At 43.2% G+C, this 65603-nt stretch overlaps 4 protein-coding genes across 10 annotated transcripts in view; 3 read left to right on the top strand and 1 right to left on the bottom strand.

Moving 5' to 3' along the window:
* Nucleotides 1-8419, top strand: part of LOC130116850 (P2R1A-PPP2R2A-interacting phosphatase regulator 1) — a 10218-nt gene extending 1799 nt beyond the window's left edge. For 2 of the 6 annotated variants that reach the window (XM_056284924.1, XM_056284927.1), the window contains exons 2-9: nt 142-229; nt 637-693; nt 2563-2609; nt 2761-2818; nt 4621-4685; nt 6291-6346; nt 7672-7756; nt 8261-8419. In XM_056284924.1, coding sequence (XP_056140899.1) covers nt 142-229; nt 637-693; nt 2563-2609; nt 2761-2818; nt 4621-4685; nt 6291-6346; nt 7672-7756; nt 8261-8384 — 580 coding nt within the window. In that variant the 3' untranslated portion in view covers nt 8385-8419. Of the gene's footprint in view, nt 1-141; nt 230-633; nt 694-2562; nt 2610-2760; nt 2819-4620; nt 4686-6290; nt 6347-7671; nt 7757-8260 lie in introns of all 6 variants that reach the window. The other 4 variants (XM_056284921.1, XM_056284926.1, XM_056284925.1 and 1 more) reach the window with 3 other exon arrangements.
* A 12880-nt stretch (nt 8420-21299) lies between these two features.
* On the bottom strand, nt 21300-29608 carry c8h17orf49 (chromosome 8 C17orf49 homolog). The gene is made up of 7 exons (XM_056284544.1): nt 29492-29608; nt 26379-26448; nt 26079-26173; nt 25496-25597; nt 24779-25008; nt 24341-24445; nt 21300-22920 (listed from the first exon to the last, which is right to left on the bottom strand). The coding sequence occupies exons 2-7, from the start codon at nt 26397-26399 to the stop codon at nt 22856-22858; spliced, it is 618 nt and encodes a 205-aa protein (XP_056140519.1). The 5' UTR covers nt 26400-26448; nt 29492-29608; the 3' UTR covers nt 21300-22855.
* rnasekb (ribonuclease, RNase K b) lies at nt 26784-30355 on the top strand. 2 transcript variants are annotated; one of them, XM_056284546.1, is made up of 4 exons: nt 26784-27037; nt 28918-29000; nt 29570-29760; nt 29944-30354. In XM_056284546.1, exons 1-3 carry the CDS (start codon nt 26960-26962, stop codon nt 29712-29714), a joined length of 306 nt encoding a protein of 101 aa, XP_056140521.1. In that variant the 5' UTR covers nt 26784-26959; the 3' UTR covers nt 29715-29760; nt 29944-30354. The 2 variants fall into 2 exon arrangements, with proteins under 2 accessions (XP_056140521.1, XP_056140520.1); XM_056284545.1 differs by having other exon boundaries at nt 29570-30355.
* Nucleotides 30356-55300: 24945 nt separating this feature from the next.
* Nucleotides 55301-64764, top strand: LOC130117299 (uncharacterized). The gene is made up of 8 exons (XM_056285509.1): nt 55301-55793; nt 56700-56835; nt 57180-57263; nt 59080-59266; nt 61230-61302; nt 61858-61987; nt 63973-64183; nt 64453-64764. Exons 2-8 carry the CDS (start codon nt 56716-56718, stop codon nt 64563-64565), a joined length of 918 nt encoding a protein of 305 aa, XP_056141484.1. The 5' UTR covers nt 55301-55793; nt 56700-56715; the 3' UTR covers nt 64566-64764.
* Nucleotides 64765-65603: the final 839 nt, after the last annotated feature.

Raw genomic sequence — 65603 nt, 5'->3', positions numbered from 1 at the left:
TTTGTATGTTTTGTTTATAACTTTTTGGTAAATGTTTCTGTGTTGTGGTATATGACTTTGTGTGTTTGGTAACTGTCAATAATTTGTATTTAATATCTTTGGATTTTGGTAAATGTGTTTTTGTTTTTTCTCGTTGTGTAGCAGTGATGGCATGACAGTGTTCAGCCCAATGAACACTGCCCGCTACCGACGCAGTAGTGTCTCTGTAAACCCCAGCTGTCCTTCCCGGGTGAGTGTGTCTTTGTTTGTGTGAGAGAGAAAGATGGTTTGTGCTCATGCTATCAACAGTAAGAGAGAGAGAGAGAGAGAGAGAGAGAGAGAGAGAGAGAGAGAGAGAGAGAGAGAGAGAGAGAGAGAGAGAGAGAGAAAGCAGCAATAAACATCTTGTTAATCAACTTGTGTTTATCCCAATAATACTGTTAACAACACCATAAATGTCTTTTTTGTCAGTGGGCAGGAGAAAAAAGTGTTCTTCATTTTGATTGTGTGTGTGTGTGTGTGTGTGTGTGTGTGTGTGTGTGTGAGAGAGAGAGAGAGAGAGCGAGAGAGAGAGAGACAGAGAGAGACAGAGAAGAAGGGGGACAGAGAGGGAGTATGTGTGTATCTGGGTGCCTAACCTTTTTTTTCTTTTAGCAGGTTGTTCCTCTGTCTCCTTTTTCATTGTCCAATGAGAGAATAGACCCTAAGAGACAGGTAAGAGGAGGGAGGGTGGAGATTCACTTGTCCCCGACCACACCTACCTTACATTTTAACATGACTTCACGTGTGGGATAAGCATGTGTTTGCCAAAGTGGAACTGGGTAGCCATGTTTCCTGTGGTGAGAGAATGTCTTGGAACGAGAAGGTTTTAGGTTTAATGCCAGTTATATTTCAGTGAGCAAGACTGCTGGGTTAGCAATTGCTGGGTCAAGCCCTATTTATGGATGGACCCCCGATTTATTTTCTTAAAGTAACCTCAAAATTGTGAAACAGTCATTGTCACTACCAAATGATGCTCTAAGGTTGCCCATGGAAATAGTTATTATTTTGAGCTCCTTCCACTAAATTGAAGTTTCATAAGAATCACAACATATTGTTTGGCAAAGTAGCGATGGATGTTCCTGACTAAATTGACCCAAAAGTGTAAAATGTGCTGCATGTAGCACATATTCAGAGTTACACTCTACCTTAAGTTCTGGAAAAGAACAAGATGAAATGTCTTCATGCATGCTCAGTAATCCAGGTAAGAAAATCAAAGAAGGCTGAATCAGTTCATCTGGATACAACGTTTATTGAAAGATACGTTTGGAAACATATCAGTCAATAAATGTTGTATCCAGATGAACTGATTCAGCATTCTTTGAACAAGATGAAATAGTACCAGTTTGCAGTGGTAAGTAGTGTATTGTTAGCCTGTGGTAGGTCAACAGCCTGCCTGCACAAGACATTATGCACTCTATATAAAAAGTCAACTTTTGGGAGAAAAAGACCCACTCCTAATAGTACGCTAGCTTCATACCCAAAAAACTCCCTTTCACTTTTTAAAAAAAAAAACATTTATTTCTAGTTTTTCTCCTTATCCCACCCGATTAACCCAATGGCATATGGCCGGAACTCTTGTCGAATAACTCCCCTGGCTCAGGTTTCCACAGGAAGGAGATAGTCGTAACACCAGTTTCCTTCAAACTCATGTCGGCTGCTCGCTATTTTACATGCTGAAGCCTCGCATGGATTGCATTACTGTCAGGCGGCGAAGGAGACGTAGGGAGAATGCTTTCGGTTGCTTGGCTGCAGGTGCCCGGATGGGCCAAAGGGGTCGCTGGAGAACGACAAGTCCCCGAACACTACACCGATCTACACCCACTATCCCTCGGGTAAGGGTGGCCTAATGCAGCATTTCCCAACCCAGTCCTCAAGGAACCCCTATCCTGCAGATTTTCATTGTAACCCTGCATAGGTAGCCCTGCTTGTACTTACTCAACCAATCATCTCACAGCACTTAATTATGCAAGGTGTGCAACATCTGACATACGTAATTCATTGCTGATTGGTTGAATAACTACAAACGGGTACCTATTTAGGATTGCAAAGAAAATCTGCAGGATAGGGGTTCCTTGAGGACTAGGTTGGGAAACACTGGCCTAATGAAGGCCTTACCCCATGCACGCTCTGGCCATGACTGGTTACGGCGAGTCTGGGATACGGACCTCCCAGCCACATGACGAGCGGATTGCAAGAACGGCGGTTTATTCCCCTCGGCCATCAGAGAGGTGCACTCCCTTACGCTTTTGCCTAGTGCGGTCATCTGTGGAGGAAGTTATATTTGCAGTTTAGAACAGGCGCTGTATGATATTGGGGTTTGTTTGTTTTGTTTTTTTTCTCTCCCCTTCCATTTTCCTTCTGAGATCATTTTGGATTAAGGTGATTTTTCACCCTTTATAACTGGTTATCTGCTCCAACTGAAGTAACTCATGTCACTCAGCTTAATTCATTATGCTCTGGTGTAATGGAGTAAATGTTGTCACTGGATCTGTGCTATGCTGATTCGGGTTTGTGTGCATGTGTTTATCTGTGGTTATTCAGGAGGAGAATATGGAGATGATGCTCAGGGGAAGTCTACAGAGACTTAGGTACTGATCTGGAACATGTCAATACACACACACACAGGACAGCTGCTTCTATTCTTCTGTTCTCCGTTTTTCATTTTATATGGCTGATACTCTCTCTCTACTTCTCTCTTTCTCTCTCAACCCTCTCTCTTCTCTTTCTCTCTTTTCCCAGTGCTTCCACCCTGATCCCGGTACCTCCAGTCAGTCAATGGCATGATCACACATCAGTGGTGAGCATTTCCACTCAGTTAAAGATCACTTAATCATCAGAACCATGGTGGCCCAGTGGTTAGCACTGTTGCCTCACAGCAAAAAGGTCCTGGGTTCGAACCCCAGGCTGTCCCAGGTCCTTTCTGTGTGGAGTCTGCATGTTCTCCCCATGTCTGCGTGGGTTTCCTCCGGGTGTTCCGGTGTCCTCCCACCATCAAAAACATGCATGTTAAGGTAAATACTCCTCCCTGCGCCCAGACCAAGACAATGACAAAGAAATGGAGTTGGTCCACGCTCACTGCTCCTAGAGTACAAGGCTACCCACTGTTTCTAGTGTGTGTATAGAGGATGGGTTAAATGCAGAGAACCAATTTCATTGTATGTATGTACAATGACAAAGTGTTTTCTAGAACCATGACAGTAATTGTGCATTACTATGTAATTTGACTAAGGTTTCTGAATTTCTTGGTTCTTGCTTATCTTGAAAATATGGAAAATTATTTTCTTGATTTCCAGGTCTAAAAAGGTGTAGAAATTGCCAGAAAAAAAGGTAATTAATAGTATGGAGGAACAAAATATTTTAAAGATTTTAATTTAAATCTTGTCCTTTGAGAAGCTCTATCACTATTTTTATAATAAATATGATAAAAGGTGGGTGCACAAGGACTTGGAAGGTGGTATTCCTTTAACTTTAGGTGCATGGATCTTTCCTCTCTGGGAGTTGGAGTAGGCTGCAGCAGTGCCGATCCTATCCAAAGGCGATATAGCTCAGTGGTACTCAACCATGTGCAATGGAGGCCCACCGAGTGAATGCAGGTTTTCCTTCCAACTGGACTCCACAACATTTGATTTCACTAATTAGCACACCATCAACCAAAGAGGAAGAACAAATCCATCAAGTCAGCGGGTGTGTAATCAGGTCAGAATGAAAACCTGCATCTTCTCAGCCCTCCATGGCACATGATTGAGTACCACTGCTATAGCTGTTACGGAAAAGGACTGTATCTCCAAGTCTAGGAACCAAGGTCTGAAAAAAGTCTGGAATTGAAAGTAGGCAGAACCCTTGAATTTGATAATTGTGAATTAATGGCATATGGGCAACATTAAAACTTTTCATTTCACTTATAGTGGGTTCTGTGGTTTAAAATTGTGTTCTGAAAATACATTGCTGGAAAATGATTTTGTTCCTCAAATCAAGACTGATAAATGTAATTAAAATTTGTGAGTTACAGTATAGGTAATCTGGATTGTCATTGAAGCTGTAAACATACATCCCCACAGGATAGATTAATGAATGGATTTTCCCATTTTGGACCTCTTTAATTACCAAGGATATATAAACGGACATGGGCAGCACAGTGGGTAGCATGGTTGCCTCACAGCAAGAAGGTTCTGGGTTCAAGCCCTAGAGTAGTCCAACTTATGGGGTCGTCCCAGGTCGTCCTCTGTGTGGAGTTTGCATGTTCTCCCCGTGTCTGCGTGGGTTTCCTCCGGGTGCTCCAGTCCCTCCCACAGTCAAAAGACATGTAGGTCAGGTGAATCGGCCATACTAAATTGTCCCAAGGTGTGTGTGTGCGTGTGTGTGTGTGTGTGTTGGGGGGGGGGGGGTATGTGATGGACTGGTGGCCTGTCGAGGGTGTCTCCCCACCTGCCGCCGAGTGACTGCTGGGATAGGCTCCAGCATCCTCACAACCCTGAGAGCAGGATGAGCAGTTTGGATAATGGATGGATGGATATAAACAGACATACTTTTCATTTTTTCCCCACCATTTACTTCCTGTCTTGCTGTTTGATGTTGATTTCTGTGGTCTTTTTATCTAAGGGGTTCCAGTCACAGGACAGTGGTGTCACGCCCAATTCCTCCCCAAGCCCTACCAGAAGGTTTAGGTAATTAATCCACTTTTTAATTCTTTGTTTGCAATTTGATTTGCTCGCAGTGTTAGGTAAGACTTTCTGTGTAAGGGTTTTGCGATTATGTGTCATACACTTTTCTGTCTGTCTGTTTCAATTCAGTTCAGTTCAATTCAATTTATTGTCATTAAAAACAATGTGCACGCACATGTTAAAAATGAAATAAGGGCTGCGGCTTTGCCAAACAGTGCAAGACAGACATAGACAAACACAGAAAACACAGTATAAGTTATACACAGATGAAAACCAAAAGCTAAAAATAAGTTAAAAAAGAGCACAAGTGCAAAAAATATTTGGAAATATCCACAGGCATTCAGTGGGTAGCCAGGTTCAGGTGGGCAACAGCTTGGGGAAAGAAGCTGTTTTTGAGCCATGTAGTACGGGCTCTGAGGCTCCTGTAGCGCCTCCCAGAACGCAGGGGGGAGAACAGTTCATGGTTGGGGTGGGTGGGATCTCTGCTGATGCTGAGACCCCTTCCATGACATCTTCCTGACATGCTTCAGGATAGGGCTGAACCTTATTGGTCAATTGGTCAAATGTTTGGTTGGAATGTCAATGGTTGACCAAAACTGTTTCAGTTCAGTGGTCAGAATTTTCTGTGAGAGAGAGTAAATTCCCATTGGTAGGACTTGTCTAAGGAGGCGGAAAAATCCATTTGCGCAAAAAGGGTGGATGATAAAGCTGAGCAAATTTGGTTAGTCTATTTTTCGACTGTTTTCAAATGAAAATAAATTATTTTTATTTCAAGGAGGGCATAGCTCATTTGGTGTGGGAAATATGCTAACTTGAACTGGGATAGGACTATCAGATATGGACAATAAGAATAGAATACCCTGCCCTGACCACTGTGATTTCCAGATGCACATTATGATGTTGTCCCCAGACTGAACTTGATGTGCACATTGATTTTAAGCCAATTTAATATGAGCTAACCAATTAGCAATTAAACCCTTCTCAAATGTTGGCAAGCATAGACGCCAGGTTATGTTTGTTTTAATTGACCATTGGGCCTTCAATAAAAGGTTTATACATGTTATTTTAATTGTAATGCTTTTATCAACACATGGTAAGGTTTGTCTATTATTTTGGTAAAAATTACAAGCATTTCTTTGCCAGCTACTTTTTTCATCTGGCTGGCTACTCAAAAATTTGGGCAACCCCATAGATTATACTCTCGATTGGGGGGGGGGGTGTAAATTAACTTGTTTTTTTATGGTAAGGTAAAAAAAACAAGTCCAAGAGGAAGTTGGCCTGTCCATAGAGTTACGACCACTGCAAATTGCCATACTATAATTCATTACAAGATAACTGGTTATCTCGGAAGTCTGAAAATGCCATTGGTTCATGAAATATTCCACCAATTACATGTGGTGCGACATGCTTCTAGAGACAGTTCAAGACACGTAATGCTACAATACATTTGGGAAACCCACCGTTGTATGACTGCCTGTCTGTCTGCCAGCCCACCTTCTCTCTCTATTAGGCTGTTCTTTGTCTACCTACTTGTTTTGTTTTTGTGGCATTGTATTGCTTCGTTTTTAAATATGCTCAAATCCCAGCTGTGTGTTCACACTCCTTCAGGCCAGCAGTGGGCTCTACTCTGAGATGGCCTGCTCTGACTCCACTCAAGAGAAAAGGTAAAACAATACATCTCTGTGTTTCACGTATGTCTGTGTTCGTGTGTTTGTGTATGTGTGTTTCCTTTAGGTGGACTTTGATCCGAAGTACCTTACACTATCAGGTGTACACATTTTTAATGTCAAAGAAACCCCTAACCCTGGCAGTGTTAGTGTCATATTCTATTAAGGCCTCTTAGATGGACATGTTAGAGTGTCTTTGCTGTGTATCATGTGCAACAATACCCTAGACACATGCAAAACCTAGACACATGCAGTGGTAACAGTTGAACCTTGGCACAGGGTAAGCCAGCTAGTGTGACCCCTCTTTGAACATCTAGTACTGTAGGATACCTTGATATACCTTGATAGGTATAGCCAATTTAACAAAAGCCTCCTCACTAGGCCATCCTGCTGCCCCCAAAAGTCATAATACCCTTTTTTTGGTTCTTTCAACGTTGGTTATGTGTAAAACTGATGTTATACATACAGAGAACAGCTGGGTGTATTGAAAGATGTTTCTAATTTGTGTGAATAGGTCTGTGGCAATACAGACAAAATTGAAAGGTCTATTGGTTGCTACAGACATGGAAACCCTATGAGTAATAAATGTAGATATAGTTGAAAATCGGAGTAGTGGTCATTTAAGTTATCAAATTAAGAGAAAACAAGGGTGATAATGAACTAGTTCCCAGTATTCCACGAGAGTTAGCTTAGCAACTTATAAAAGCATGATGGGCCTTGTAAGAATACATCAGCCATTGCTTGGCTAAAACTAAGCTTTTTTTGGGGGGGGGGGGATTTTTCCCCCTTTTTCTCCCCAATTGTACCTGGCCAATCACCCTGCTCTCTGAGCTGTCCCGGTCGCTGCTCCACCCCCTCTGCCGATCCGGGGAGGGCTGCAGACTACCACATGTCTCCTCCAATACATGTGGAGTCGCCAGCCACTTCTTTTTCACCTGACGGTGAAGAGTTTCACCAGGGGGACGTAGCGTGTGGGAGGATCACACTATTCCCCCCCACTTCCCCCTCCTCCCTGAACAGGCGCCTTGACCGACCAGAGGATGCACCAGTGCAGCGAACAGGGCACATGCCTACATCCGGCTTCCCACCTGCCGATACAGCCAGTTGTGTCTGTAGGGACGCCCGACCAAGCCGGAGGTAACAGGGATTCGATCCAGCAATTCCTGTATTGGTACGCAACAGAATAGACCACTACGCTACCCGGACGCCCAAAACTAGGCATTTAAAAAATAAATTTGCGGTACTCCATAGTTTGTGTAAATTCTGTCATCTCAATTTTTGGTAGATCCACTTTTCCTAACCCTCTTCTCTATCTGTTTCAGGAGGGGTGGAATCTGACGGCCCACCCAAGAAGCTTTTTGTTGCAGGGGTAACAGATCCCACCCACCACACCAGTTACACTGTCAGGTGAGCCTCCAAACTTGAGCAGTTGAATGATGTACTCTTAGACACACACACACACAGACTCTCACACACACAACACACACACACACACACACACACTATCTTGTACTTAAAATGCACAGATGTGTGATATTTGTTTCTGTCTCTTCTCTTTCCATATCCCTGTCACTCTTCTCTCTCTCTCTCTCTCTCTCTCTCTCTCTCTCTCTCTCTCTCTCTCTCTCTCTCTCTCTCTCTCTCTCTCCCCCTCTCTCTCTCTCTCTTTCTCTTCCTCTTTCTCTCTGGATCCCCATCTTCTCTTTTCCATCATCTGCCTATCTCAATCTTTTCACCTTTTGATCTCCCTCTTGCGATCACCATTTCTGTCTTAACTAACATATATTCTTCTCTCTGCTTCTCTTTCTTCCACTTTGGGCTTTATTTCTTTCCCTCTTCCCCCTTTCTATCTCCCCATATATACCTTTCTACCCTCTACCCTTATCCCCTTACCACCCTGTCCTCCATCAGTGTTTCCCAGGCGGGGACAGATTCTCCATCAGGAGGAGATGTCACACTCTTTTCCAGCCCACAGGGCAGCCCATTGTCCCTCTCTCCTCCTCCCTCCTTCACCCCTCACCATCCTGGACATTAGACCACCACCCCCACCCCACCCACCAGAGGACTGTTCATCAAGGTCACCTTTGCTTCCTGGTTTGTTAAAACAAGTTTTGGGGGATGTGAACTCTATCAACAGCCAATCAAGCATCAGTGCAACAAAAGTACCAGCTATTGCTGCAACACCATTGGTGGCTTCTGAAAATTGTTAACAAATTTGCCACCAGACTGTAACGGCAACAGCTATGAGATTCCTAGTGGTTGAACACATAGTCACAGCATGTGGCTAAATTATAATCAGCGAGGTTCAGTCCTGTGCCGTAGTTAGCACTTGAGATGTCAGAGTGATTGGCACTTGCCACTGTGAGCACAAGTGTCAGTGTGTTTGGTGGAAATCATTCGTCTTCCCTTTATTCTGCATTTCGGATGACTTACCCCAAGGATTGTCATCAATTAGTTTTTTGGATTCCTATTTTTTTCCCAATCAGTTGAACAAAAGTCCCTGTAGGCTCTGATCAGGTTTCTTATTTGGGCCTTCGGAATTTTTCTTCATTTTCTCTTCAGTTCGCCAGTCAGTTTGAGTCCATGTTGGACTGTAATCTTATAGTGTATCAGAGGGACAGATCTAGTTTTGTCTAGAATATCGGGTTTACACACAAGTTGCCTTTCAAAGGAAGCAGCTCCTCCCATTAAGCCAATGAGAGGTTCCAAGTTTTGTTCCAAAAGTCAGAACCTTAGTTATATTGTCGGGTTCCCTAAAAAAGTTGATATAAAGTCTTGAGTTGTAATCAAGATGCAGTAGTAGATGACAATGTTTTCAAAAAGGTTTTGTTTTTCGTTGTCCTTTTGGGGTAAGGTTGCACAATAAAAGTGTGTTGTAAATTGGCAAAAAAGGAAGAACAAGTGAAGAGCACTTGTTACAGAAAGTATGTTGCAGTCCTAATTAACCAGTAGAACTGCACCCACCTTTTAATAAAACCGGTGAACTAAAACCGAGCAATTATTCGTGTATTTCTATATTTTGCTATTCAGGTCTACATAAATAGCAATCATAAATTCTTGGCATATCTGCAAGAGCAAAAGTACATGATATAGTTGAGAACAGTCAAAATGCTAAAATATTCTCCGGATGAAGTTCAAGGGGTACAGCATTTTGTGGAGACAAAGATATTTGTATATTTTCATACCCAGGCAAGACCAAAGTCTGATAAGTGAGAAATTTACGAAAGAGCCAGTTCAAGTTGATATTCAGTAAATATCAGCCATAACCCAGTTACAACTTCATGTTCATTTGTATCATAGTTCTACTAGTCTTCTTAACAAGTGTGTTACAGTTACAGTTAACTTCATTGAGAATTTTCGGAAGTTGACTTTGAAAACTCCAACAACATGGAAGTGTAATATCTGTCTCAGTCAGCCTGGTCCCTCAAACAATGGGACGTGAAACAGGTCGGGGGCTTATTTCTTTGAAATCCCACATGACAAGAGCACAGACATTTTGAATGAGACTGGGTTAAGGGACTAAACTTGTCAACTGGTTCCCGGGGCAAAGCTTTTTTTGTCTGTTGTAGTATGTTTATAATGTATCTATTTGTGAATATTCAAAACAGACTATGGGACATTTTACACAAGTGCCCACATTTTTCTTTTAGCCATGGACCGACTTTAATAGCTAATCCACTGGCAAGGTTCTACATCAACAAATAAAGCTCTTTCACGCCTGGTCTTCTGAAGGTGAATCATAAGACCAAGTTTCTCTGAGAAAACCAATTGCTCCCTGCCACATTTTTGGCAATTTGATAAGTTTTGTCCTGGCATAATGTACATAAAGTTTATTGGAACTTGTTTGCCCTCCTCTGATGATAGATCTTTCATTTATTTCATTTGACCAACCTTAATAAGTGTTCTTCGAAACCAGTGGCCTTGTTCTGCAAATGCGTATTTGGTTTTTAATACATGATGAATAATTTCAGCAAAGGAATCCAGTTGGTCAAAGATGGATTCCAGATGATTTGCCTTTGTTGCCATGCATAGTCTTGCAGGGAGCTGGTGGGTGATCTCTTTTGTTTAATTTAACTTTTTTAATTTTTATTTCAATTTACGACCTTCACCTGCAGTAAAAAAAAATGTAATTTCCCCCAAATACATTTTCAACTGGCGTGTAAAAGCCATAATACTCTTGAGGATATTCTTTACCGTCATTACGGGTTATTTTGGTGCTATACCAACTGTTTATTGCCACTGTACCTGTAAGCTCTGTATGGAATGCCCTCTTTGAGAATTATTGCTAGAATGGGAGGATCATACAAATTCAGGAGAAATGGTCTTTGGCCAGTGGCTACATCACTGGATCCTTACTCTGCATGGACTTTTTGGGGTTTTTTGGGGTTTTTTTTCAACATATCAAAGTCAGTGAAGGACACCAGTGTGCAAACTTATGATGTCTTTATCCTTGGAGCTGCACTTTAAGTGTATTTCTGATGGAGTTTATTTGGACCCACAGAATGTTACGGATTTTATAATCCAAGATGAGCTTTATTATGTACAAGTCACATTTGACTTGAGCCCCAAAAACGAAGTAACTTTCCAAAGGATCAACCCCTGGTCTCCCCCAAGTCACCTTTACCATCTTTCAAAGTGCATATAGAACATCCCGTCTGATCTCGCTCCTTGGCTCTTTTTTTCAAACTCGAGATTAAAAAAAAAAAAGATTCCTAGAACTTGTATGAGTATTCTGGGTATCAGTGGAGTGTCGTCTGTGGCTCTGATCTTTGCGTTTTTTTTTTTTTTTTACTAATGGCTGTCTAATATTGTTGATATAAAAATGAAGTACGTTATGTATAAAATCTAAAATATCACTGTAGAAAGACTCAGCCCCAAAATTTACAGCTTGTTGTTTTAACAGGTTTGTCCGTTGGTCTCTGTGTTTGGGAGAGAAGTGTGCGTATTGGACTGTTCCACATTATAGGGTCTCTAAGCCTGAGTGGTGCTTAACTTAAAAGGAGCAAGGTGTGGGAATAGAAACTCAACACTGATTTAATATGCCACATACACTGACGAGCGAAAACATTATGACCACTCACAGGTGAACCGAATAACGTTGATCATCTCCAAGCAAGGGCACATGTCAAGGTCTGGGTAGATTAGATGGTAAGCGAACAATCAGTTCTCGTAGTCCACGTGTTGGATGCAGGAGAAATGGGCAGGTGTAAGATTTGAATGACTTTGACAAGGGCCAGATTGTTATTGCCAGATGACTGGGTCAGAGCATCTCTGAAACGGCAAGGCTACAAGAGATGGCACTAGGATGCACTGTGGGGAGATGACAAGCTGGTGGAGGAAGTGTGATGCTCTGGGCAATGTTCTGCTGGGAAACCCTGGGTCTGGCCATTCATGTGGATGTCAATTTGACACATGCCACTCACCTAAATATTGTTGCAGACCAGGTACACCCCTTCATGGCAATAGTATTCCCTGATGGCAGTGGCCTCTTTCAGCAGGATAATGCCTCCTACTACACTACACACATTGTTCAGGAATGGTTTGAGGAACATGATGAAGAGTCCAAGGTGTTGTCTTGGCCTCCAAATTCTCCAGATCTCAATCCAATTGCACATCTGTGGGATGTGCTGGACCAACAAGTCCGATCCACGGTGGCTCCACCTCTCAACTTACAGGACTTAAAGGATCTGCTGCTAGTGTTTGGTGCCAGATACCAGAGGACATCTTCAGGGGTCTTGTAGAGTCCATGCCTCAGCAGGCGCATGCTGTTTTGACTGCACACGGAGGACCAGCAGCATATTAGGCAAGCAAGGTGCTCATGAAGTTCTGGCTCGTCATTGTAGATGATTAATTTTGTGGCAAAATATTGGATTCATTATGAAAAATAGAGGCACCTGTCTATGAGCTTGTTAATCTTTGACTATTGTGGCAACTATTCATGAGAAAATAGCTTTTTGCTGTCAGTAGGGGAGAACCGGGACAAAAGTAACAGCGATTTTCTCCGAGCCCGTACAAGTCTTCTATGTCTAACTGCGTCAGCACATACAGCATGCAACACCGTGAACAATCGCGTGCTATTTATAAATTGCGTCATACTCTCGCGGAGTTAAACCTAAAGTACTGTTTTGAATCATGGTAAATAGATTCACTCAAGCGGTAAATTTTTTTGAATGACAAGTTGTGTTTTATTGTTTCATGTGTCATAGTCATGATCATTTGACAGATTATTTAGTACTTTAACACATCCTGAGAGTTTTTCAGTATAGAAGCAAGTCAGGTGTAACGAGGAGTCGTCGTCGTTTCTTTCGCCCCGATGCTCATGGGGGTCACACTGTGTATTACAGCATTTATTAAAATGTGTATGACACAGCTGTGACAATGAATAAAAAAGAGAATTTGTTAGTAATACTGTAAATACTGTTAACTGTTTATGCATAATTTATTGTTAGGCCCTATGTTCTAAAAATGTAATATTTTTTTATTAAGATACAAGACAATGTGGGTGTCCGGGTTGCGTAGCGGTCTATTCCATTGCCTACCAACATGGGGATCTCCATTTCGATCCCCGTATTACCTCCGGCTTGGTTGGGCGTCCCTACAGACACATTTGGCCGTGTCTGCGCGTGGGAAACCAGATGTGGGTATGTGTCCCAGTCGCTGCACTAGCACCTCCTCTGTTCAGTTGGGGCGCCTGTTCGGGGGCGGGGGGGGGGGATAGCGTAATCCTCCCACATGCAGACTACCACAGGCATGTGGTAGTCTGCAGCCCTCCCCAGATCAACAGAGGGGGTGGAGCAGCAACCGGAATGGCTCGAAAGAGTGGGGTAATTGGCCGGATACAATTGGGGAGAAAAAGGGGGAGGGGAGGCAATAAAAGACAACGTTTGCAATTACAAGTTAACAAGAACATTGTCAGACATCTTTAATGAAAGCAAGAATAATATCCACAATTGAAGTTTATACCGTTGCGTTACTTTTGACCTACCCGCGTGTTACTTTTGTCTTGGACGGAGTCGAAAGTAACAATGCGCAACTTCCATTCAGAGTCAAATTACACCGAAGTTGTTCCGCAATTTTACAAAATAGCACCTGGTATTGATAGAACACACACGTGAGTTGTTGATCACAAGGAAAATTAGTTTCTGTCTGTAACGTTATCTTTTAGAATCACATTTATCTGAAAAGTGTTACTTTCATCCCCGCTCTCCCCTAATCACTCAAATTCTTCATTTCTCATTTCAGATCCCATCTTATTAATTTGAGAGCAATTCTGTCCCCAAACTTCACACAGCCTGAGAAGTTTGTCTTGTTGAAGCACACCTAACATGTAAAGGTTTCATTAGTGAGGTCAGCGAGCTGTAGCAGCAGCTTCATTTGTGAAACCTACAAACTTCAGTTTAATTTCGTGTTAACCACCTACAGTACTTACAAACAGGCACAGAGCCCATTGAACCCTGCTTGTACTTGCTCAGGACCCTAAAAACATCTAGTTTTTTAGTAGTTACATATCATTGTGCATAAATGTAAAGTCGTAATTTTAGATGTAAATCTACAGAAAAAAATATAGATTGGGTGGTCTTTCCCACACTCTTAAAACGGGTGTGCCAACGTTACATCTCTGCCTAGGTCTGGCACAGTGGATGTCCGTATTTTATTTTTGTCACCAAAATGTATGGGAATAAAAAATGATGATAAAACAAATGTCATGAAAATACTAACAAGTTCAACTAATGTAATATATTACAAACTAGGCAAATAATTCGAACATCCTTTTTAAGAGTGCACTGGCATTTTAAGACCACCTGATCTTTCACTTGTTAAATATGTATATAGATGTCTCTATGTTTTTTTTAAGTGTCCTATACGACAAATGAAATAATTTAACATAAATCAGTGACTGTGTGGACTGAGCGGTTATTCAAATGCCCTTGCCACTGCTGATTTTATTTTAGCAATGGCCAAAAAAACAAAAACAAAAAAACAAACCAACAGATTTTCCAAAGCTCTTTTGTTTGTGTTGGATTTAACATCCAATTTTCCATTTTTATGACTTTGCACAGTATTAGACTATATTAATCATTTTTGCTGTTACATAAACAGGGTTGTTTCCCCACATAAATGACTTGTGTATTTCCATCGCATTATTTTCTTTTCCTTTTGTTGCTGAAATTATTGCCGTCTCAGTTTTATCTGAACGCCTCTTGTTAGTATTGAGGTTGAAAGTACTTCCTGGTGAGTTTGGGTCATTTGCTGTTCCAAGTCGAGTTGCTGGGCAAAATACTTAGTGACGAATGTAAAAATCGGGGCATCGGGGTAGCATAGCAGTCTATTCCATTGCCTAACAACACGGGGATCGCCGGTTCGAATCCCTATGTTACCTCTGGCTTGGTTGGGCGTCCCTACAGACACAATTGGCAGTATTTGCGGGTGGGAAGCCGGATGTGGGTATGTGTCCTGGTCGCTGCACTAGTGCCTCCTCTGGTCGGTAGGGGTGCCTGTTCGGGGGAGGGAGAACCTGGGGGGAATAGCGTGATCCTCCCACGCGCTACGTCCCCCTGGCAAAACTCTTCATTGTCAGGTGAAAAGAAGCAGCCGGCGACTCCACATGTATCGGAGGAGACATTGTGGTCTGCAGCCCTCCCCAGATCAGCAGAGGGGGTGGAGCAGCGACTGGAATGGCTCAGAGAGCGGGGTAATTGGCCGGATACAATTGGGGAGAAAAGGGGGGGGGATCCCCAACTCAAGTTACCAGGGACAACCAGTTCAGCTAAAGGATTTCAAAATACAGGAGTATTTCTCTTCCTGTTTTGGTCACTTATTGTAAACATAGTGAAACTGATCTGGAAGAGTTGGTCTGTAACTATCACATTCATTTGATTTTCTATAGATTCATCATTTTGAGTGGCAAGCTGATGTTGAAAACAAATCCAGGCAGTAATGATGGGATGTATGCTTTACAAAAAAAACTGTCTGCCTGCTGAGTCTGGTCAACAGTCAGGTGTTATTAGTGTTGTCGATGCTGCCGAATCAGTTTTACAATCTTTCCACAAAAAGTGTGGAATTTATAATGTTCTTTGTAACTTGTTCATCCACATCTTTCAGTGTGTGAAAGAGTAATCGTGCACAGATCTTCTGTCCATGCAGAAGTCGATGGGTATCTTCAAACCTTTTTTTTTCCCTCCAAGATATTGTAGGGGTGGGGGGGAGTACAAATACTTGTTAAAATCGTGGGTTTGGAAGTCAAGTCAGATTTGTATGTATAGCCCTGAATTATGGTTTAGTTCCGGGAGTTGTTACAATCACAAAATAGTAAAATAACTTTGGGAGAATTTTCTAAACATTCACAGACTGTATCTTTATGTATGTATTGAGTGGTCTTCACGGAAGATATACAAAACTTGATTCCTTGCTCTGTTATAATATGACCAATAGATGTACTAATGAGGCAGTAATACCCTACATACATACTTTTAAATGGTTTCAGGCAAACAAATGTCTGTGTATGTCCGACGTGAATGTACCGTACCATTCTGTTTTAAGTACGGATGACTGCTCTCTAAGAATGAGTTGAAGCAAAAATCACAAGTCTCGGTACAAAACATTACATATCTGTCATTAGAGGAAACAAGGCTGCCTGAAATTGATCAATTTTGAAAAAAAAAGCTATCTGAATTTGATCAATATTGTTAAAAGACAGACAATTCCACCCTCAGAAATGTAACCATGTTGTAAGCAAAAGTGTGGAGATGGCTCATAACCATAAAGGTATGGGTTAATATGCTTCAATGGAGTCAGTTGTCTTCCCTGATGGCAGATATCTCATACGGCAATGAAAACAGCATTTTCTGCCTTCATTTAACATGGTTTCTATTAGCTGTGCTGTAAATGTCCTGTTGTCAAGGGCAATACTTTGCATGGCCTGGACTTTCCAGAGCTATTTCAATGCTTGAATCTTAAGTAATCTGTTTCTTCATATCGTGGACGCCAGGAATTATTGGAGTACTGAAAGATTTTTTTTTTTTTCTGCGGGGAAAACCAGTTTCGGGATATGTACCCCTGTTATCGGGGGTCTGGGTCAAACCCAAGCCATTTTAAAACAGATGTTTGGCTCCTGAAAAGAGCGGCCAAAACATATTGAGATGCTTTCTGTGTATGTCTGAATTTTGCCGCAAGACAAATATCACTTCCTCTCCAACAAAAACAATGGACAAACAGGTCCATGCATAACTGCATATCCAAATTTGGAGGAATTCATATTGGTTGGATTGGCTTCCATGCATGTTGAAAAATATGCCACCGATTTTGAAAGGGGTCTCTTCAGCCTACTGCTCACAACATTTACTTAACCCTTAGAAGACCAGCCACTAGTTCATGTTCAAACATGTACTTCCAACATTTTCACCAGTTTCAACAGTTGTGGCATGTCTTCAACAGTTTGACTTGAGTTACAGCCTACGCCGGTCCAATATTTTCGATTTATGTTCTCAAGTATTCAAGTTGTAATGGATGATGGGGCAGATAATGGAGAACTCGGGGAACAGGGCGAGGGCTGATGTCACAAGATGGAAGCTCTCTCCCAGTGAGACCATACAATGAATGCCACAAGTACTGTGCCTCAATTCAACCCACTTTGACCATGGCTGTAATTTATGGAGTGTACTGTGTCCTAGCCCAGTTTGTTTATCTTGTTGCTATTATTGGTGTTCTTTTAAGTGTTAAAAGAAAAACATTTGTAAGGTCTGATCTACCATGATCACAAAGGTGAATGTTTTGCTGAGTTGACCTGTCGAATCAAAGCCTCACTTTTGGGTATAACAGTATGTATTGGTGTATATTGCTGCTGTAAGAGTTGGTCATTAACCGTCAATACTGGCCTCTTCTACTCCCCACACCTCATCTTCTTCAGTATTGAAAACCTTATCTATAAATCGTATGTCGAATGCATTAACCAAGTGATGTAGATTAACGCCATTAATATGATTTTGCTCTGTTTCTCGAGGGGTGGTCCAAATGCCAATGGCTATAGATAGATGACACGTGACTTTTAAAATTCTTTTGACCTTAGTGTGCTACAGTGGAAAGACTTTACCAGGGTGAAATATCACTTTTTAAAGAGGGCCGCTGCCAGCGCCTTGTTTTCAGACACCGGGAGGAGGTAGGGAATAGAGAGATGAAGAATGGGCGACAGATTGTAAAAACACAAAGATGGGTGGGAAAGGGAACTAAAAGCACATCTACAAGAATATTTAGGCAAGTTATTTTCAAACTGTAAATATTTTTTTTACATTTACATGAGACAGATGAGATTATGTATTTTTGTGGAACTCCAAGAAAAGTGCTATATTCATTCATTCCCTAATGAGTATCTCATGGCTGTAAAATTAACACAAAATCTTATGTTTTTAGTGAAAACAGTTGATGTACACCTTTTAGATATATAATATATTGTATATGAAAGCTATCAATAAAAACAATCAGAAAATCCGTATTCTCTGATTTCAAACATATTGCAATGTATTCTGTTCACATAAAGAATACTGTTTCCAAAGATATGATGGCAAACCATCAGTTCATTTTTATCCATAAGTTTTATTTTTCAATCAAATCACACACGTTTCAGTGTTCAGACCCCTTCATTTTTTGCACACCAAATTTAATTTTAAATGGATAAAATTAACCATTAATCTGCACTCAAAGTGAAAACATGTTTACAATGTTTTATTAAAGATCAAAAACTGAAACCTCATTTACATAAGTATTCAGACCCTTAATTCAGTACTTTCTAGAAGCCCCTTTGGCAGCAATTGCAGCTTCAAGACGTATTGGCTAAGTCTCTACAAGCTTTGCACGCAGTTTATCCCATTTTTCCTGGCAGATCCTCTCAAATTGTGTCAGATTGGATGGGAAGTGTCTAAACTGCCATCTTCAGGTCTCTCCACCAGAGAACCGGGTCTAGCAGGCCAAAGTCCTATTTGTGTATTTGCTCTACACATGCACTCAAACCAGCTGTTTTCACCTTACTAGTTCCCTCTACTTTGCTTTAGAGTGGTGTTTATGAGAATCTGATGGCTTAGTACGTGGATGGAGCAAATACACTTAGGAATTTGACTTGCTGGGCCTGGTTCTCCCAACTCTGCTCTCCACAGATGTTCTATGGTATTCAAGTCTGGGCCACTCAAGGACGATCAGAGACTTGTCCCGAAGCCACTCCAGCATTGTCTTGGCTGTTATGCTTCGGCTCATTGTCATGCTGAAAGGTGAACCATCATCTCAGTCTAAGGTTGCGTCCACTCTGGAGCGGGTTTTCTTCAAGGACTTCTGTATTTGGCTGCATTAATCCTTCCTTCAATTCTGCAGTCACCCTGTCCCTGGTGTTAGCCAGGTGATAAGATTTGAGAGATACTTTATTGATCCCCATCGGGAAATCACACTCTGCATTTAACCCATCCTAGCTGTGCAGCTAGGAGCAGTGGGCAGCCACAGTGCAGCGCCGGGGGACTAATTCCAGTTCGTTTTGCCGTGCCTCGGTCAAGGGCACAGACAGGAGTATTAACCCTAACATGCATGTCTTTTCTTTTTTTTTTTCTTTTGATGGTGGGGGAACCAGAGCACCTGGAGAAAACCCACCGCAGACATGGGGAGAAGACACAAACTCCACACAGAGGACAACCTGGGATGACCCCCAACATTGGACAACCCCGGGGTTCGAACCCAGGACCTTCTTGCTGTGAGGCGACAGCACTAACCACTGCGCCACTGTGCCGCCACCGCGATGAGCGGTGCCTGGTGTTCGCCAGATGTTGTGCTTTGAGTTCTGCCCAAGGACTTCAAATGTTGTCTTATCAGATCAGAGAATCTTTTTCCTCATGCTCTCACAGTCCTTTAAATGTCATTTGGCAAACTCCAAGCAGGCTATCGCATGTCTTTCACTCGAGAGTGGCTTCCTCTAGCCACTTTACCATAAAGGCCTGATTGGAGGAGTGCTGCTGAGATTGTTGTCCTTCTGGTAGGTTCTCCCATCTCTGCAGAGGACTTCTGAAGCTCTATTAAGAGTGACCATGGGGTTCTGGGTCACCTCCCTGACAAAGGCCCTTCTTGCCTGGTTAGACAGCCAATTCTAGGCAGAGTCCTGGTGGTTCTAAACTTCTTTCATTTCACAATTATTGAGGCCACCATACTCCAGGGAACACGCAAAGCATTAGAAATGGTTTTATGGGGTGTCTCCGTAGTTTAATGGTTACAGCGCATACCACATGGCCACACGGTCGCAGCATCGCTCGTTCAATTCCAGCCAGCAACCTATGTTGCATTGTCATACTCCTCTTGCTCTCTCATTTCCTGTCTACCTCTCCACTGCCAAATAAGGTAAAAAAATATGTTTTTAAAAAGAAGAAGAAGAAGAACAAATGGTTTTATACCCGTGCCCTGATCTATGCCTCACCACAATTTTATCACTGAGGTCTACAGTTCCTTGGACTTCATGGCTTGGTTTTTGGCCTGACATGCAGTATTAATTGTGGGAACTTATATACACAGGTATGTGCCTTTCTAAATTATGTCGAATCAATTCAATTTGCCACTGATGGACTCCCAAGTCTAGACACGGTTCAAGGATAATTAAAGCAAACAGGATGCACCTAACCAGAATTTGGAGTTCCACAGCAAAGGGTCTTAATACTTATTTAAATGAGAGATTCCAGTTTTTTATTTTTTTAACAAATTTGCAGAAGTTCCTAAATCAAGTCAAGTCAATTTTATTACAAGCCCAATATCACAAATTACAAATTTGCCTCGATGGGCTTTACAGCAACACAACATCCTGTCCTTAGACCCTCTTATCGGATAAGGAACAACTCCCTAAAAAAAAAACCTTTAACAGGGAGAAAAATTAGGAAGAAACCTCAGGGAAAGCAACAAAGGAGGGATCTCTCTCCCAAGATGGACAACATGCAATGGATGTGTTTACACAATTTACAGGATACCTCCTAAAAACATGTGATATGTGACATTTTTGTGATACTTTCAAATAAAAATGAAAAAAAGAACATCTTATACTATTTCAGTCAATGGAAATGCAATTCCCAAATATCACTAAAACAATGTTAAATGTTGACAACGCCTTGTCTGTTTCATCAATAGTACATTCATGACTAAGGACTGAAAATGGGCTTGATGAACAATACTGGATGTATTACTTACTTTACTGCACAAACATTTGGTGGGTCCAAGGCCAAAAGGTATCTCCACCAGTGGGTCATGGTATGAAAAAGTTTGGGATGTCCAGCTCTAGATTAGGTATCGCTGCACCCATACAGCATTTGAGCAAAACACACTCAGAATGAGAACTAAGAAGGTGGGGTGTGTGTTGTATGTTACTTTTAAGATAACATACAACCTTAAGGACATATTGCATGCAACTACCTGCGATGTTGGGTTTGCGGATGTTTTCTAGTTTCTGACTCCTCCTATAGGATCTGGCTGCACACACATTCAAAAGCACTGTAAATTTATTCAGGGGATACTTTGACTGTATTGGGCACAATTGGTCACAGGGATCGAACAGCTTTGGGACTATGGGGCAACATCCTGCAACAATCTGACATCCACTCCCAACTTTTGTGTGTGTGACTGTGTGTGTGTGTATTTTTCCCCCTTTTTCTCCCCAATTGTATCCGGCCAATTACCCCACTCTTCCCAGCCGTTTTGATTGCTGCTCCACCCCCTCTGCCAATCCAGGGAAGGCTGCAGACTACCACATGCCTCCTCCAATACATGAGTCGCCAGCCACTGCTTTTCACCCGACAGTGAGGAGTTTCGCCAGGGGGACGGAGCACGTGGGAGGATCACGCTATTCCCCCCAGTTCCCATCCCCCCCGAACAGGTGCCCCCACGGACCAGAGGAGGCGCTAGTGCAGAGACCAGGATGTATACCCACATCCGGCTTCCCACCTGCAAACATGGCCAATTGTGTCTGTAGGGATGCCTGACCAAGCCGGAGGTAACATGGGGATTCGAGCCGCCGATCCCCATGTTGGTAGACAACGGAATAGACCGCCACGCCACTCGGACACCATCCACTCCCAACTTAGTTGGTAAATGAAGTGAATGGAAAAAGTGGCAAATGAAGTGCATCTTTCTGATCAGGTGACATTAGCTAACACGACTGTCAAACATGTTAGCAAATTATTTATTCGTAGGCCTAGGAAAGGGAAAAAAACAAAATGATGCGCAACCACAATGACAATTTGGATTTTACTTTTTTCTTTACTAAATAACCTAAAAATAAGGATGTTTAACATTTGTTACAGCCGCTGATTAATAAAAGACAAAAGTAAAATGCATCACTAATTTGCAGTATGAAACAAAGAGCATGATCATTTCTTGGGATAAACATACTTTACTCCAAGGAATGAGTGGAGGCATACAAAATCCCATTATATTACACAGGATTCCCACATATTTTTCCATAGCAGATCTCCATGTTATTTTTCAGACCTTACTTTTAAGACTTTGCATGATGTCCAATTATTCTGTATACTAAAAGTGGCTGGACAATGACTTTCAACATGGTTAATTACTGTATAGCATTTTATTTCTAACACCACCAAATACCACATTATCTTAAACATAAGCAGGTCCTCTATGGGGTCCTCTAATATGGTGTGTAGTCGTGTGTATCAAAACTGAACAACGTTTAGTTATATATCAATTTTACATTACTGTAGTTCACAATTTTTTTGGAGCACTGGAATTTTTCAGCCTTTTCCCCACAAATATTTCCAAGCTATCCAGGCCTGCATACCTGACTTAGCATGACATATACACACAAATACCTCAAACACTCCTCGTTGGAAAAACAATTTGAAAGTTCTCTGCCAAAATCCTACATACACATTTCTTGGAGGGAAAAATACTTGCTCAATTACCCCAAATCATCATTTAACATCAATTAAGCGAAGATCTGGTCTGCAAAAAGTTACAAACATCTGTGCCCACCTATTCAGTACAAATTACTTTTTCTTTATGATTTGCTTTTTTTTTGTTTCAATTCTTTTCCATGATTACAAAAATTTGTCTTGATTTCACAAACAAAATTACCACTGGCACAGTTGCTCAACTCACTGATGCCCATCATTCTTATTTACCATTTTGCACCGTTCACAACATACTATTGTTAATAGGATGTAAACATTTCTCTGTTTTAAATATTGAGCAATAAATGTCATATAACCCCCCCCAACCACACAGAAAATGGATGCATAGTGTTTTGGAATGAACACCTTAAATATTGAACTGAAAATGTGCTTGAAATGGGAAGGGAAGCAACATAGAGCATTTTGTGGAAAAATCTGTCCAAAGGGAGGAGGTCGTCAGAATATGGAACCACAGTTCTGTGCCTCTTGAACAAAGTCTCTAACAGTCTTGATTTTGCTGGCAGTGACCTGTCCATGGTGCAACAGTCCCTTGAAAAACAAGAAAAACACCTTGTGTTGGGCAGTAACAACATCAGCGGGACAGAAGAGGAAGGTCACTGGAGTTCATGATGAGGCTGGAATCGAGGTTTAGGCTCTCTGCGGAAGGGGATATACATTGTGTAGTTAGAGAGGCAGCTTGAGTCAGGCATTATGAACAGATATTGTTGCGAGGCATGTATGTGCTCATGGGGGCCAACACCATCCTTTACTTTCTTGGTTTCTAAGAGTTGAGCTGAAATTTCCCTGGGTGCCACTTAAAAAAGTTTAACCTCTGTGTTCTACCTGGGTCAAAATGCCCAATTTTAAGTAACAACTATTAACCAACAATACTGTTAAAATTATTAATAACCGAGATGAATACAAGATAGGTTGTGTATTCTTTTTTTAAATTATTATTACTACAACTGTATTGCTATGAATTCCATAGGTAGCCTGGGATACTGACCAGTGAACAGTAAATCCTTTGCTAACAGGACATGCAGGTTAAGAACTAAAAAAAGAACCAGAGACTTATTTATTCACACTGAAATTAGAGTGGGTAATTTGCAGATAAAATGATCTGATGTATTAAGCTTTTTAAATAAGTCCTAAAAAAAATTATGCAGTTTGATTTCCCTCTAAGCAATGCAAACAAAAAATATTTGGTTTAAGTTGCAGTAAGATTTTTAGCTGACATTAGATTTTCTCACACACAATTGAATAAAAAAAAAATAGATTTGAGACTGCATATTAATGTTTGGCATTGATTTTCACTCCTAGCTGTGCTTTCAAGGCTTTCTCACTGACTGCAGTGCCTTTGATGATCGCTTCCAGCTCCTTATGCAGGCTGACAGCATACACTAACATGCAAGCTTTTTTTTATTTAATGTGGCATAACCTCTGTAGAAACTAACAAAATATTAAAATTAGGATCAAAGATGACTGTTATAAGGCAAAGAAAGGCCCTACTTTTTCTTCCTAAAGCTATACCTCTTACACTTTTTCTAAACAGTTTTTTTGTATATGTGGTGTTGCACAGTGATGAATGTTAAGTGACTGACATTTTTGATAAGTTCCTTGTTTTACAAGAGAGAGGTAACCAAGGGAACATAAATTCACTTTTCACGATCACATTAGATGGAAGAGAGAACCAAAAGTATTACTCATTACCAACCCGTAGAGCAACATTAGGGGATGGTCACACATGCGTGACATTAACATTAGCGAATATTAGCTTCCGGTTCACTTCCATTCTATACGAGTGAAGGGGCGAATAAAACATTCGCTTTTAGCGGCAAAGATAACTTGCATCTTCGCTTCACTTGGAGTTCAACTTTAGGAAACTTTACCAGCTAATTTGCTTTGCCACCAGAAGCTAATGTTTTATTCGCCCCTTCGCTCGCATAGAATGGAAGTAGACAGAAGGCGAATATTCACCAATGTTAATTTCACGCATGTGTGACCGTGCCCTTAATCTCTGAGTCAGTAACAAGCAGAGCCTTAAATTTTAATTCATACCAACAATGCCAACATTCACCTTGATCAAAGTTGAGCTTCTTGCTGGAGGAGCCATCACCCAGCCCTTCAATATCCACAAGGTCACTGTTCACATCAGAATCATTTAAGGCGCTCAGTGTCACGTCTACAGGAAGGAATAGGAGGAGCAAATAGAAAGAGGTTTCTTTAGCGTGTAGCACCCTTTAGTACACCTAAAATGGACGTTTTACTTTTCTTGAAATTTTAATATTAAAATTACTTTTCCTGAAATGTTAACATTAAAACTAACAAACTGAAATAGAGATAGAAAAAATTAAAGAAAATTTGAGAGCATTTGAAGGAATACCAACCAGTAACTACAGATTTCTTCATTTGAAATGAACAAATATCCGAGAGTAAGACTTCTGAAGTGTTCACTGTGATCGCGCATGAGGCCAATAGGACATCACAATGAGATTTTTTTCCCCCTTTAACCTACCTGCAGTTTTCTGCTTCTTGATCGGCGGGGCGAGAGAAGAGCTGTTCTGCATGCCCGTTGCCACAACGACCTGTGAAGTTGGCACAGTGATCATGGCTGGAGCAGCGGGAGCTGGTGTCTGTGCCATGGTGACAGTGGTTTTCTTGATGGCCTTTTTGGGAGATTCTGAGGAGATGGGGACCCGGCTGTCTTCATACAGTTTTCTCTTCACTGTGCTCTTTATCTGGGCTCTGTAGATAGATGAATGGTATACAGTTTCTAAGGTGTATAATTTTTTTTTTTGTAATGTAGACTTTGCACTCTATTACAATTTAAAGCCACAGGAATTCATATACTCTCACAGTTACAAGGTATTTCTTGCATATTGTTCTCTTCAGTACAGTGTATTAGGGGTACAATTTGTTTTACAGTTGCAACCATACTGTACAACTCACTGTCCCAAACCGCACAGCTGTAGAATGCAGGGTGTATATATGTAGCCTGCTATGCATAGTCTACATCTGAAGCCAAGTTACCTTTCTGTTAGTCCCTGTTATTCTTGGACCATATCAGAAAAGCACATTTTTTGCATTTATTTTACTTGTTGGTACTGATCTGCTAGTTTGCAATATATAAGTGGCACTGCTGAAGTGACTACTTTCTATACATTGATATATTTGTGCCAATTCAACACAGACAGACTTACCAACATACCAACATAACAAAACAAAGACTTACACAGTGCGGTCTTTTATTACAGTGCTAATGCTGTTTAAGTCATCTCCAAAACGCCTTACTGCTAAACGGAGCATTTCTATCTCTGTCTCTGTCCATTTGGCTCTGAAATAGAGACACAGTTACAGAGATTGCACAATATCTATATCAACACACACACACAAACACTATACACAAAAAGAGAGTTTAATGAAGAGAAGATAACTATCAGGTAAATTCCTGATAATTACATTTGATTTGACACCATTCATTAATCCCCTTATGGAGGGAAAAAAATCCCCATATTATGCAGGTGTGTAATTGCATGTGTTTGTGTGTGTGTGGGGTAATGCTATACATGTATACTGGGTAGAAAACCACAATAACTTTTTTGTCTTTTCATCATCTACAAGGACCCCTGGTATCTAATCATGACGAAATTACTTTATCTTAATCAATTTTTACCTGGAAAAGCAAGCTTTTAGTCCAAATCTTTGTTGTTGTGAGAACATCACTGATCAGTGTAAACCCATAGATACTTTTAAAATTAGAATTCAGACTCGATACGCGTAGTAAGATGGTCTGTGTGTGTGTGTGTGTGTCTCACCCTGCAGGGCTGGAATCAGACACGGGATGCAATTGCATCGTTAGCTCTCCAAGTTTGGTGAAGGCGGCTCCTGCTGCTGAGAAAATCTCTCCTACCTGCCATAGTCATCCACCAACGCAGCATTATGATCAGGGAAACACAAGAGCATGTGGGTAGGAAAAATCAGGAAATGGAACACAACAGTTAAGGGTCGGTCAACAATTGTGCGAATTAAGTTAAATCTCTCCCTCCACAGTCTTTGTTGTTGCAAAATAGCTTCTAGAGTTTCATGCATTAAAATATTCCATGCGAAGAACTTACCTTCGCAGAGGCAGATGTCATTTTGGTGATGTGTGCTGGACAATTGATTTGGACGCTTTTCACGTAGTCCCTAAAAGAAACAACAATGCGCACTGCTTGATGCTAGCTAAATTTAGCTTCCGTAGCTATCGTTAGCGGGCTTCCATGTACACTTGCGAGATCAAGTGTCTGAAACAGTCAAAACGTTGCAAACAATGCTGCAGAATAAAAAAATTATTTTTTTTTTGTTGCTTAATTTCGTCGAGTTTCCAAAGGGATGAATTCTATTGAAGATACTACCAAACTACAGTTATACGATACAATAATACGACAAACTTAATAGTAGAATGGCTAGGGAACGTTACGCAAGCTTTATCATGTTTGGACGCCATTGGTCATACCCGGAGGAAAAGGCGGGGCATCGTTCGGAAGACATTTTCATTGGTTTTCTGATTGCGGTTGTGCGATTATTTCCGCACTTTAACGAAATATACCGATTGTTAGTGATCAGCTGACTTGTATGCTGACGGTTGTGTCTTCGGTTGAACAGTTCTTCAACCAGTGACAGAAAAATAGGTGTTGTCTGGTGGAGAAAATTCAATATGCCATCGCTCCTGTTTTGCGGTCCGAAGATGGCCGCATGTGGCATCGTAATCAGCATATGGGGAGTAATCATGCTGGTAAGTAACACGGATTTTCCATTTGAGTAGCACGTAAAAGGATCCGATTATTTACCGGAACTGTTTGAAACGCCTCACTGCTGGGATAGGCTCCAGCGTCCCGCGACCCTGAGAGCGGTTTGGATAATGGATGGATGGATGATTGAAACGTTTAGCGACCTCAGAGAATGCTGTCAATTTAAAATACATTTGGTTGGTTTTTCTTCCTGATTTAGCTCGCAAACATTGTGTTTATTGATGGGTCTGTCTGTTAATAACTAAAATGGAATGACCATCCTATTACTCTGAAACGCTCCGATCCCAGCAAATAGACGAACCCCACTTTGGCCTATGATAAAGGGACCGTACAGATAACGCTATCTCATAACTGCTTCTCGTTTATAATATTGTCAATCTTTTTCCACCGTCAAAGGTCATATGTTGGTTAAATTAATATACTTGTGTGTATCTGGAAATATAAGTAGTCGAGGTATAGCAATAAGACTAAAAGAATGACAAGCATCTGCGTGACATGGGTTCATTGCAGTCCCCTATACATCCTTCACTTCAATATAATCGAGAGGGCAGTAGCGAGCAGCAACTTTAGACTGACCTCTCTCAAAATCACACGCTACATGTTGGATTTCCATGCTAAACTTTACATCAATTTTGTGCTTAGTAACTATGCCTGTGTATGTGTGTTTGTGTTCTGCTATTATGGCCAATTTTTAAGACGTTTTGCCGTGGAGATTGATGCATCATTCCCATGGAAAACATGATACTCAAACTTCTCCTCTTCTGTATAGTCAGTAGAATGCATTCCATAAGAACACGGTTGAGGAAAAAATAACCCTGTCTAGAAGGGCTATTATTTTTCATTGCAACTAATGACGACACTGGGGAAATAGTGCTCACTTCTCGAAATCGCCTGTATCACTTCTAAACACCACTTCTTCATTTTTATTTATACATAGACAAGTTGAGTGTATTCCTTTTTGGCCAAATTGCCATTGCCCTATAAAAGCTAGTAGGGTGACTGTATATCACCCTCAGCAGTAGCGGTATACCTGATGAGATACCCCTTCTGTGTAGATAAGGTTAGTGTTTGACATGGAGGACACTAGATAATTCTTTGATTGGCTGTAATTGATATGGTATATGATAAAACCCTTTCATAGTCCCATCAGGTATTATGTGCATCAGGGACCTTGAGAAGTGTTGGGCTATAGGCCAGCAAGCCAGTATCATCTCCATGAACCTCCAACCCAAATCTGGCTTGTGAGAAAGACTGTTTCGGACCACGCAGGTCTGAGATTTTGTTCTTCCAAAAGGGAAAGCTTGTAAATAGACCTTGGATTTCACAATGGAAAATGTAACTAAGTGGTATCGCATTGCATTTACAAGAGATTAGGGGCACTTGAACCTCCAATAAAATGAACCCATCGGGTGCATTCAGGTGACAGGTTTGATCTATTACAAGTTTCTCTTCTTAAATTGAGTTTCAGCCATAAAAATAAAGATGAAGTTTGTTATTTGTTGGTGTAAAAAGACTTATAAACTTTTTATGATCAATGGTTTTCAACTCCGTTCCTTGGGAACCTCCAGTACAGCTGATTTTCTCTCCTGGAAGGTTTAATTACATTCTTCTGTTATGACAGGGCTAAAAAAAAACCCTGATTAATCAGATGGATACTTGGTAAAATAGAAAAACTGCAGTACAGTGGGGTTCCAAGGACCGGTGTCTGATAAATGCAATATGCAGAAAAGGGCAGCTGGCTTATTATGAAGGGTTTCCTTTTTTTCATATTGGGTTTATGTACCATGGCCCAAAACTGTCCCTGATCCTCAAGTTAGCAACTACAGATACAATGTGTTATTATTTTGCCCTCTGGTGTCCCCAGGTGATGCTGGGGATCTTCTTCAGTGCAAAGTCGGCAGTGCTGATTGAAGATGTGCCGTTCACTGAGGAGGACATTCGTAATGAGTAAGTGATGATCTGCTTCTCCATTGTGTGCAGTTAACATTAGACATCATGAGTACACAGTAAATTGCTTAATCCAGGATGAGGTACAATGAGGTGTCAGATAGGGGGTGAAGTTACTCACTAAAGGGCACGAGATTTCTCTGTGGAGCCACATGTCACCCTTAAAAGCTTCCAGACGCTCCCTAACTCACATAATTCTTCCCCCACTGTAAATTAAGATTCCCTCAAGATTCACATCAACAGAGACACATAAGTTGTTCACTTATTTGGTTTGAGTTTTGTTTCTTTGACCTTAGAAGTAAGTTGTTGTTTGTTTGTTTTTTTTGGGGGGGGGGTTTGTTTCATTCATAGTTGGTCACAGGTTAACTGCCTGGAACATACATACTGGGTGTGAGCTGATTGCCCTGACCCTCCTGTTTAAAAATGTACATATATTTGTGTCCGAGATTGTCTGAACTGAAACTATATACAGTAGGGATTGCAAATTTTACCTTGTTTAGAAAATTGTCCAAACCTCGACAGAGATGTGTTGCTGTGACTTAATCACCTCCTCTCTGTTAAATCCACAGTAAGAATCCTCCACAGACCATCTATGGCTTATACAACCAGGTGGGAATCAACTGCTTCATTGCAGCGGCCATCTACGTAGCAGTGGGTGCCGTCTCCCTCTGTCAGGTCCGACTCAACAAACGACAGGAGTACATGGTCACATAATGTCTCCGTCGTCGGCTTATCAGCAAGCAGCCAGACAGCTGTCTGAGTAAGATTAGAGAGCAATGTGAACAATATTATTCAATATTAGTCCTGTTTAAGTGTCACTCAAGTTTCTTTGTGATGGACCAATCAGCTATCTCTACATAACTCCCTAGTTAAATGAAATTGAAAAATGAATATGTTGCTGTTGAAATCTTACTATGTTCTTCTATGTTTTTTTTTTTATTAGGGAGGAAGCAGGCAGCCTTCCAGAGGGCTATTTATTTTTGAATTACAAACTTACATGTGTTACCTGTCCTTGTTATGGGTGCTGTGTTCATTGTGAATGAAATGTACCATTCCAGTTGTAGGATTGTTATTGAAACTAATCAAAAGGTGGGCCAAGTGGATAATTGGCTGCAGTGGTGTTGAGACAATGTCCTCCTGTCATCTAGCTGAAAACGTGCATGTGTAATTGAAATCATGTTTGAATTTAACATAGGAAATTTAACTTGTTCTTGGATAGTGTAAATGCTGTTGTGAATGTTAATATTTGTTAGGTATCAGATGGCGGATGTTTGAGGAACATTTACATCATAATATTCATTGTGTTTGCCATAAAGGGATACTTCAACGAATTTAACTGATTTGTCTACTGTTTTTTTTTTCTTCATCACAAACAAGTCCTATTTCTCATGACCAAATGGAACCTCCACCCTGATTCAAGTTGATTAAAAAGGCATTTACAGCTGAGTTGCCCAATAAACTCACAGTCTTGAACTGATTGCTGCAGAACAGATGCACTGGAATGGGGTTGGTGGTATCACCCAGATGAGTTATCCCACGCTGCAAAGTTGGTGGGTGGGTCTCATTCATGCATAACCAATTTGTATATATGTCACCCTAATGTACAGGTGCATGCGACATTTTCCACAGGATACTATAGTTTCCCCTATTTTTTTCTTTTTATTCAAAAGTCTGGGTAATAAACCTATCATGAGACTAGACAGCCTGGGTATGTTTCCCTGAAAAAGTTGACCTTATTACTCTTGCGCACAGGACAGGCCAATCTTAGCCGGCCGTTAACTGATTTCGGTTACAAATGCACTACACTATTTAATAAAGTAAAAACTTGTAATTTCACGGAAGGACGTTTCAGGTTTTAAAAGCTAGGGTTTTAGTGCTAAAGCACTGATTCGGTCTCGTCTCTGACTTAACATATCCCCTGTGGAGATCAGTAAAATGCAATCCAGTTTTTTTTCTTTATCATCATTCATGATGATAAAGACAAAAATTACAACTTAAAAGTTGAAGAGTTGCGACACTGTTGGTCGAGAGCACTGGACCTCTACAACTATTGAACACTGCAAAATATATATTTGAAACATACAAAATCTTATTCAAATGATGAGATCTATAAAGTCAATCGGCGTCTCCCCAGACACACATTTTTAAACTGCCTGTGAAAGGGAGGAGTGCGCGCGCACAACATTGACACAGTCGGACGCGCGCGCACAGCGGTCGTGGCTTCGTAACGTTTGTGGGCTTTCAGCAGCATCAACCCGCTCTCCTCTTCACTCTGGATCTGATAACCGGCGTCACTTCTACTAGTTAGCTCCATGTTTCAGGGCTCCATTCCAGCACTGCCACCTTATCTGGTCTTTGTTATTTGTGTCCTCGTGCACCCAGTCACAGAGGCCCTGCAGTCAGTCACATGCATGTAAAGCTGAACTCCTGTGTACTTTAGGCCAGAGGTGGGCGCTCAAGTCATGTGTTTTGGATCCTGTCATGCACGGTAATACAATAACGGGACCCGGCAGCCGGGCGTGTGTTCCGAACTTAACTGTTTTTATTAACAGAGCCTCATACACGTTTGCGTTCACCATATATTTTTAAATAAATCTTTATTTCAAACTGTTAACATACTGTAGCGTTGCTACAAGATATTTCTATACATAAACAACTCAAATTGCATAATACTTTGTTCCCGTTCCAGCTAGGCGCTTAGTTTTTAATTAATGGAAACATTTTCATGCAGAGCCATAACGAACAGGTGGCCCTTCTGTCCGTCGCTCGATGGTGTGGAAGATCCGCCGAAAGACCTTCAAAATAAAACACCCGTAACGTTCAAAAGAGGAGACGAACAAAATAAAAGCGTTCAGGAAGCGATTATCCTATTAATACATTTTTAAGAGTCCTTTACATGGACCGCTACAAATATCATGGGATTGATCTTGACAACAAGTCGTGCTTTGAAACTCTTGTTGCTTCCACATCAAAGAAGGTCCAACAAAGACTTTTTCCAGAGGAAAATTTGTATATTTAATGTCTCCTAGATGATGACTCTCTTTTATAGACGTTTTATTGAAACCGTTTTAATGTCCTGTATTGTTGCTTGGTTTGGTCATTTCACTCTGGCCAATAAAAAAAGGCTTGATAGACTCATGGGCTAGTAAGATTTCAGGGAGAAGTCAAGCCCAGCTTACTGACTTTTATAATAGGAAGGTGTTCAGAAAGGCTACTTCCCTTCTGGAGTGCCAAGGTCACCCCCCTCGTCCAGTGTTTGAGCTGTTACCCTCAGGTCGTCGGTTGAGGATGCCCTGTATTAGGACTAAAAGCTGCAAGGCTTCCTTTGTCCCCACTGCCATCCAATTGTTAAATAGTAGATAGTATTCAGCTGTTGTCTGCAGATCGGTTGTTCCGTGGTCTGTATATCTGAACTCTTTTGGTTCTCCTTGCCCATTATGTCCTTGTTATGTCCGCACACATCGACAGTGCTGCATTTGATTTGGTGCTGTTCTATTGTGCTGGGATCGATTGGTGATGCCTGCGGGCTCTGGGTTGTTTCATCGGGTCTGCCTGTGATGCTGTGTCAGTCTAAATAAAGAATGCAACGTAGCGGTTGTGTGGAGCGACAGCGCTGTGTCCTGACGTGATTTCTAAATCCAATATTGGCGACGTGATTTCTAAATACAATAGTCCTGTGGTTTTTTTCTTGTCCTTCAGTGAAGTGTCAATTCTGCCTTGGTGTTTGTATGTTTTGTTTTTGTGTGAGAGTTTTATATATACTGGCTGCAAACTAATTTCCCTACAAGGCAGAGGTCCCCAACCACCGGGCCACGGACCGGCACCGGGCCGCAAGGAAACAATATGATGTACAATATCCAAATAAAAGCCGAGGCCAGTAATGCTAGAGGGCTTTTATTTGAAACGGATACTTGAAGCGTGTACAATGACGCAATTTCATCACTCATTCACGTGGCATTCTGCAGGCCAATGGTAACCAACTTCATGACTCAGACGCACTCGCTACTGGCAGCTAGCTAGCTACCATCAGATGGCCCGAGTACCGGTAATAAAAAAAAAACGTCGCTTGAGAGTTTCTTCGGAAGAGGTAGGGGAGATAAGCGGTCTAATGACGATAACGCAGAGACAGCAAAAAAAGAAAAAGCTTCCTTCTATAGGAAATACGAGTCGTACCTAAAATACGGCTTTATTGCGACCGGTGACTCGCATGCTCCGAGCCCCCTGTGTGTGATATGTGGAGACAAGCTGTCTAATGAAGCAGTGAAGCCCTCAAAACTGCTTCGGCACCTTGAGTCCAAGCACCCTGCACTTAAACACAAACCCGTGGAGTTCTCTGAGCGAAAACAACGCGAGCAAGCGGGACAGAAGCGCGCTGAGCGCCACCACCTCTACACATGCTGGTCTGAGAGCGTCGTACTTAGTGGCTAGTCGTGTTGTAAGGCTAAGAAGCCTTTCTGTTGACGTTGCCATTTTGAGGGCAGGAATACCGGCTCAACTAGACCCATTTCACGGCGAAAAAAAACCACGCGTGCACTTCGTCGGTGTTGCTGGAACCGGGAAAAAAAGTTTATTTTTCTCTCGGTTTACTGGCGGATTTTGCGCATGCTCTTTTATAGACCACAGGTCAAACAGCGCCCGCTAGTGGTGAAATCAGTATAAGAGCACATACACATAAACTTGGCCTAGCCAACACGTGAACCCCCCCTCCACCCCCACTTGCTCGATACTGTACACATCAGTCACAAAACAACACAGTATGTCTGGTAGTTACATACAGTGGGCTGCTTTACACTTTTTTTCCCAGTTTCGTCCTGATTGTTTCAGACCATACAGTGACTTGTTCAATTTACAAATTAACTGTTTGTCTGTGTCTGACATAACCTCAAATCCTTCGGGCTGCTCCATGTACACCTCACAATCACTTGGAGCATGGAGGTAAGCTGTTTTAACATCCATATGGTGGAGGACTACGTTATCCTGAACAGCCATTTGCATCAAGGTACGTACTGAGGTCATATTTGCAGTTTGAGTTCCCATTTTGATGGGGTGAGTAAGGTGCTGAAGTCTTGTGTCTTATGGCATTCTTACTAAGTAAAGACTGAAAATCCTGCCCTGGGAACTCTGTGCCATTATCTGACCTTATACACTTGATCTTAGGGGCAGTGTCAGCTATGAACTTTTCAGTAGCTTTGGCAGTATCGCTCTTTGTTTTCAGGAAATACACATAGACTGTAGCATCCCCACCGAATGATGGTCAACACTTCAACTGATGATTTTTCATTTATTGAAAAACTCAAAACCACAGTAAGAGCTAGATATAAAGCACAAACAGAAATACATTAACTACATAGCCATGTAGCTTCAAGTGTTATGCTAGCTTAACATTAGCTCACATCTGTTAACAGATACTCAACTTAGAAGAGCTATTGAAGTTCCTTGAGGCTTTAAAATTACATGAAAGCACAAAAACACACAATACAATACAAAGAACACTAACCTTGTGCCTCTTCGGAGGGCGCTAATACAATAAAATTCGACTTAATGAGATTTCAGGTCACCGTTACTATTCCTTCCTTCGTTCGCGCTAGGAAATACTAAGAATCTCTATTTGTAATTTCAGAATAAAAGTCCCTCAAAGCAAACAAAACAGGAAATACTGTAATACATATTTAAAACATTAGACCTGTAATAATATGAATAAGTTGTTGTTCAACAGGGAAATCTCTTTAGAATTAAACTTAGAATTGGGTTAGCTACACTCCCACCAAAATTATGAGTGTGTGGAGGATGAGATGAGACCACTTCTCCTTTTAACCACACAGCCGTGGGGTCGTTTATTTCCTCCAACAAAAACTAAGTCCGCAGTTCATTCTGCTAAACCTCAGCCTCGTGTCTACCCACAATACCCTTTGCTAACCCCCGCCCACTGTCTTACAGGGACCGTCTCTGGCCTGCATGGTGAATATGTAACCTGCAAGTAGGTCACTACCCCCCCCCCCTCAGAATTCACCATGACAAAAAGAAAAAAAATCAACGTGGCGGGGGACGAATAATGCGGCCAAAACGGCTCCTCTTGACGGGTGTAGGGGCTAGGCCTGTTGAACCAGCCTGTCCAAGTCCAGGTGTTCGCTAAACTTTAAGCAATAGTAACGTTAAAATAAATGATGAAGCGTCGAAAAATAACTGATTTCTTCGGGTCAACGTTAACCAAGGTAGCTGAGACAACCACCGTCACTCCAGCCCACACATATAATGAGCCCTCTGAGGAACCAGAAGTAGAATTTCTAACTGTCGCTGCTCCAACAAGCCCCTCTGCCGCTAGCCCGCTACCCTTAATGTTATGAGCCTCACCCCCAGCTGACAATGAGCCCCCTGAGCTTGAGGAACCAGCAGTAGAATTGCTAATTAGTCCCAGAACTGTCAGTGCTCCAACTAGTGTTCGACCCTCTGCCGCTACCTCTAACGTTACGAGCCTTGCAGAAGTCCACTGTTCCAGTGAGTGCTGCAGGGATCTCTCAAAGTCCAGTCAACCAGACGACCCCGCTGTTCTCGCAGGTACAAAAAGGGTACAGGGAGAAGGGTCCTCTCAAAGAAACCGGTCTGTTCAACCCCAGTGGTTCAAGGACCACGATGGCTAACGTTGTGTCAAACAAGATCAATACTTTTCTGCACACAATACGCCCATTTCACGCCGCGGCCATCTTGGATTAAAAAAAAACCAAGCGGTGGGAATTTAGCCACGCCCCCTTCTTACTTCATTGAAAACACTGCGGGGAAGCAACATGTCGTACTGCTGTGTACCATCCTGCAACTCCTATCAAAGAAGGGAAAGAGATAAATCTGTATATATATGTATATATATTCACTAATCTTTCAATAGTGGATAGCTCTGTTCTGACACATCATCTTGATAACAGGAAAATGTGTGGATTTATATTGCTTCCCACATGTATGACATATCCTCATGTGTCCAGTGAGGTTTGGGCGGCTCTACCTGATCATGACTACGACGTGAAGCCCCTTTCTGTGGAAGACCAGCTTGACGCAGTAAAGAAACGCATCGCTTTCTTGGAGGACGAAAATAAAAAGCTGAAAAGTGAGCGTTTTGGTCTAGAACGCTTCCAGTGTGCGCCCAATCTGATCAGGTTTTACACTGGTTTTAAGGATTACCACACCCTCAAAGCACTCTTCCTAGCTTTACAGCCGACTGCAGAGTCCATGGTGCGATGGACTCAAATGCAAAGGAACAGCCATAACCTAGAACACATTTCTGTGTCTGGCTTCCATGCAGAGCATTTATCGCTGATTGATCAGTTTTTCCTGTTCTTGTGCCGTGTGAGACAGGGCTTTTTTGCTCTGGATTTATCTGTACGATTCAATGTGTCGCCGGCCACAGTCAGCAGGAACTGTACGACATGGGCCAACTATTTGCTCTTTATTTTAGGGACCCTCCCAATATGGCCTAGTAGAGCAGCAGTAGACGAGCTAATGCCACCAGTATTCAGGGAATTCTACCTAAACACAAGAGTGATACTAGACTGCACAGAGATCCGCATCGAGACAGCTAGTTCGAAGGTTTTGAACACCATGACATACTCCCATTATAAAAGTAACACTACACTGAAATCCCTAATTGGGATCACTCCCTCAGGGTCAGTTAGCCTGGTACGTAATCTATACACAGGATGTATTTCTGATAATCAGATAACTAAGAGGTCAGGTGTTCTGGACCTCTTAGAGTCAGGTGATGAGGTCATGGCCGATAAGGGCTTCCTTATCAAAGACCTGCTCGATGAAATAGATGTAACACTTGTCATCCCTGCATTTTTAGGCACAAGTGGACAGTTTAGCTGTGATGAGCTCACAGACACACAGAGTATTGCTGGCTTGAGAATACACGTCGAACGGTCAATAAGACGCATAAAGGAGTACCACATTTTTGATGGAGTCATACCCCTTTCACTAAGTGGAACAGTCAACCAACTGTGGACTGTGTGTGCTCTCCTAACAATTTTTCAGGGACCACTGTTTTAAACCTTTGTTAAATTCAGCTGACAAGAAAATAGTGCACACAAAGCTTAGATAGATTGAAACATATTTAACTTCATTTCAGTACAGTCCCATTTTTTAGCCCACACCTTGAGATGAGCCATCACTGTCTTAGTTTAGTAAACAATTGATGATTTGAGTTGGTAGTGAGTTCCAATTTATTGCTACAACAGAATGACAGTTGACCGAACATATTTTAGTTTAAAATGAACCAACAGTTTTGTTAAAGTTAAAGGACAAAGAATGAAAATATTGTAGATGGGACAATCTAATGTATAAATATTGAATGTACAGTATAAAAATGAAATGTATCTTATTTTTTATTCTATTGTGATTAAACAGCTTCTTTGAATACAGCCCTCTGTGTGCGTCTCTCCTCACTGGCACAGGAGAGGCAGAAAGTACTCGAAAAAGAAAAGATCCAGCTTGGTTTTCATATTGTGGTAAATGACGGTAGGTGCTCGAAGTTGGTAGTCAAAACCATGTTTGCTGCTGGCCCCGGCTGCATTGATTTCCGATTGAGTAAGAAGGGGGCGTGGCTAAACTCCCACCACTTGGTTTTTTTAAATCCAAGATGGCCGCGGCGTGAAATGGGCGTATGTCGCTTTTGGACAATGAAAGGACTCGGTTCGGGTTTAAGCAAAACCAACGAGATTGCATTTTCAGTGCTTGCATTTCAAAATTGGAAAAATGCTGCACATTCTTTTCGAAAACATGAAAGTAGTAAATACCACAGAGAGGCCACACGTTTCCCAGCAACCTAGCATTGCAGCCCAATTAGACACGCAACTGAAAGCTAAGCAAAAACTCAGACGAGAGATGCTAGTCAAAGAGATCTGTTATGTGTCTCATGGGTCAGGGCATCGCTTTAGATGGTCATGATCCCCAGAATAGCAACATTTACAAGCTATTGCAATTGCGAGCCCAGGACTGTCCAGAAATTGACCAATGGCTCGCTGAAAAAAATTACATGAGCCATGACATAATAAATGAGCTGATTCATTTAATTTCACGTTGCGTGTTAGACCAGGTAATTTCGCCTATTCGTGATGAATTTTATGCATTACTAGCGGACGAGACCAGAGACATTTTAACCAAAGAACAGCTCGTGTCTGTTTCGCTGGGTTGATGACAGCTATGTCGTTCACGAGGATTTTATTGGATTATTTGATTTACCCAAAGCCGACGCCTCGACCATTGTCACTGCACTAAATGACATCCTGATCCGCTGTAACATTTTGCCGAGTATGTGCCGGGGACAGGCATACGATGGCGCCGCAAGTATGTCTGGCCATTTGAATGGAGTTGCCACAACATTTAAACGGAGCAATCCTGCAGCCATATGTGCATTGCTTTGCATATTGTTTGAATTTATGTTTGCAGGACACTGAGAAACAATGCAAGGCCATTAGGGATGCGTTGGATTTACTGCAAGAAGTGACACATCTAGTGAAGCAATCTCCGAAACAAAACCACGCGTTCGTTCGAGGTCTTAAAAAATGAAATGGGCCGTGGCAATCATAATCTACGCACTCTGTCCGACGTGATGGACAGTGCGAACGGGTGCAGTGAAGTAAATCATAGATAATTATGCTGTTCTTTCCTCTAGAGACACAACTAAATGAAGAATCACATGATGAAACTGGCAGGAAAGCTGGGGGCATTCTGGCAGTCCTTGACAAATTTACCACATTCTTTGGCCTGCACCTTACGTTTATGTGTTTTTCCCCAACTGAACAGCTGTCTAGGACTTTGCAAACTGTTAACATATCATTAGAGGATGGGCAAAAAGCCGTGGCAGTTACTCGAAGCTTTATTCAGCGGAAGAGGTCAGATAATGCGTTTAATGATTTCTACCAGACAGTGGTACAGGATTCAAAGGACCTAACCGATGCCCCCGTGTTGCCCAGGCAACAGAAACGCCCCCAAAAAATTGGATACTGGAGAGGCTGCGCACACATTCCAGAGCCCAGTGAATCATTATAGGAGACTGTACTTTGAAGTTCTTGATCTTCTTGATGGCGAAATGGACCGGCGTTTTGAGCAGAGAGACCTGCATGTGGCAGCTGACCTGGCACGTCTGATTGTATCTGCAGCTAAAGGGGAGTTGGGCAGTTTCCCGTCCTCCACAGTGTCACTCTACGAGAAGGATTTTGACTTTAACAGTTTACGCGCACAGTTGAATATGCTGCCAGATGCGACCCGAACGTCTGGAATTACCGTCACAACGGTAGCATCAGTAACATCGGCAATGAACGCTGCAAGCGAAAACCCTATTGCCAGATGTACACAGGCTGTTGAAATTGTTTTATACAATTCCCCTGTCAACTGCCAGCGCCGAGAGGTCTTTCTCAACCCTTCGTCATATGAAGACTTATCTAAGGTCAACAATGACTCAAAGGAGACTCGATGACTTGATGTGCAGTCACACACACAGGGATGCTTTGGCCAATGTGGATGGTCTTGCCATTGCCAGTGACTTCTGTTATGTCCGCACACATCGACAGTGCTGCATTTGATTTGGTGCTGTTCTATTGTGCTGGGGTCGATTGGTGATGCCTGCGGGCCCTGGGTTGTTTGATCGGGTCTGCCTGTGATGCTGTGTTAGTCTAAATAAAGAATGCAACGTGGAGGTTGTGTCGAGCGACAGCGCTGTGTCCTGACGTGATTTCTAAATATACTGCTCAAAAAAATAAAGGGAACACCTAAAAACACAATATAGACCTCGAAGAATGAAATATTTCAGCTGAAAATCTTTATTTATTAGACAGAGGAATGTGTCTAGAGCAAAATAACCTAAGAATGATCAATGGAAATCAAAATCATTAGCCCATTAAGGTCTGGATCCAGAATCATACTCAAAATCAAAGTGGAAAATGAGAACATAGGCTGATCCAACTTCTGTAGAAATTCTTCAAGACGATTCAAAATGAGGCTCAGTAGTGTGTGTGGCCTCCACGTGCCTGTATGCACTCCCTACAACGTCTGGGCATGCTCCTGATGAGACGACGGATGGTCTCCTGAGGGATCTCCTCCCAGACCTGGATCAGGGCATCGGTCAACTCCTGGACAATCTGTGGTGCGACATCGCGTTGGCGGATGGTACGAGACATGATGTCCCAGAGGTGCTCGATTGGATTCAGGTCTGGGGAACGTGCAGGCCAGTCCATAGCATCAATGCCCTCGACATACAGGAACTGCTGACACACTCTGGCCACATGAGGACGAGCATTGTCATGCATGAGCAGGAACCCAGGACCCACTGCACCAGCATATGGTCTGACAATGGGTCTGAGGATCTCATCCCGGTACCTAATGGCAGTCATGGTACCTCTGGCTAGCACGTAGAGGTCTGTGCGGCCCTCCAAGGATATGCCTCCCCAGACCATCACTGACCCACCGCCAAACCGGTCATGCTGGAGGACGTTGCAGGCAGCAGAACGTTCTCCACAGCGTCTCCAGACTCTCTCACGTCTGTCACATGTGTTCAGTGTGAACCTGCTCTCATCTGTGAAGAGCACAGGGCGCCAATGGCGAATCTGCCAACCAAGATGTTCTCTGGCAAAGGTCAATCGGGCTGCACGATGTTGGGCTGTGAGCACAGGCCCCAATTGTGGACGTTGGGCCCTCATACCATCCTCATGCATTCTGTTTCTCACTGTTTGAGCAGAAACCTGCACATTAGTGGCCTGTTGAAGGTCGTTTTGTAGGGCTCCGGCAGTGCTCCTCCTGTTCCTCCTTGCACAAAGGACCAGATAGCGGTCCTGTTGCGGGGTTGTTGTCCTCCTGCGGCCCCCTCCACGTCTCCTGGTGTACTGGCCTGTCTCCTGGTACCTCCTCCATGCTCTGGACACTGTGCTGGGAGACACATCAAATCTTCTTGCCACAGCACGCATTGATGTGCCATCCTGGATGAGCTGCACTACCTGAGCAACTTCTGTAGGTTGCAGATACCGCCTCATGCCACCTCTAGTGGTGAGGGCACTAGCAAAATGAAAAACTAACCAAAGATCGGCCAGAAAAGGTGAGGACAGGCAAATGGTCTGTGGCCACCACCTGTAAATCCATTCCTTTTATAGGGGTTGTCTTGCAAATTGTCTAATTTCCACCTGGTGGAAATTAGACAATTTACCAACAGGTGAAATTGATTCACAAATCAGTGTTGCTTCCTAACTGGACAGGTTGATATCTCAAAAGTGTGATTGACTTGGAGCTACATTGCATTGCTTATGTGTTCCCTTTATTTTTTTGAGCAGTGTACAATATTGGCGACGAGGATGGCTGATATCTCTCTCCCACCACCTGCCCCCTTCCTGGCATTACCTGGCGAGCCTCCGGTACCATGGACTCGCTGGCTGCATAGTTTTGAAAATTACGTCATCGCCTCAGGGCTCGACAACGTGAGCCAGGCTAGGAAGACGGCTCTGTTGCTACACTGCTTGGGAGCAGAGGGTCATCGTGTGCTCGGGACTCTGGGGAACGTCACAAACTTTGACGAAGCTGTGGGACTTATGAGCACCCATTTCGCTGCTCCACAGAGTGCCCTCCTTCGGCGATTTATATTCCGTCAGCGACACCAACTGCCTGGTGAGTCTGTGCAGCAGTATGTAGCTAATTTGCGAGGGCTAGCTAGCTCATGCAAGTTTGGCGCGCTTCATGACGAGTTGGTTCGCGACCAGCTTATCGAACACACCAACAACGCAAAGGTGCGTGAGACTCTCCTGCTGGAAAAAGACGATCTGCTGCTGTCCAGAGCAATTACCATCGCACTACAGGTTGAAGGAGCAGCTGAGTGTGCTGCTATGCTAAATACACAGCAAGTGGCCACCTCCAGTCAAGCTGCCAACGACTTCTCCCTCTACTCACGGCTGCCCCTCGGGATGCAACCCAGCCAGAGCGAGGCGGGCGCCGACTCCACTGGGGACGTCTTGCAACTGCAACGACAGCGTTCTCGGCCCCGCCCTCAACAGTCCTGTGGTAACTGTGGATCTCGGTCTCATGTTTCAAGGGCTCAGAACTGCCCTGCCCGTGGCCAGACATGCCGTAGCTGCGGTAAGCAAAATCACTTTGCCAACGTCTGTCGATCTTCCCCGGCTGGGTCAGAGGGCCACACCCCCCAGTCTTCAACCGCCATCATTCACAAGGTGAGCTCTGGGCCAGTGTCATTCAAATCATGCACAGTCAACATTAATGATGTGTGCATCCCCCTGCTGTTGGACACCGGTGCAGGTGTGTCTCTCCTGAATGTTGATACCTACAGTCAATTTTTCGGTTGACTGCCACTGTCCGCACCCTCAGCTGTCCTCTGTGGGTATGGTGACTCCAAAATCGATCTGGTTGGCTCTCTCCAAGTGACTGTCCGCTATGGAACCAAGCTGGTGCCCAATGCAGTTTTTCATGTGGCACGCCGTGGGGCCAACCTGATGGGCCTGGACCTGTTCTCTGCTCTGGGGTTCTCCCTCTTAGACACAAGGGGGGCAGCAATCCTGACTGTTGCCACGCCTTGGCAGCAGAAGTGGCCATCGCTGTTTATGGGGCTGGGCTGCCTCTCCGCCTTCGCCCATCAACCTCTCCTCAACCCTGCTGTGAAATCTGTCATCCAACCACTGCGCCGCATCCCGTTGGCTCTCCGTGATGGGGTCTCCGCCGAGCTGCAACAACTACTGGAAGCTGGCATCATTGAACCGGTGGATGCGTCACCTTGGGTCTCAAACCTCGTGGTGGCTAAGAAGAAGTCGGGGGGCCTGCGTGTCTGCGTCGATCTACGTGCAGTAAATAAGAAGAACTCACTGCTCAGTTCTATGGCTCTGAGGTATTCTCCAAGCTCGACCTCAGACAGGGGTACTTACAGGTGCCCCTCCACCCCAGCAGCCGAAACCTCACATCCTTTGTGACACATGCAGGAGTGTTTCGCTACACCAGGATGCCTTTCAGTCTCAGCTCCGCCCCTAGCTGCTTCCAGAAAATCATGGTCTCCGTGCTGGCTGGCATACTGGGCATGACCATTTATTTGGATGATATAGTGGTACACGGGCCCACCAGTGAAATCCACGACAAGCGCCTCAACATGATCTTCGCAGCCCTGTCCAAGCACAAGCTAACTCTCAATGCGGAGAAATGTGTCCTCTCTGTGCCAGCCATCGAGTTCGTGGGGTTCCGGCTGTCAGCGAGCAGTGTAACTCCACTACAATCCAACGTGGACACCATTCAGGCTATCCCTGAGCCCAGCTCGGCCGCCCAGGTCGCCTCCTTCCTGGGTATGACAAGTTACTACCTGAGGTTTCTTCCCCAGTACTCTGCAACCACAGCCCCCCTGCGCCAGCTGCTGCGTAAGGACGAGCCATGGGTGTGGTCAAAGGCATGCAGTGACGCTGTGCATGATCTCAAGACTCAACTGACTTCACCACCAGTGTTGGCTCACTTCGACATCTCCAGCTCTACCTTTGTGACCTGAGACGCATCAGCCACAGCGATAGGGGCTGTGCTGTCTCAAACCCAGAACGGTGTGGAGAAGCCCATCGCCTTCGCCTCCCGTGCCCTCAACCTGACCGAGCAGCGGTACTCCATGGGTGAACGTGAGGCGTTAGCCTGTATCTGGGCTTGTGAAAGGAGGCACCTCTACCTCTATGGCCGCTCCTTCACCCTCAGGACAGATCACCAGACCCTGACAGCGCTGCTGTCCACATCTGGGACAGGCCACAAACCCCTGAGGCTGCACCGCTGGTCTGACCGCCTCCGCCAGTACAACTTCAGCCTGCAGTTCACCCCAGGCAGAGACAATGTTGTCGCCGACCTTCTCTCTCGCTCTGTCTCCACCCCAGCTCCACAGACGGACACTGACTGTGTGGAAAAGGACATTGTCCAAATGCTACACACACCCCTTCAGGCCACCGTCTCTCTGCAGAAGCTGAGGGCAGCCTCCGAACAGGACCCTGTCCTCTCCCAGCTCCGCACCTACATCCAGAATGGCTGGCCTCACAAGGTCCCAGAGGAGCTGGCTGCGTTCGCCCGAGTCAGACAAGAGCTCTCCTGCTGGAATGACACCTGCGTGGCACGTGGGTTTTGCACAGTGGTCCCAGCTGCTCTCCGTGCGCGTGTTTTGAATATGGCGCATGAAGGCCACCTGGGCATTGTGAAACTGAAACAGTGCTGCCGAGACCTGGTGTGGTGGCCGGGGATAGACAGAGATATTGAGGCTCTGGTGAAGGACTGTTCTGCCTGCCTTGTGAGTGGCAAGACTGGCCACCAGGCTCCCCCACCCCTGCAACCTCTCGCCTGGCCCTCTCAGCCCTGGGAACACCTGCAGTTGGACATTTGTGGTGAGATCCATGGAGTTCCCCACCACCAACGCTTCATGGTGGTCGCCTACGATCTACACTCAAAATGGCCTGAACTCACCACTTCCGGCACTGTGACCTCACAGATCATCATCGACTTCCTGGACTCTCTCTTCTCTCGCTGGGGCCTCCCAAAGACCATCACCACTGACAACGGCCCTCAGCTGGTCTCTGCTGAGTTCACTGCTTATCTCGAAAGCAAGGGCATCCGTCATATACGCACTGCGTACTACCACCCCCAGGCCAATGGGGCGTTGAACGTTTTCACCAGTCACTGAAGAACGGCCTCAGAGCACACATGGCCCAAGGGTGCTCTTTCACGCAGGCCATCCGTCACACTCTGCTGCACTATCGGGCCACACAGCACTCGACCACAGGCGTCTCCCCAGCCTCTCTCATGCTAGGCCGGGAACTGTGCATGCCCCTTGACAGGCTCCGGCCCTCCACACCCCAGGCACCTCCCTCTGGGGTCAGAGCCTCAGTCACTCGTCAGCAGACGCGGATGAAGCAACGGTTTGACCAGTCAAAACGAACCAGGGTGCCAGACATCAATGTGTCAGACTGGGTCAGGGTCCGCAGGCCCCACAGGGACAATAAAATGGCTTCATACTGGTCCTCTCCTCTCCAAGTCACCCGTCAGCTGGGCCCAGCCACCTACCTCCTCAGCGATTACACTCGGTGGCACTCCAGTCGTTTGCAGAAGGTGTCAGCTCCGCCACACACAGCTGATGACAGAACCTTAGCCATTCCCTCAGCATGGCGAGATGCCCCGGGGCTTCATGCAGCTCCTACACGGGCCCCAGACATTCCTGGGCCTCAGCTTCCCATGCCTTCTCCCTCCCCACCTCGGCCTGCCCAGCCTCAGGCCGCCCCGCGACCTGTTCGCACACGTTTACGCCCTGGCCACCTAGAGGACTTTGTGTCAACCTTTCATGTTTGAAATCCTGCCAGGGGGGGCGGAAATGTTATGTCTGCACACATCGACAGTGCTGCATTTGATTTGGTGCTGTTCTATTGTGCTGGGATCGATTGGTGATGCCTGCGGGCTCTGGGTTGTTTGATCGGGTCTGCCTGTGATGCTGTGTTAGTCTAAATAAAGAATGCAACATAGAGGTTGTGTCGAGCGACAGCGCTGTGTCCTGACGTGATTTCTAAATGCAATAACTTCATCCAGCACAACGAGAGACGGAGGAACTTCTTTGGGAACGTTTAAGACGGGGTGGTGAGCGTTGACATTTTTTAATCCTGTGCAACTGGACTCGACGTGTCAAATGATTTATGCTTTCTAATCATACTGATTATACTATTTGATTGTGACTCAAGTGTAGGCTATAATCAGGACAAAAAAAACCGGCAATAATAAATAATAATAAATAAAGTTATGCATTACGAGTGTGGCTTGGGGGGGGGGCGTCACGTCATTCTTGGCCCTACCCATTCGAAATGCGTTCCGCGGCCTATGTTGCCGTCATTCACTGAATTGATCTTATTTTTGTCAAAGTGAGGATCCCTGCATTCATGTCATGCATAGTCAGATGGAAAATATGCTCAAAAAATTGATGCAGAAATTTATTGATCCTGTAGAATTACAGAAACATAGCTATGTAATGCACATCGACTGTAGTAAGATCTAACCAAACAAGCAGATATTAACTGGCTTTACGACGACTACGAAACCTGATTAAAAATGGTGACGTCAGTGACACAGATGTCAGTAAGTTCTACAGTGCCGTGATCTCTTTTTATGTGGTAACTGTGGAATTTCTCAAGACAAACTTTCCACTAGGCGATGAGCAGGGCCGGACGCTAGATTACAGTTTCTTGCCCTTAATTGTTGTTCTCAGGTTTTAACGTGTTTTCAGCAAAGAAAACAACCTTTCTACAGAGCAGTTTGCAATGGGTAATGTCAGATACATGCGAAGGCAAATGTCCACGTTAGGGAATGCATTCTCCAGGCCAAGCTCTCTGAGCTTCTTATACATGCCCATGACTGATTGTTCACCCTTTGCCATTGAGCTGAACTGGCAAAACTCTTCCGTAAAGTAATTTTCAAGATCATGTGGGTACATCTCTTTGAGACGTTCCGTCGCTCCGTCCGTTCTCGGATGTCCATAGAATTGACTTTTATAAGAAAACCAAATTTTCCTCCATGTTTTTGTAGGTGTCTTTGCGTCGTCGCAGTTCCTGTAACAGGCAGTCACAGATGACATAGTATGTGTCAATCAAGAATGCATCCCGTCCTCAACGTCTGACGTCAGGAGTTGCACGCTCGCCGAACATTACTTTCCTTGCTCGTGTTCTTTGGCTATCAGCCCTGTAGCCCTCAGTTGCTGTGGGAGTTTTAGCCTCTGCTTCGTATGCTTCAAATTCCTTCTGGCCTTGCCTATGAATTCTAAAAGTGAATTGTACAGAGTAGGAACTGTGCATATAACTATTTGTACCCCCTCGCTCGCATTTTGTGAGGTGTGACGTTAGAATCTCCCACCGCCGTGTCGAAACTGAGAAAAAGTTGTATAGACTTTAATGAAGCCGAAAAACGAAACTGCTGTGGTGACCCACATCTATATAACGAAAGACATTCACCTAAGAGGACAGTGTACCTTTAAGGGAAGAGGCGAGGGGTCAGATAAGGCACTTCCGCTTCCGGTTCACAGTTCAGTGTCGTTGTCGAATGTATGAAATGCAAAGTTGGAGCTAGTAAACTACCTCGACTACGTCTACTCTCACGTCTCCTGTCTCGTTGTTTTCTAACTCCACATTGGTGACCCCGACGTGATCGAACTACTAATACGAGTATGTCTGACAACGAAGACGCCGGTGCTAACAACATGGCTATTGCTAACGCTAGCATTTATGCCGCTACTGTGAAGCTACCCGACTTTTGGCAGCATAATCCACGGCCGTGGTTTCAACATGTAGAAGCCCAGTTCCAGCTGAGAGGGATAACGCAGGATGCAACGCAGTACTTCCACGTAGTGGCGGCGTTAGACGCATCGACAACGGCGCGAGCAATGACGCTGTTGCCCTTACCAAAAAGTATGATACGTATAGTATACTTTTTATAAACTAAGTATACTTTAAGTATACTTTTCATAATCTTATACTTGTATAAGTATACTTTAAATTAACTATTCATGAGTATACTTAAACCAAAGTATACTTGTTATAATCTTATACTTGTGTAAGTATACTTTAAGTTAACTTTGAATTTACTATTCAGGAGTATACTTAAACCAAAGTATACTAAAAGTATAACTAATGTATACTTGGCCTATTATAAACTGACACAGAATAAGTCGAAGTATACTTTAAGTATAGCTATAATTTATAAATAAGTGTATAAGCCTAAGCCAGTACTTTCAGTAAATCAGCCCTCCCTGCTGAAAAAAATCTTACAAACCATTAGCCATTTCCCATAAGGAAATATCTGAGAATCTTAAAGGGGACCAAATATGCCAAAGTAACACACCAAATATGTTGTTCTTGCCTAAAAAATGTGTTATCTTATGTCCTTTCGTCAGAACAGACATTTTTTGGTCCTGTTTCGACCATTTCTTTACCCCATTTTCTGACCTCAAGTTCAACCGTCCTGATTTTATGAGCATTAATAAGGGGAAAGACTTCTGCTGCAGACAGGCCTTAAACATGTGACCCTATGTTTTCAAGTTGGTAGATTTTAAAAAATCAGATTGTTATACCTGTGATTAGCTAGTTTTAAGTTCTGTGGTCCCATGATGACATCACACTGAGACAGAAAATAGAATGGGGCCAAGGAGATGGGGCATTTATCTCAGCCTGGAAATCGTACTGAAGCTGGGATTTTTTAGCTCTGAAAATCTGGTGGCTTAAAATCGACAAAGACAAAAATGAAAAAGACTACTACATTTGTAAGTGAGTTTAGGCATCTGTGGTCATGCAAGATCTGTGCTAAAGTACTTGTATACTATTTACAAACCAAATTTACTACCATCATGGATATTACTTAACTAAAGTATACAATACATAAAAGTACAAGTGTGCTGTATCCTAGTTGCATGCATGCAGGCAAACTATCCAACTATTTCATGCATGTAACATTTTAAAAACAGATACACATGGTTCCTCTTTTTACGTTTTTATTGAGCATTATTGACCATTCAATTCACGTTCAGTTTACATAGTCCTTCGGCAGGAACTTAATCAAAGTGACTTACAAAAATCCATTCAAAGTGGGACAAGATGAGTCACATTTCAAGTGGAGAAAGTCATTACATTTGCAGTGTGCAATTGATCAGATTAAACAAGTACACATATCTGCTGCTTCAATTAGAGCAGTGTTTTCTGCTCTAGCCTAATATGGTCAACTACTCTTTATTCTGTGCATCTTAATTAAAGGGCCCCACACATCCCAAATTAACATACCTCAAATCTGTAGTTTTAGCCTAAAAAATGTGTTATGTAATGTCCTTTGGTCACCATAAGAAGATCTTCATGTAGGTTTCTTGTGTTGCTCGCGACTTAGCAGTTTGGGTTCGGCAGATCTAGCATAGAACCGTTTTCCGAGAGACACCTTCTGTCCCTCGTCTCTCAAATACGAAATATTTACAAATGATGGAAGTGCTGCTTGGGAACCAATTTGACAACTTGAATGCTCTTGCATTTCTTGTTAAGCGACGTGAACGAGTCGCGTGAATGACAAGTAGCCATGTGTTTCTGGCTGTCTCCTTGCCCGCGCGAGTTGGTGCAACCACTTTTGATTGGAGAGCAAGGATTCATACACGTAGCAACGTGATTCTGATTGGTTAGCAAGACTGTCGGTCATAAACGCTGTTCCTGCATTTCATAGTAGTGTGAAATAATCGCAGCTTTTGCTATGTGCAAATGAAGAAGGCTACTACATGAAAGTGAATTTAGGTTGTGTGGGCCCCTTTAAGATACTATGCATCTCACATACACAAGTTGCTAGTCACGTTCATGCACATTTGGCAATTGCATGATATACAATTGATCAGTTTCAACAAGAACACATTTCTTTTTCACCATATATGGCCAGATTGCACAGACATTGCCAGTCTTCTCAACTACATGGATGAAACGACTCTCTGCCCCAACTTGGGCATCATTACACACTGGTCTCCTGTTTGTTTTGAGCATCTCAACTAATATGCAGCAATGTTTCTCACATTCACAAGTGGCAGGTGGGCTTTGATGTTCACAGTTGATTTTAAAAACCACAAGATCACCAACCAAGCAAAATGTACCATCATTCAAGCATGCACCATTGTTACGTCTTTTTTTAAGCCTGTCATATGTTTCACTATGGTACAGAACCCCATCTATCAAAAAACGTCTATGTGACCAAAAGCAGTCAGCTACAGTGAAGTTACCAATTGATCTACACAAGTTGTCGATGGCATGTCTATTTGGGACATTTGCTCGCACAGGAGGGTGCCCAAATCCTGTGACAGTCTCATTCAGTACCTCACACTTTTTAGTTTGTCGTTCTTTTGAGTAGAGCTTTTCCACAAAGGAGTGCACATTTGGACTTGTAATCTGTTTGATTTTCCGAGGCAACTCTCTCCACAAGATAAACTTTCTGACTATTTGTGAGGGGACATATTGGGTTCCATGAAAGTAACGAAGCAGAGTGCCCATATTTGATTCAAATGGAAACGTTGACGTAGCCCATAATGGACCCCAATGTCTAACACTTTGAGGGACGTGCGTGAGCAAATGTATGTTAAACGTCATGTTTTGTTCTCCATAAAGCCTCTGGAATTCTATGACAAATTTCTTCAGAGACAGTTCAGACACAAATGTACAGCTGGTCTTGACCTGATCCTCTAGTAGCGTATATATGCTAAAAACAAGTAGGAAAAGGTGATTCCAAAATCTAGCAGGGAGTATGCCTTTTAAGGCAGGAAGAGCATAGAAAAGCAGAAATGCTCGCCACTCTGAAGCTTTCCAGAACTTTCTGTCATTAAGAGATCTTGGGGTTCGAGTAATCTCAGCAGGATGTTGGATATTTTCAAGTCGCTTGCTCACCTCTGCTATTTCCCTACCGATATACAATGGGCTCTGATGGTTTTCGGTGTCGAACCACAATCCTGCCATCTGTCGTGTCACTCCTAAGCAAACATTATGTTGGTACTCAGGGACAAACCCATTTACCATCTGAAAGTGTTTTAACTTCATTAACGGAGATGGCCCTTTGACACCAAACACTGGGTTCAACTCTGTAGCAGCCATTGCATGATCAAAATGATCCTTTTCATTTCTAAGGGGAGGTTCAGGTTGTTTGTACGGATATTTTTTATCACCCCCTTCATGGTAACAGAAGTCACAACCATAGTTGCCGTTAAACTGCTTTGTGTTACGTAGCATCGGACGAGCAACCGAGTCACAGCTGGAGATGAGTACAAACACTTTAGAAATGTGAGAGTTTCCCTGAGCATCCTGCCATTCCACTCCTTCTTTCTCCAAGAGTGAGGCCTCTTTGACAAAGGGTTCAAGCAATGTAAAAACAGATGGTTTGCCTGGCCCAAACCATAAAGCTGACATTAGCACATGTTTTTTCCTAAGTTCTGGTTTGAGATCTATTACCTGACACTGGATAGGCCAAATGCTGCATTTAGAACTTTTAAAAACAGGGGCACCATCGCAATTCCAAATGAGTGACAAATCATCTTTGCCCAACACTCCAGTGTCACACAACTTTTGATATTCTTGACCAGACTGCATGTCAGATAACACCCCAGTGGTACTAGTTTTCTCATTAAGACTGACATCATGTTCTTCTAGAAGTTGCTTAATCTGGTCATGCAAGGGCAAAAAAAGGAAGTAAATACCATTCTTTAGATTTGTTTCAGCTTCAAATACAGTGTTGCATGAATTACAGTGTGAAGGACAGTTGGCTCGAATGCCAAGGTAAGCCGAACATTTTTCACAATAAAAGTGAACCTCACAATCTGACGAACTTCCAAACTCTTTTTTGAAAAGGTAATGTGACGATGGGATGAGACCTGGAAACATAATGTTGAACATTTCTAACAAGTGACTGACTGCTTCGCCTGTTAAATTAAGACGCAATATATAAGACATCAACATCAATACACTTTCATTTCTTGTAAGACTTGCCCCTGGATACAAGAGATCTGCATCATCATCTGCTTGATCTTCTGGAGGCACAGGAATGATGTCAACGTCAGCTTCAGCCTGTATTAAGTCTTCCACATCTCCTTGGTTTCCTGCCATCAAACCCTCATCAGACAGGTTCTCTTCATCAGATACACCCTCGTTCTGCAGGATGACAGGAAAATGCAATTTATTTTCATTAACCCCAAAACCTGAACATAGTCTAGCTTTGTGCAAGTGTTTCTCGGGGGACGGGGGGGCTGATGCCAGTGGGGATATGTCACCCATGGCTGGCATATCCTGTTGGGCAATTGGGATACACAATGGGGTAAAAGGGTGAGGGAGGGATGTAGTAGTTCCTTTCTTGTCCTGGTGTCTTATCCGGCTTTAGGGACATCCAAATGAACATCTGAGGTGGATTCTACTAATTCTCCGCTTTCCAACATGGTATTGGGGTGACATAAACAAAACGGCCTGGCGAGCGGTGAGACACATTTTGGTCACGACCCACAAGGTTGAAGTACTAGGCTAGGCTCCTCTTGGTTAATGTTAACGTTACTGCTTTACTTAGTAAAGGCACACCCAGGCGAAGACAGAAGCTATTATAATCAGAAATCCCAAATATGCTATAAATCGGTCCAGAGGAATCATAACTATCTGACTGTACAGAAAAAAGAGCCAACAGTGTAGTGGCTGTTGGGCAGGCGATCAATTCCAAATGTAAACAAATGAGGGCCGGCACAGCCCTATCCAATGCATGTTTATGCAGTATGTTGACATCACTTGCAAAATGTGGTAACAGCATTATTATGCCATCTACAAGCGTGTAACTTTAAAGGGCCATTGGTTGGGGTTTTTTTTTTCAAACAGGAAGTGGAATTTTTCACATGCGCAATGCTAAAAGAGCATGCAGAATGCTGGTTTCCATTTAAAAACCCTTACAAACAGCAGCACAGACCTGCTTAACCCATTGATGCAGAGGCAGTTTTTTTAGGATTTAAGTCTTGATACAGTTTAGAAATGTATACAGTCCGTTCATTTTAAGACGGCTACTGAAGCAAAAGTTGAGGACGCACCTCTGAAGATCCAGGTAAGCTCTCTTCTTCAGGTTCATCAAACATCGAGTCTCCACTGGCTCCTTCGTTGCTGTCCTCCACACACTCAACAGGCAGATTCTCCTCAACTGGCAAGCTGTCCTCAAAACCAGCTGCATCTTCCTCAATCTTAAGAGTTAACACAGGAAAAAATATGATTGAGTTCATCCATTACATTTCTAACCATTGTTGTTTAATAGGATTTATGCAGAACATGAGTACTTCCTGAAACTAAACCGGCAACTACTACAACAATCCTAGGAAGATTCGACAGGAAGAGTCACAAGGGGCGTGCATTACCTCCATTGGAGAGGGGAGCATGCTGAGTAGAAACCTCTACATTGCACTTACTGCTTTCTGCTGGCCCGGTGTGCGAGAGCCATGAGGCGCCCACAGCTCTCACTGTTCTCTGCTGGCCTGGTGTGTAAGTGCAGTGTAGAGGTTTCTACTGAGCATGCTCCCCTTTCCAATGGAGGTGAACCACACCCCCTGTGAAAGAGTCGAATCTTCTTAGCAAAAATTGACGGGACAGGAGGTGGAGCTATCCCCAGAACGCGGTGCTACAGAGAGAATCCAGCTTAGGCCCACATCAAACTCAAGTCCCAGTAGATGGCGTGAGAGTCGCAAGAGCAATTAATGAGGAATGTTTGTTTTACATCACAAAAATGCCCTTTTGCTGAACCTGTCAGTGGTTTTGCACCACCAGCTTTTTATGCACACAAGCCTCGGACAAGGCCGTTCATAGCCTAGTAGGCTATTGTAGCCTCAGGGACAAACATGAAACAAAGGTAAAAGTCACCTGTGTAGGCTGAGTAATGTGACATTCAGTAAGTAACTGGTCAACCCATGCATTGCAAGAGTTTTTATTCAAGCTTGATTGGTTTTGGTGGTGTCTCAATTGTGGCCCTTTGAGGATGTTGACAACCCCCTTTCTCGCCCTAATTTTTTGTCATAGTCTTGCACTATTGGATGAAATGATCAGATGACACACGTTAAGCATGTTATGTTAGCCATTGCATACTCGACACCCTTACAATTTATTGTGTAGATAACACCAGAGACACTTGTGCGAGACAGCTCCCTCTCCTGCCATCTTTGTAATAGCAGGGCACTCCGTCGAGCATGCTCAGAAGACACGTGTCTTCTGGGCATACTCGACATAGTGCCCTCGGGCTATGACCAATCACATTACGAGGGCGTGTCAGGCTTCTGTAATGTGATTGGTCAGAGTGTGAATAGAGTGCCATCTTTGATCTCCACCCCTATTACAGTAAAATCCATTCAAAATTATACGAGCGAGAAATCTTCTAATATAATATCTTTGATAACACTTACAATACTGCTACTAGATCCAGGCAGGCTCTCTTCATCAGATTCACCCAACATCAAGTCTTTACTGGCTCTTTTGTCACCAATGCTCGTGCCCTCAACAGGATCAACTGATTCTTCCTACAGGTCAAAACAGGAAAATGTTTAATTTTTTATTCTTCAATTCCTTGCTATAGCGCAGGGATGCAAACCTAGCACCATTGAAAACTGACATCAATGTCAAAAAGAGGTGACAAATAGGAACAGGAAGACTCAATATTATCAGTCTGTCGATATTGTCGGACGATAATAGCATTAAAATGTAATCAATAACATACAAATAATTACGCATTTTGCATTTAAAAGGCTTGCACCCCTGATAGTGTAGGCTGATAGGCTGTCTCTGTTTTGGAGCCCATTTATACCAGCCGTCCCTGATTGGTACAGTCATGGTAATATCAATCCCCGCTGAGCCAGTCAGGTCTTTTCCACTACCATCCTTTGCTCTGATTCAGTCATAGGTACACAAAGCCACAGACCGAGTACCAAAGATTATCACGCCTATAGTATCCTCAGCTCCCCGCACTGTTGGCACAAAAGCTACTCATACGCTGAGTTGGCGGCACCCGGGATCAAACTCACAACCTTGCGATCCATAGGCGAGAGCTCTACCGACTGAGCTACGCCCGGGTACAATTGCCCAAGGAGCATAGGCTTACTATATTACATTCAGACACAGACGAACCAGCTCACCTACTCGGCGAGGCGCATTTTCCTCGATAAGTGACACATTTCACGCATAAATATCAGAGAACTACCAGGGTGGGTTATGCGCCCAAATATAGGCTATAGCCTAATAAGTTGAAATTGGTTTAGTGTCGAAAGTTTCCACATACTTTAGCCAACCTGGACTTTGTGAATTCGTTTTTGTGATATAAAAATAGAAATCGTATGATTCATTGTCTTCTTAATAATCTGCCCTAAATAATGCATTATTGAAAATGCACTTTTTGCGCCAAACAGCGTCAAACCTGCTGACCGGGGAACATAGGACCTTTCTTTATAAAAAGGGTCCTATGTTCCCCGGGTGCCCTAGGGGAACATAGGACCCTTTTTATAAAGAAAGGTCCTATGTTCCCCTGGACATACAAAACGGGGAACATGGGACCCTTTTGGGGAAAAGTGGGGAATATAGGGCCCCCTGTTTACAAAAAGGTCCGATATTCCCCGGTCTCATACAAAGCGGGGAACATAGGACCCGGGGACTATAGGACCCGGGGACTATAGGGAGGACCCCGAATCTTTGCTAGTGCTAGCTACCGGTAGCTACCGTTTACCGTTAGCATGCTGAACTGAAGTTCAAACATATATCCCGCCGTAATACCTAGAATTACCTGGAGTCACTTACCCGTTTCGTCCGGCTATGTTGTGTTTGTTTTGGAATGTTCTCTGTTCCATCTTCAAGGTATCCTTTGTAAGATCCCCTTTTTTTCGCCATTGTAGCTGGCTAGCTACGTTAGCTGCGTGCGAGAACCGAAAAGCGATGTTACCTTTATGTTGTGTAGTGTGCGCATGCGTGCCAAAATATCAATCCCAGAATTCCCTTCAAGAGCGGGATTTCGGTCATTTCACGGCGTGGGTGCACGTTAGCAAAAATTACAATCTGAACATGGACTACAAGTACGCTTTGTTTTATTTTAAAAATGACAAAAAAGTTGAAGTGGGCTCGGTAACCCAAATTCAACCCGACGATTTGGAGGGCTTAGACCCAGTGATAGAAGAATGTCCAGACCTTCAAAATGACGATGGATGGATCCAGGTCAGGTGGAAGGTGTTTGAGGGGAAAAAGAAGACAGAAAGTAGCTACGAGGCCAAAGTGTTGCTCTTCGGTAGTAAGTTGAGTTAAAATTACTTCATACTTGTTGAAAATGTTTAACGTTACCCTGACATATCAGAGTAAAAGGCCATTTCCTTCATTATTTAACGTTAGAGATAGAGTGTAATTTATTACACGTGCAATAGGCTATCCGGCTGGCAACCCCAGCCTTTAGCCTAGAAAATGTGACATTATTAGCTAGCTAGCTGGAAAACTGATACTGGGAGCTAACCGGAGCTAACGTTAGCGTATCAAGCTTGCTACCATTTAAAATGCTAACCACCGATAAATTTTAGTTAGTGCCCGCTCCGGTTAGCTCCCAGCATCAGTCTGCCAGCTTGTGCCAGCTAGTTCTAGTGCCATTCATATAGGCTTATGATAGCTACCTTGCTAGCGTCCGCTAGCTAACGTTTTTACCATGTGACCAAAATCTGTAAAGGGACAGTAAGTGATTTTAGCGACCTCTAGTGGTAAAAATGAAATTTACAGATTTGACTCAATTTAGAAAAAAAAGGCATTCCTATGCTAAATTGAGTCATGATGCTGTGCAGCTACTATTTTTGCCATTGTCCTGTGCTCAGAAGCTCTTTGTTCCTCCCTAGGATGACAGGCGGGTAGGACGGCAGCCCTTTTGAATTCATAAAAAGACTCATTTTAAAGGGGCAACAGTCAACTCTTTTTCTGTGAGGATCTATGGACATTTAAAGTTTTGGTCACATGGTACAAACGTTAGCTAGCATATAGATGGTGTTACAGTAATCCTTTGGGGTAAGGAATCATTAAAAATTAACTTGTATCAAGGGTGGAGTAGCCCTTTCAATCCATCATGGAATAAGGGTGTACCGTATCAAAATGTGGAAAAAATGAAAGGGTGTGAATACTTTACTAGCTTCCTCTCGAAATAACAATTTTCTCCGTCCAGATGACTACCCTGATTTATGCCAGAAACGAGAGGAGTTTGGCAGAAAGGGCTCCAACATTTGGGACACTTCCCGCAAGCGAATCCCCCCAAAAAATTAACTGAGGAGGAGGAGGAGATTCGGCCCAAAAAACCGAAGGTAACCTTAAAAAAGCACTTTCACCTTTTGCATGTAGACAAAGCATTATACTTCTACTCACTGTTTGTTACTGGTGTATCCACTCATGCTCTTGATTTGCCTACTTGTTACTACCCTCCAAATTAAAAGGCCATACCCTTTTTAATTATGAGTACTGCATGACTAGCGAACCCCTCTGTCATAGGTATTTCATATTATTGCATCGAACATTTGAAAAAAGTCTACATTGAGCGTATCAGGTCAATAGCACAATTGTAAACATTTTTCATTGTCCTCATAAACGCAAATGCACATCTGTCATTGCACTCTCATAATGAAAACAATCTGATTTTCCTTTCCAACAGAAGGTGTCATCGACAGCCCAGAGCCAGAAGGACAAGAAAAAAGCTTCGTCGGACATGGTCGAAAAATTGAAGGAAGAACTAATGGTATTGAATTAGACATAGACTGGAAGTAGAGAGGTTAAAGGGCCACTGCACCCTTTTTACAAGTTAATTTCTAATGATTCCTTACCCCAAAAGGATCACTAACACAAGGTAGCATGAGCTAGCTAACGATTTGGTCATATGACCAAATTCTTTAAACGTCCAAAACCCCTCACAGGAATGCGTTAGAGACTTGCTCCAATTGGATGTTTTGATCAGTATGTAACACAGAACAAATCACTGGCCATTTTCTTTTTCAAAACAGGAAGTAGAATTTTTAAATTCTACTTCTTGGTGCTTTGATGATGCTGCGCTTCACCAAAGTGTAGCCTTTAGAGGGTAAACTCTAACATCTTACATGGAGTTAGTACATTCACTGGGATTATCATCAACTTTGTGATAAAATGAAGCTTTCAGCTCAATGTTGTTCTGGGGGTGTGTTAACCAGGCACTCAAGGTTGGTAATCAAGTAGTGTAGCGCTGTGCTCTTGGATATCCTGGAAAAACGAATCAGATTGAAAAAAGTTTTTCCAGGCACTCGGCAGGAGTTATTTAAATAAAAAAGCCTAGTGGCTAGACATGTCAAACAGCGACATGTTTCGACCATGCAGATATCGACTGTACTGTAATGGAAAATATTGCAGTTCGGTACATACCGCTGGCACTACTCTGACCTAAAGACACCTTCAGTGATTTGGCCAATGAAAAACAAAAAATTGCCAGACCATTAGGAAACAATTAGAAACCATTAGGAAAACCATTAGGAACCTTTACAGAAACCATTACCCCTAGGGAAACCATTAGGAACCAAAAATGGGTGCCTCCAAGAAGGTTTCAGACACAAAATACAGGAAAGAAGGGGGTCTCAAGATATCCGGCATTTGCCCAGACACCTTAGAGCAACCATTACGGAAACTATTACCACTAGGGAAACCATTAGGAACCAAAAATGGGTGGCTCCAAGAAAGTTTCAGTACCCAAATACAGGAAAGGAGGGGGTCTCAAGATATTGGGCATTTGCCCAGACACCTTAGAATAGTGTGTTCTAAGAGAATGTGGAGCTGTTTTGGTGCTGTATTCACATAAATAAATCACTGAATGTGTCTTTAAAGACTAGAAAAGGAATCAATCTTTTTAACATAATAGAAAAAGGTGGGACTTAGGGCTCATTTATGCTTGTTCTCGAGAACCTGTCGCGAGACATTTGAGCAAGGAAGTTCCAATAGGAAGAGTTACAGTGGGCATGGCTAGCCTCTATTTAGAGTCCCTGCGAGGGGTGCATTCTCAACAGAAGCCTTTACAGAGGTCTGTAGAGGTTTCTACTGAGCACTCACCCCTCGCAAGGACTCTACATAGAGGCTAGCCATGCCCACCGTAACTCTTCCTGTTGGAACTTCCTTGCTCAAATGTCGCGCGACAGGCTCTCGAGAACAAGCATAACGGAGCCCTTAGTGCAACTTGTTACAGTGCATGATAAAGGTAAACATCCAATTTCCAGCCTTGGCCAGTAACCAATTTCTTTGGCGGAGAGGGCAAAACAGTCAAAAGCGCTACTCTATTTCACTGGAGTTGACAGTGTGCTAACATCAATCTGATCGAATGATTTGATTCTGATGTTCGGTATACTTGGTACAGGGCTTTCGGTACAGTACAGACATGTAATTGTTGTTGCTTGTGGCTAGGATCTGACCCCCCCCCCCCAGCTCAACTATCTCATTGACTTACAACAAGTGACCAGTAAATCCCATGGCTTTAGAGCTCTTAGCTTTCCTAGTGGTGCATTTTCGGTGTGAGCATACCATAATTTGTTGTGATGTAGTCCACTAGGCAAGAGCCTGAGGAGATGGAGGACGAGGCATTGGATGAACCAGAGGACCTGACCCACCCCCCCCTCCCCCGGACGTGGAGCCAGGCCATCATGGAAAATCGGCGACTTCGAGAGTTAAACGAAGAACTAAAAGAAGAAAACCAGAACCTGAAGGGGGAGCTACTCGATGCAGCCAGAGGTGATAATTTGATCTCAACTTTTTCCAGCTCACAAATCATTTTGATAGCCTGGCTTAGTGTAGTGACAATGAAGCATCCGTCATACATTGAACGCAAGCGTACCCCTGCCCTGGAAGGCTGTCAATTTACATTTCTACTACGGCAAGTAGTGCCTCTTGATTGTGCCTCTTGATTCTGATTGGCTGAAGGGTGTGGTGAAAAGAGGCCAACCCACTCCTTCTCCCTTATGCGTCAATTACTAATGTGTGTTATTTTATAGCAATAGGCAACAACAGTCCCGCCCCTTCCTGTTTACTCCAACGGACTCAAGCTAATTCGGAAGTCATTCATTTTCCCATAGACCTGTAACTAAATCATCATTTAAACGATTTCTAAGCCTCAAACCGAGTAAAAATATATATGTGGGTTATCAGGACCACAAGCCTCATTGATATATACCAAAGGAATTTAAAAAAACAAACAGGAAAAATGAGAAAAAAACGATTTTTTCTATGTTATTTTTTTAAATTCCTTTGGTATATATCAATGAGGCTTGTGGTCCTGATAACCCACATATATATTTTTACTCGGTTTGAGGCTTAGAAATCGTTTAAATGATGATTTAGTTACAGGTCTATGGGAAAATGAATGACTTCCGAATTAGCTTGAGTCCGTTGGAGTAAACAGGAAGGGGCGGGACTGTTGTTGCCTATCGGGTTGAAAAGCATTCAATCACTCCTAGCAGTGGGTCGGTCTGTTTCAACCACACCTAGGGGGTCTAACGCCTCAAGACGATAATCAATTTTGGTGATATTTTATCCCACCACCACCCCCAAACAGTGCTCCTGTTCAAGATTCTTTTCCAGCTTCAGGCTTGAACAAGGAGCACACTTATAGGCTTGAAATATAGAAATAAACTTGAACAAGAGGTTTCATTTTTCATAGTTGGAACTTTCTACCCAGCACCCTTAGGCTTTCAACATACTTCAGATCAATACTTCGCTTCGCTCGGGTCTCACAACCACCCTATTCATTAGGTCGTCCTCAGACGAGTTCGCCAACGTATTTTCCAATCTTCTCTTTCATACATACATCTGGCCAGCTCCGCAGAGCTCTCCACCCCAGCATCCTGCGCCAAAACCTCCACGAATGTTTTTGTGGGGTGACCCTTCGATCGGTGCCCACGTGCACGTGACTGCTCCCATAGCACAAGTCTGCCAGCTGGAAGCTCCGGGTGTCGGTGACAGTGACCTGCAAATTGCATCCTCCTGGATGCAACCCTGTCACTCAACCGTGGCAGCCCACCATACAGTTGCTCGTTGGTTACGTGCTCGCTCCAGTTGATATATATTATTAATTAATAATTTATTATTATTAATGAATGAATGAATGCCATTCACTTATGTTATCACTAATGCTCCATGCCCTAGGTGTGGTTGAAATAGGTCAACCCACTGCTTGTCATGATTTAATGCTTCATTTTCACACCAGGATCCGACAGTGGGATACACTTCTTGGTTTTATATGCAGTCGTTCAGCGCAAGGGCAAGTGAGCTATACAGCATTTTGTTTGCCAGTCTGTTAAAGTGTTCACTGACTTCATTCAGCCTACAATATCAATTGTACATGCCAAGTTAAATCAATCAACACAATAAAACACCAAATTCACTCATTAAATTCCGACATAGTTGCCACAACTCCAAATGGCTGGATGTGGCTTAGCAGTCAGGCATGTGCTTGATGTGTGGTTCCTATCCCCTGCTTAAGTTTGCTATGAGCAAAGCCTAGCGACAGTTCTGCTGCTGAAGCGTGAGCCCAGTCTTGCTGAAATCCATGCCTGTAAAGGGGCCATGATCACACTACGACTGCATTGCTAAAACCATGGCCCATTCAAACCCTCCACACTTCAACCTGTTCAACACCGCTTTTATGCAAGGTGTCTGCTTGATTTCTTGTTAAAATTATTCTTCTTTCTCTTAACAGAGCTTCCAAAGGCTGTGAGGCATCTGAAAAAGATGCTGGAACGGGTTCAAGCTAGCCAGCAAGAGCACCCAAGGTATGGATTGTGAGGCAACATGCTCAATCGTTTGTTGTGAAGTAGTGTTGGAGACTTTTTACCAGTGGCATGTAATGCGTGGGAGGATCAAGTTATTCTCACCAATTCCTTTCTCTCCCATCATGCGCCCAATTGACCAGAGGAGGTGCTATAGTGACCAGGGTACTACATGTTTTTGTGAGGGGTTCCTGTTAGTAGGAAACCCCTGGGGACACGGGGAGAACATGCAAACTCCACACAGAAAGGCCCAAAAACCATCCTATTCCGTGTCCACATATTTGGGAGTTTTGCACATAAGAGATTGGCTGAAACTGGCTTCACCTTACGGCCCGGACAATGGACACCGTAGAGTCACTAGCCATCCCCATTTCTGAACCCCCCCCCCACTGGAGACACATCGTCCTCTGCAGGACTCGAACCCAGGGCCTTCTAGCTGTGGGGCGACAGAACTACGACTGTACCAGAATTTTTAGAAAATAATTTGTTTCAAGACTGGCAGTCTTCCACTTTTCCCACTTCTTTTTGACTGGTTTCCACTTGTTTTAATCTATCTAGCACCACAGCTGCAGCAGTGATGTCATCACCAACATCTGCACGTGCTGCAATGTCATCTCCAACATCTCCAGCTGCAAAACCAGTGAGGTGTCCATCTGCTGAAGAGTCATCTAATGAGTCTAACAACATGGCAAGTATTGCACTTTTAAAGCACATTCACCTGGATTACCTTTGTGTCCGTCAGTCCGATTGTTTGTCCGTTTGTCTGTCATCACGATGTGAGGGCCTAAACATGCACGGATTTGATTGATTAAATTTTGCACGTGCGTCTGGCCTGGAGATACACCCAGACCTAGAGCTGCGCGATGTTTCGGTTTAACCGAACAGAACGATTTCCTGGTGAAAACGGTTATTTAAATGTTCACATCGTACATTCGATTTCCACAAACGCGTTATTTTTGGTATATATAAGCCACCGTAGTTTCCGTTGCCTTTCATCTTCCACACACGAGCGCGAGTCTTGAAAACAATAACAATGCCGGCTCGCGACGCTACTGGACTACCGTTACAAACTTCCATTCTCGGCAGAAAGAACTGGTACAGTACTTCACTTTACCGGGCAAATGCGACAATGACGAGTCCCGATCCGCGTTTACCAATACCAGGATTCACGTTGTTGCACATAGGCTAAATGCGCACATCCCATGAACTACAACTCAACTGTATTACCTGTCTTGCTTGCATGATGTCTGTACCGTTGGCCCGAGGCAGGGGAACACTGTGCAGGTAGGCCATTTGTCTGTATGTGACTTGTGTCTGTATCTGTGTGTACTCCAAGTTGTGAATATCTACGGTAGATAAACAGTAGATATGGACTACCGGTAGATAGTATTTTGCGTTCTAGTAGTGCGTTACGCGCATGCGGTATGCTTTGGGGTTGAATGCGATGAGAATGCATCCATAGTGTATGTGCGTGCTGGAGCGCAGAGGTCTGGGCCCGGGGTGTGTGTGGGCCAAACATACTTCACGACACGAGCTGCAATGCAGCTCTTGCAATGGGATTATCAGTTATTTCTGTGAGCCCATGCAGTCGGTGTCCAAAAAATCAACGCTTGCTGTCTGACTTAGTAATGAAGAGATTTCTGGTGTGTGTGTGTGTGTGCTTGATCCCTCTATTCTACTTTTCTACTGTAGGCTATATGTGTGAGTGACCCATCATTTACAGTTAGGCTAATATTTCAAGACACATTTAGTTAACTATGGAAATAGTACGATTAATCACAATTAAATATTTTAATCATTTGCATCACTAAATATAATGTGATTATCACTTTGAATTAAAAAAAAAAGTTAAGTTAAAAAAAGACATTCAAAATATATATATTTTGTCATTTTTTTTAAATTATTATTTACAAAACAATCGTAATCGTAATCGAAAAATCGGCTTTGAGAGAAAAAAATCGGGATTTTCTTTTTAGGCAAAATCGAACAGCCCTACCCAGACCATTTTAAAATTTTGTCCGTAGCCCAAACAGGCGTGGCTGAGCGGCACGTTGAATGCCGCGCTATGGCTTGGGCAGATGCAAAGGTTTTTTTGTAGGCAAATGAAATTTGGGATGCAGGTTAAGGGCATGAAGACACACCAAAACTGACTAGCAGAATTAGCCCTAGTCCAACAGGAAGTCCGCCATTTTGCTCGTAATGTGGCGTTTGTGTCTGTACCACGATATGAGGGCCTAAATGAGCACGGATTTGGACAAAATTTAGCATGGACATCCGGCATAGAGATACGCCCAGACCATTTTTGATTTTCGGTCGTAGCCCCTCGTTGCTATACATGGTTTTTGTTCTGGCTCAGTGGCCAAGTGATTAGAATGTCTGCCCTGAGATCGGGAGGACGCTGGTTCGAATCCCACCATCGGCTGTGGCTGCGTCATAGTACTAAAGACTGTAAAAATGGTACCCAGTGCCGCCCTGCTTGGCATTCAGCATGAAGGGTTGGATTGGGGAAATTTCCCTGTGATGTACTGTCGTTATGTCCAGGGGGTGTACTTGTACATCAAGCTTCCAGTTTGATCGAGCCTTTGAGCCGAAAGGCTCGAACGCCCCGCTCCTGTTCTCAAAGCTTCTTCTAAGTAGATTTGTTGTGCTAATTGTTTCTATTATGTTTTACAGGTCTGTCTTGTGCCAGGTTCCGATGTTTATGTCTCAAAAGTCAAGCTGAGCGCACTACGCTCAACGACACATGCGTCTTACATTGGGGACCTGGCCGTTGTAGTCTTTGGCAGGGATGCCCTGTCCAGCTTGACAGGCAGACAGTCTGCGGCGCACAAGGAGCTAGAATGCAAGCCGTCATTGGATAGGGGAAAACTCGAAGCCTTAATTGGTGAGTTTTTTAATATTGTGGTCACTTCTCGCATACCAAGAGTCATTCACCCATTTCGGCATGTGCAACACACTACCACCAGTTGGTTGAAACTCACTTATGGGGGGTTATTGGCTCCACGCAAATGATTGGTCTGCTATAGTTTGTCTGTGATTGGCTGTTCATGTATAGAAGCAATCTTTAAAGGGTATAACATGCATTCCTATTTATTATTATAATATCTTTCATAAGGCTACCTTTACAACTTGTGGTAATTGTGTCCATTGCAGGGCATGCCCGGATCAAATTTCCGTCTGTTTCCGTGTCTGAGGTGAGGCGTATCATCCGTCAGAAGTGTAACAACTTGGCCTATACGTCCAAAAAGTATAAGGTGATTCATTGATCATCCTTTTTTTTTAAGATTTATTTTTGGGCACCAGAGCGTGCTGCGCTAACCACTGCGCTACGTAGCCGCACATTTATCCATTTTGATTAAGAAAAAAAAAAAAATTAGTGTGCAGCTGTCTATTTGTGAACATTCTGTTACCTTGCTGCAAGAAATGTTTACTTGTTTATTCAACTTGTTTACCCAATAAAACAGTTAAAAACAAAGAGAATAATTAGCCAATTTTATAAGATTTGGTTGAATAATCCATAATGGTTGGTATATGAAAAACTGTGTGTGTGTGTGTGTGTGTGTGTGTGTGTGTGTGTGTGTGTGTGTGTGTGTGTGAGGGAAGGGGTAGAATGGTGCCATCTAGTGGATCATTAATTCAATTCTATTGTCTAGTGTTCAGCTGATGAAAGGTTACAGCACTTCCCTTACCAAAAATGAGTATACTTACAGTATATTTTTAAGCATACTTTAAGTTAAGTCCAAGTATACTTGTAGACTTATATTTATAGTATACTTGTAGTATACTTGCTAAAATACTAAATTCGGACCACTTGAAGTATACTATGAGTATACTCTGAGTAAGTATACTATGAGTTACTCAGAGTATACTCGTAGTATACTTCAAGTGGTCCGAATTTAGTATTTTAGCAAGTATACTACAAGTATACTATAAATATAAGTCTACACGTATACTTGGACTTAACTTAAAGTATACTTAAAAAATATACTGTAAGTATACTCATTTTTGGTAAGGGTGGAAGCTCCGCCAGCTGCTGGCAAGTACGATGCTATAAAGACATTCCTCCTGAAACTAGTTGAACTGTCGGAGCTGGAGAAGGCAGACCGTTTACAGTTCCCGAATGGCCTCGGCGACGGCAAACCGTCTGAGTTAATGGAAAAAATGCTGTCTGTGCTGGGATCGGCTGATCCGGCCTTTCTTTTCACACACATTTTTCTGAGGCAGCTCCCCGCACCTGTACGCACAGCACTGGCCAGTTCTCCTCTCGCCGCCTCCAAGGACTACCGTTCTCTGGCTGCTGAAGC

The sequence above is a fragment of the Lampris incognitus genome, chromosome 8, assembly GCF_029633865.1.
Source record: "Lampris incognitus isolate fLamInc1 chromosome 8, fLamInc1.hap2, whole genome shotgun sequence".
Classification (NCBI taxonomy): Eukaryota; Metazoa; Chordata; class Actinopteri; order Lampriformes; family Lampridae; genus Lampris; species Lampris incognitus.
This window is presented reverse-complemented; position numbering and strand designations above follow the sequence as displayed.

Excerpts from the sequence above, each read along its gene's own strand:
- c8h17orf49 (XM_056284544.1), bottom strand. The coding sequence starts at position 26,399 with ATGACATCTGCCTCTGCGAAG. Across the intron at positions 26,174-26,378 it reads TGACATCTGCCTCTGCGAAG|GTAGGAGAGATTTTCTCAGC; the intron begins GTAAGTTCTTCG and ends TGACTATGGCAG. Across the intron at positions 25,598-26,078 it reads TCTGATTCCAGCCCTGCAGG|AGCCAAATGGACAGAGACAG; the intron begins GTGAGACACACA and ends TCTCTATTTCAG.
- LOC130117299 (XM_056285509.1), top strand. The coding sequence starts at position 56,716 with ATGCCAGAAACGAGAGGAGTTTGGCAGAAAGGGCTCCAACATTTGGGA. Across the intron at positions 56,836-57,179 it reads TTCGGCCCAAAAAACCGAAG|AAGGTGTCATCGACAGCCCA; the intron begins GTAACCTTAAAA and ends CCTTTCCAACAG. Across the intron at positions 61,988-63,972 it reads CTAATGAGTCTAACAACATG|GTCTGTCTTGTGCCAGGTTC; the intron begins GCAAGTATTGCA and ends TATGTTTTACAG.
- rnasekb (XM_056284545.1), top strand. The coding sequence starts at position 26,960 with ATGCCATCGCTCCTGTTTTGCGGTCCGAAGATGGCCGCATGTGGCATC. Across the intron at positions 27,038-28,917 it reads TATGGGGAGTAATCATGCTG|GTGATGCTGGGGATCTTCTT; the intron begins GTAAGTAACACG and ends TGGTGTCCCCAG. Across the intron at positions 29,001-29,569 it reads GAGGAGGACATTCGTAATGA|TAAGAATCCTCCACAGACCA; the intron begins GTAAGTGATGAT and ends TTAAATCCACAG.